Genomic DNA, 63,838 nt, shown 5'->3' on the forward strand with positions numbered 1-63,838 from the left:
CGCCGGAATTCAAATTGCAAACATCCAGCACAAAACCCTATTCAAATAAGGTAAATCATGCAATTCAAAATTTCAATCCAAATCATCCAAACTCTTCCTATCCAAATAGATCCAATCTATCTTTCCATTACATCAAGTTACGAAATTACCCACCTAACCCATAATGCACGATAATGTCCCCAGAAAGCCGGGAGTTCAATTCTTTTTACATATAGTTAGATCCAAAGATGCACAATAGTGTACCCTTTTAGTCTATGTTTTCAGACTCAGACCGGACCGGCCGGTCGAACCGGGAATCGGCCAGGCATCCGGTCCGAGTTAATTAAGAAACTCGGGTATTAAAAACTCGGTCAACCGGATAATTTGATCAACCCCGATTTTTTTTTTATACCTTTTTCAGCCTTATGTTTTCAGTCAAAAGTTTGACTGACCGACTAAAAAAATCAGACGAAATTAACAAAACTCTTGGGTCAGCTCCTCTGCTTCTCTTTCCGTCGTTTTCTTTCTTTCTTCTTCAGCTCCAATAACCCTAAATCTAAAAGCCTCCACCGTTGTCACTTGAGATTTACCATGTAATGGACATGTTTGTCTGTTAACTGGAAAGCGCCTATGAAGGACTTGAGTTTCGACGTAGATTCTTGAAGACCTGAAATTTATGTATTTTACTTCAGTCGCTACTCAGGGGCAGATTCCTGCGGAATGAAAGGCTTGTTAAGAAAGAGAGACCACCTTCAGTGGCAGCTAGTGAATTAGTTCAGTTGAGGCAAAGACACACAGTTTCTGGTTTGAGGTGGGTAGTCCTTGTTCATCGGCTGCACGACCCAGATTCCATTTTTTTTCTTTTTCACTTTTCATAAATCTATTTCCTTTTTTTTTGGTGTAAAACTTTGTTGTTAACCTTTTTATCCTCTGCATGTATTACTTCGTTACTTGATTGTGGTTATTTTGTGAAAATTGTTGAGCTTAATTTAAATATTTAATGCTTATTTGACAACTAAATTCAATGTTTGATTATTTACCCAGTATTCTAGCCATTCATGATATTTAGCTAAAACCTTTGTTTGAAGTAGCTTATTTGATTAGTATTGTTTTTTGGGTTATACTAGTGAATATAAATAATTATTTCTTTTTGATGTCTAGTGTATATGTGGTTACTCAGTCAATGGCTTTGTATTCCTATTAAATCAAAACTTTTCAGACACCTTAATAAACTTCTTGCTGCTATCAGGTATCGCTATTTATGGGGCCACTTACATGAATTTGTCTGAATTGCAGAACAATCATTTACATAGGACATTTTATGTTGTCCTGCTCGTTGCCATATTTCTCCTCCTCCCTCCCTCGCCGGGTCAATTTTTTTTGAAAACTTGATATTCCAATGTGTTTAAACTCTGTTGGGGAAGGTTTTATATAACTTATCATTTTAATTGGAAAATTGAATCGAAGTTGAATTGTGACAATGTTGAAGACCATGTACTGTATTATCTTTTGGAGCTGTAAAATTGTTATTCAGGCTTTTGAATCTGTTATTATAGGTGAATTTGGTGAATTGTTTGATAAATTGGATATAAATTTAGATGATTGGGTTGTTTGGTTATTTTTTATAAATTTGATTTGCAGGTATATATATATATGACGTATATATGACGTCATCCGGGTCGACCCCCTATCGATCCCGGTCGAACCCATTGACCCCTGACCCCTGACCTCGACCGAGTCGAGTCCCAGTCCGAGTCTGAAAACATAGCCTTTAGTCAATTGGGGTGCCTTCCATGGCCTAGAACTTTGAAATATCTTTCACATAACAAAAGCTATTCAATGCATACGACCTATAAATTTTCTTAGCAAAAATCAGAATATGTCACATTAAATACATGCTACATTAGGCAACAACTCACACAATAAAGGAAGAAAATATGAAAATCACAAAAAGCAAATCTTTATTTTATTTAAATTTGTAGTAATCTTTTAAGAAATATAGAAATTTCTCAAAGCACATCCTAATACATCATGATTTCATCATAGGTAAAAATGACATATAGTGTTTTCATTATCTCTAATTTTCCATGTTCAACAGTTCAAGTATAGGAAATGCCACCTTGATAAGCAATAGGAATTGAAGTTTTGAATGACTCCAAGGTCTCTCATGGACTTCTACATCAGCTACAAATATGAAATTAAATAGTTGTTAAATGATTTCGTCGCACATTAATTTGGACAAAAATTTCTCAAAATATGATTAGAAGAAAAACAATACTTAAACCTTATGTACTCATGTTTGAACTTCTCATACTTTACAACTATTAAGTCCCAAGTGTTTAAAAAGATCTGAGATGTTGTAGTAGACCCTCTAAACATTTAAAAATTGAGAAGTTGTTCCCGGATTATAAGTTTACAAATTAATTTCATTAGTTATTATTTATTAAAAGGTTAGGATTTGTTAGAAATGAGGCAATTGCATTGAAGCAGTTGCCCCACTAAGATTTTATCTAGTTGCTATTAGCTTTAAACCTAAAATAAATTATATGTATCATTATAGCCTGAACCCAAATGAAATCAAATGTTGTGATCTCAATTTGCTGCAAGACCCCAACAAGAAAGATACACTTTTGATTAATGAAATTTACATCTCGTGCAATTCTTACAAATTAAAATTCTTACAATTAAGAAAACAAAAACAAAAAAAAAGAAAAAATTATCATTGTAAAAAGAAAAAAAAATGTAAATATGCAATCATATGAAAAACAAATGGATAAAGGATGTGATAACTTACCAAACCACATGACTAACACCAATTTGTAGGTAGAAGGAAGAGTTAAGTTATGAGAAAAGCGATGCTGAAAGTTAGACAAATATTTAGTTTTCCCACTGCAATAACAATAAACTAATATCTTAAAAAAATGGAAACTCATTTAGATGATCCAACAAACAACAGATTAAAAACATACTATCAGAGTTTAGAAAAAAGACCTTATTTTTTTGTTTCTTATTGGTCAAGTGAGAGAACGCTGAATTCCAAATGATAAAATTTTTTCCCTTTGATGGGTACATTTTGAAGTCCAAGAACAGAGATTCATACATGAAAGAAAATGAGTGATTGATAAAGTTGTCTATTTGCTCAACGACTAATTACCTGAAAAGTTGTCTATTTGCTCAACGACGAATCACCTAAAAAAAAAAAAAGTCAAGCAGCAATCGTTCTTGGTGCATTAGTTATGAAAAAAGAAAAAAGAAAAAAGAGAATAAGTGAGGAAGGTGGTATTGGTGAGAGACGAAAGAGGCTTAGTGCCATTAGTTATGGAAAAAAAAAAGGAGAAAAAAAGATAAAAGAAAGCAAAACACTAGTGGCAAGAGGAAAGAGGAGATGAAATGGGGTTTGTGTGTTGTGTTGTGTTTGTGAGAAAAAAAAGATGTTTTAGCCTTTAGGCCAAAATGGCCAAACGAAGGAAGAAAAGGGAAGAAAAAATCATCCAAAATGAAGAAAAAGTGCCATGTGTTAAAAGAAGGGGAAGTCACGTGCCAACCATTGAAGCTGCTACAGTAACAATCACTCTCTTTTATTAAAGGGAAAATCATTCAAAACGTCCCTCATATTTTATAAAATTACTTTTTTCGTTTCTCACTTTTAAAAATGTAATTTTATATCCTTTAAAAATTCACATTGATCAAATTTGATCCCTACCTAAGTTTTTGACTGATTTTTGGCCGGAATTCATCACGTGTCTTGCATATGATCATTTTATATGGGCAAAATTGTCAAATCAAAATTTACATAATCTATCTATAGTCCCTTATAGTTTACAAAATGAATTGTTTCGTCAATCACATTTCACAAAATAAATTTTTTCATCTCTCACATTTCACAAAATGAATTTTTTCATCCCTCATTCATCATGTGTACAAATAATTTTTTTTTAAATCCATGTATATATCTATTTGATTTCACCTGAATAATATGAATAGCATGTAATATATTTCTATTTGATTTCATTTAAACAAACTAATTGTAGTTGTACATATGTTATTCAATAGATATATACATGGGTTTAAATCTAAAAATTTTGTTTTAAATAGATATATATATAGATATATATATCTATTTGATTTCACCATGAACATGAGTAAAAAACTAACAATTTTTTTTAAACCCTATATATATCTATTTTAATTTCACCTGAACAGTACGTTCAAACGAAATCAAATAGAGATATATTACATGCTATTCGTATTGTTCAGCTGAAATCAAATAGATATATACATGAGTTTAAAAAAAAAGTTATTCGTATACATGATAAATGATAGATAAAAAATTTATTTTGTAAAATATGAGAGATGAAAAAATTCAGTTTGTGAAATGTGAGGGACTATGGATAGGATTATGTAAATTTTGATTTGATAATTTTGCCCTTAAAAAATGATCATGTGCAAGACATGTGGTGGATTTAAACCAAAAATTAGTCGGAAACCTAGATAGGGATCAAATTTGACCAATGTGAATTTGTAAGAGATGTAAAAGTACATTTTTAGAAGTGAGGGACGAAAAAAGTCATTTTGCCAAAAAAGAATGGCATTTTGAACGATTTTCCCTTTATTATACTTGAGGGATTACTACTATGTTTGTTAAGTGTTGGCAGATTTCCTAAGAATTGTTTAGGGGGAAGATTGCTCATAAAAGCTGATGATCTGAATTGTTTTGAAGGTCTTAGAGTGAATGGAATGGAAAATTAACAAGGAGCCACAAGTAAGAGTCATTGAAAGATCGGATGTTGGAGAATCCCCGACTCCCAGGAAAACGCTTTAAGCTCTTTATTATATCCATATTAGAGAACAAGAGTAAGAATAGCAAAGGAAGTTGATCAATAATCAATAGTGTACCCCAAGCCATTTTTGCCTTAAATTTTTTTTGGTCATCTTTTATATTTTTCTATTTTATCATTGTAACAAAAGGTATATAAACCTTTCACACCAACAGGTTCACATAATGTCATATAACATGAAATCAAATTCAAAATTTAAATCATGTACATATGACATATATCTATAGTTGTTAGTGTAAAAAAATTACTACACTAACGATATATAAAAAGTTAATACTTTCTTAAAAGTATAATCACAAAAAAAAAAGAGGCAGTCACATTTACATGCCTAATCAAACCTTCAATATATATTTTCGGGATAATTTCAAACACCTGAAGGTTGCTAACTTTTTTACTAGTCTCCCTCTAGATTTCATAAATTTCACTAACCTCTCTTGAGGTTAATTATCTTATAACATGTCAACCCAACCAACAATCAAAAAAATCATATCAAGAGAGAGAAGATAATATAATTCCACACATATCCCTCATTTATTACATTAGCTAGTTAATCTAGTATGAAAAGTGAATAATTATTTTTTTAAACTAAAACTTGAAGAAGTATAAGTGCAATTCAATGAAATTGCAAGGCAGGAATCAAAAGTAAGCAACACTTTAAAGACTTTTACAACGCTCTTTGCAATAGTTATTTCCATGAGACTGCATATAACAGCAGGAACATAGAATTTTAAAGGGAATGTTATGGGTTAACATTTAACAATTGAGGTTTAGTGAATTAAGTAGTGCTAGAATTTGCAAGAATTAGTTCAAGATTTGGAAAGACAAACTATGGCCTCTTCAAGCTTTAGAGGTGAATCATGGAATTCACCAACTACTTTCAACATCAATAATAGATTTTGCAAATGTAAACGCAAGGAAACAATTAAAAAATCTGAGAGTGAAAAGAATCCACACAAGTTGCACTTTTATTGTTCAAAGTGCAGATTTTTTGAATGGTATGAAGATCCGACTGATGAAGAGATGAATAGCCAACAAAGAGAGGAAAAACTACATACTAGTTAGTGTGTTTGGATTGTTGAATTATTTCATATAATATTTCGTTTGCATCATAAATATATTTTCCAATTCGCTTTTTTATATTCCCAACTACTTTTTTATCTCACATACATCACATTACAAAAAGTGTTACAGTAATTATTCCAAATAATAGTTCAAATAATATTCTATCCAAACACACTCACTGTATTTAAAGGTAAGAATAAGTATAGTTGCTTAACTGAATAATTTATTGTTTCATAATTATGATTTTAATTATGCTCAATTGCAGAACAAGTACAATTGTCCAATTGAATAGCTTATGGTTAAATTCAGTTAATAACAGTTAAGAATGATTTAACTAATAAGCCCGCTTAATTGCATAATAGTATTTAAAAAGTTGTGAGGCTAGTAAAGTCATTTCATTGTGACTAATGCAAACATCGAACTCTAAAATTCTGATAGGTGAGGTCATTGAAATTTAGGAAACCTGAAAGGAGGTTTCTGAATTTATCCCTATACTTTTACCTCTCTTTTTTACGAGGGCAAAGCATACCGAGTTTGTAGTTTGGGTGGGGTTCAGACTCACTCAGAGCACTAGTGCGACTAGGGGTGACAATTTCTGACACGATCTGAAAATACTATACGAATTTAACACGAAATTAATGGATTTTGGTTGAGGTTTCGAGGGTTCGGGTCAGAATCGAGTCGAACCCGATGAACCCGAAAAGAAAACAGGGTCGAATCCGGGTCAATCCGTGGTGACTCGATATTATCCGATAACCCGTTTACGAATTAAAAATAATTTAATAAACATAAAAATAATTTTATCTATCTAAACTAAGTTATTCTTTTTTTCCAAAGGCATTAATCACTTAATCCTAAATGAATTTATTTAACTTGTGTGAAGTTGAAATTATTATATTTGGATAAATAATGTATTATATTATTTTTTATTTTTATACTGCTTTAATTTAATTTATATTTGGTTTGGGATAAAACATTTTTACGGTGTTTTAATTTATTTTAGATTTGGTTTGGAATTATTTATTTAAATTTTTATTACTTGATTATGTAATTAGTCTTGTGTAAAATTGATTTTATTACAAATTACAGTGGTAAATTAATAAATTAAAATTAAGTTTCAGATCATTCGGGTCGATCCGACAACTCGAAATTTTTGGGTTCAAGTCAGATATCCTGACCCCGTTTCGAATTGACGGGTCAAGTTCTAGTCAGCGGGTTTCTGTTATATCCTGATATATCTCAACCCGATTCACCAATTCGATTTGGACCGATTGCCGCCCCTGCGGCCCATATCCTAAATCTGCGGGCATAAATGCGTCATTTGTCGGCGATGACGTCAGAATAAGCCGGTGACTGAGGGGGATTATGTTAGCTTATGCTATGAGCAGTAGTACCAGGTTGGGACGTATATCAACAATCCTAAGGATGGAGACTACTGAGAAGAACCCGCGCAAAGACTATTTTCAGTATGCCCACAATGATTCCTGCAAATTCTCCCGATGGACTGCTAAGTAAGTCCCCCGAAGACCCTTTATTTTCCATTTGAAATTTTCACTTTGATTTTTTAGTAGTTAATGTGTTTGACAGCTTTAAACTGCCATTGGATTGATAATGGAGCTATATTAGTCCAGTTCAGTGGTTAAATTGAAGGGTCTTTTTGGTTTTTTATCATAAAACGAGGTCTTGTCCTGGTTTCTTCATTTGATTATAAGGGAGTTTTTCTTTTCTTTGGTTTTTCAGTTTTTTAGTCAAAGAATTGAATGAACTCATGTTTGCTTGTGTTAGGGAATGTTACCAGTATATGTCTGCTAGGCCGTGGCAAAAAGTGAATGATTTTTATGCAGAAATGGTGCAGGGACGCGTATCATTGTCAGATTTGTTCAGAAAAGAGGTGGGCTTTTTGCAACAATTTAGATTTATTTGGTAGCCTTCATGCAGAGGAGGATTATGTGTTTGTTTTGCAATTAATATTCTTTTGTTGGTTTTTTTTTTTTTATATTGTTTGGTTTGGACTGAAAATTATTCTTGTCATCTGTTTGAGTAAATCTACAAAACAAAATATTTGGCAAAAAAAATTTTGGTTAAACTGGATCTCGCATATGTACATTGAGTTCCAGTTATCGTTTCATATATAATGTAGTCTTTTTTCTTGCTACTTGTGCTAGAGTTATGGTAGATAACTTTGGTGACTCACCACATTGCAAGCATGGGAGTGCTATTTGTTTATGAATCTTAAGGGATGCCATGAAGCAGGAGTGGCAGGCTACTCCTGGTCCAGTCCTCTTGATCGTTTGGGCAGATTAGAATGGCTTTCATCAGGTTCATGGGGTTCTTCTTGTCTTGCAAGTAGGTTAAGCTAAAGATAAAAAGTATGGCTTGGGACTTGGCTTGCACTTTTGAGTTAGATTTATATTACAACTTATGTATTCAGCCTCCTTGGTGGACTCCACCAAAATTCCTCCAGAACATGTTGTATCAGAATTTGGGTTAATATTTTATATTTTTGAGCTACTTATTCATAATTTTTTTGGTGTTGGACCTTTGATCTGAGGTCTTTGTGTTAGTCGAGGAAGAGGTTAGCTTGCATTTATTGTCATATGTGGGGCATGAGGGGTACCATTGGTTCAGTATGCTGGTCTTTCATTGAATAGGGAGATGATGTAGTGTTTGTAAAAAACCCAGAGTTGTCCCAATTGGCTTGAAAGAGCAAAATGGGGTACTTGATATATAGGTGCGACCAGGGCCTATTGGCTTAAGCTTTTTTTTGGAGTTGGGTTTTAACTCAGATATGGGGACTCAGCATTGGATTTCTCTAGACTTTATCCTTCATAACATTGTTGGACGCCTTGTTAATGGTATACTATGAATGCTTGAGATTACACAAAAATGGATTGCTTCTGTTTCATTTTTATTGTTTTGATATCAACTTGGTTTAGGTTTCTTAGCAGTTTTTGCATCCCTCATAAAATCTTGTTAAAGTATTTTATGGCTGTTAAAACTTTTAGGCAACTTATGTTATTTAACCTTCTCTTGAGACCAATCATGTTCTTGGTGTTGCAGTTTTTGATTATTTTGGCACGTTTACTTTTTGCTAGTTATGTCATTAAAGTGAAAAAGTCATGGGCTTAGTCCTGATGCCTTGAAGTAATTGTCTCACTCAACTATATCACCTTATTATCCTGGAGGGTTAGAATGAAAAAAGAGGGAAGACTAAATGACTACTTCTCCTCTGAAACAAGGTGGATGTCAGGAGAGCCAACATTTCCCAAACTAGACACCCCTGTCCTTAACCTATGGGAAAGGGTTAAATAAATTACAGAACTTCTATTCTTAACAAGACACCAATCCCATTTACACACTTGCCCGTTGATAGCGGGCATAACAACTGCAGTCAGCTATCTGATTTCTATTTAAGAGGTTATCAGGTTTTTAAGTTTCTAGATGATTGATTTAATTTTCAGAACTACAAGGTTTTTGGTAGGCTTTAGATATTATGGTGCCTTAAATGTTTGTCTACTTTACCCCTTGTATTGCTCTGTTGTACTTATTAAAAAGAAATTCTTGTAGTTGCTGCAGACATGTGCTGTGCATGATGATACTGAAATCATAGAGGATATCCATGAAAATGACATTGATAGTGCTCCAGCAAAAGATAGGACTGGGAGGTGGGCAAGAGTAACTTTCAAGGTACTCCTTTCATACCATGGGGGTTCGTTTCAAGGCTGGCAGAAGCAACCTGGTTTGAATACTGTACAAGGGTATGTTTCTTGCAATGGCTTCTGATTTTTGTGTTACAATTCCACATTGCTGATTATACATCTGATACATGATTAGTGACTAGGTGGAAGTGCTCAATAGACATGGCAGATGTCCCTTCATTTGGCGACATTAAATTCTTAACTTTTGATAGTATTGCTCGCTTTATAATGTGTAAGAGCTAGTTTGTGGACTGTTATGCATTCCAATGCTACGGCCTTTCTTTTGATGGCTGATGACATGGCTACTGAGTTCTTGTCTGATACACCCCCTCAAAATGTGTCTAGCCAACATGGGTAGCTGATAAAACACAAGAAGAACACTGAAGGGAGTAGGAAATCTTCAAGCTCTGTCCAGCTAGGATAAGTAGAAACATAGACAAATAGTAACACACTTGTCTTGATCTACGTATCTGGTTGAAGACTTGAAGTTGCCAATGAATGTGGATGAACTAAATCCTTGTATTTGAGATCTCATAGTGGATAACCTCCCTCCCTCCCCCCCATCTCTCTCTCTCTCTCTCTCTCTCATACAGAGAGACACATATTTCTCGCCATCATCATCTTGTTTTACTGGTTACATACAAATGGTTTTTTTATTCAACATTTTATCTATTAATTATTCAGGGTGATATGTTGCTATTTTACATGTCTTGATCTTTGCTATTTTTATCTTTGTTGGTTTGGTAATTTCTGAGCTCTGCTATCTATAGTATAGTTGAAAGATCTCTTGGTAAGTTTGTCGACGAGAAGAAAACTCAGCTGCTAAATGAAAAGAACTTACCAATTGAAGGCTGTGTTGTAGTAGCTGGGCGCACTGACAAGGGAGTTACAGCATTTCAACAAGTTTGTTCTTTCTGTATGTCCTCTTTCAGAACACAATTCCCTCTGTCCATGTTGTGGTATAATTTTTTCTTTGCACTTCTGTCAAATCTCGCTTATTTTTTCCCTGATAAATTTACTTCTGTTGAAGAGGCTTACCTTTTGACTTCCCTGTGTTTTTGATCAATTTTGCATTTTAGAGGAGCGACCTTGTTGATGTTGGCTTATTGATTGTTGTTTGAATAATTAAATGCATCTAGCAGGTGAGCCATATCAGGCATATTTGTGTTTCTCTAAACTTTGAGAACAAAAATAGTTTTTTCTCATGGTATATGGAGTGAAAGAACAGTCTGACCTTATTCAATAGTTCCAGCTAATTAGTTATTCCCTTGTATTTTAGTTTTGTTATGTTGTTTGTTGAGTCTTATAAGAGATAAATAAGTATAATTCTATAAAGTGTATGGGAGCTAGATACCTGGATTTTGAATTCTCTACTTGTTGAGCTTGAGCCATTAGAGAGGTGAATCTTTTATTATTTAAACACTCTAACATAGCCCTTTAAATTTGGGATGGATTGTTTTGATTAGGTCCACGCGTGCATAGAATCTTTAGTATTGGTAGTGAGGATCAAAGCTTTTGGGACACTTCCTGCTCACATATGATGTTGAATTACTAAAATAAAAAGCTTTCCATGTGGAGAGAAAAAACATTTGGAATCCAAGAATAGTGATCATGTTTGTTACATTGTTTTTGGATGTTATACCTCATTATACCTCTGTCACTTGGAACTTAAAACATTTCTTGGTGGAAAATTTCTGCCTAAAAGTTTTACATGGCAAAAAAAAAAAAAGAGTAATTAACAATATAATAAGACTTCCCTCTTTCCCTACCACTCCCAGATTGAAAGAGATAGAGAAGAGAGTAAGAATACAGGATACCACCTCTTCTATTTGAAAAAGAGAAGGAAGTTTTGTCTGCTACCATTTTTTTTAATGGTTTTGACATTGAAGAAAGACAAAACTGCGAAGAAATCACACGCTTGCTTCTAAAAATATTCAAAGAAGTCGCAATTCGTTGTCAAAGTTGATCAGTGATGTTAGGTTTTGGCGTTTCTTGCAGTATCAGAAAGCAGAGATGAGAGTTTGTGTATATAAAATATAATTCTTGAGAATGGTAATTTTAAAAAAATCTAGGGATAGTTATTAACTCTCTTTTTCCTTCTGTTAATTGTGTTGCATGAAAATTTTAAATCAATCTCTTATAGAGGAAAAAAGTTTTTGATGAAGTTAGATGCGATGTAGTGAATTAATCCTATCTATATGTTTGTTTGATAAGCAATCAAGCTTCTGAATGGCCTCTCTGTATGTGTATTCTTGGCTTGATTATTTGTGTCCAAGAGTCTATTTGGATCATACAGTAAGCTGGGTTTTTGTTTTTTCTACATGATAAAATTTCTGAAAGTAGAAAGTTTGGGTTTGTTCATTTTGGTGGCTACAAGCTATATCCTTATGTTTCTCATTGTCTGCTTGTACATACACCCAAAGACGAACACAGACGTCTGCATTTATACTTATATGCAAAATAAATATTAATTGTATCTCCCTTTAATTATTTGCTTCTTACCTCAACGGTTAATGTATAGTAGAATATTAGGATCTCATTCTCTATGTTCTTCAATGTCCAGATACTTGGCGAAAGGATGTGAAACCTCAAGACATTAAAAGCACCATTAATGATGCAGCACCAGGGAAGATCAATGCTATTTCTGTTACTGAGGTAATGCCGTACTGGTCATTATATATCAGTGATGACTGGATTATCGGATAATTCAGAAAGTTAATTAACAGTGCTGAATCGTTAAAGATTTTTAACAATTAACAGTTCTGAATAGTTAAAGGGATATTTTTAACAACTACATTTTAAGTTGCGAGATTAATTTTTTCAAACAGCCAATGATTGGGAAAAATAAATAGAATTTTCTTCATCATATTGTAAGAAAAAAGAGATACTGATGAGGAGCTACTTGTCAAAGGTATCACGTGAATTTCATCCAAATTTCTCAGCCAAATGGAGGCGCTACTTGTATGTCTTTCCCTTCAATGATGGAAAAGAAGCTGAGCTCAGCAGTCAGGTTGAGAAGGATTTGAATGAACATGATTATACCTTTACATTAGATAATGGACTTCATGATGACAAGGATCAAATCGAAGCTGGAAATAAGCCTACAAGGTTTGAAGTCAGCAAGGTTAACCAACTCTTAAGTCAATTAGAAGGGAAGTTGCTGTCCTACAAGATGTTTGCACGAGACACTAAAGCCTCAAGGAACGTGTAAGTCAGAACTGTAGTCCTCTGTTGTTTGGTTCATGAATTTTTTGTTAATCATTGCTGTATGCCAATTGGACTTGGTATATCATCTATGCTGCAAAGTCAAAGCGTATTTGGCTGAATCAGATTGGCAGTTGTTGTGTAGATGTTGCCATCTGAACTGAAGTATTCTGAAATAGTTGAATTTTCGTTCTTAGCTTGGTGCTCACTGCCAACACAGAAGTCCTAAGTGGCAGTTAGTTAATAAGAGATGCTGAGATTGGCTGATCCTCTTGCAGAGCTATGTTGGTTATTGCTGGCTTCATTTTTGCAACTTTAACGATATTCACATACTCACATAGAAGATACTGGGTATCAGTATAACTTGATCAATTTTGGTTTTGGGCAAGCAGTGAGCTGTAATTCTGAATAGTCTTCCTGGGAGATGCATCTGTTGGTTCTTAAAAGGCCTATATTTTGGCTAGTTTAGGATGCAACATCATCTTACATCCTCATCCCCAACCCTCCCCCCCCCCCCCCCCACAACCCAAAAAAACAAACAAAACAAAGAACCCCCAAAGAAAAGGAAAATAAGTATATGCCGAAAGTTACAATTGATCATCTCTCTTGTGTCATTTTGTCCCCATCAACTCCTTATAGATCCAAAAATTTCCCATTGGTTTGGTGCAATTATTTGTTTTTTAGATAGACTGTTTGAATCCCTGTCCCTAATTTTCAATTGCTGACACATAATTCTTTTGAAAATTGTGTGTTCATAATCATATTCTTTTTACATTTGAAGAACTACATCTACAAATGTGTTTGTGGGTTCAAATTTTGATTTGCATGATTGTGAAAATAACATTTTCCATTTGACAGGCCTCATAAGGTTCATAGTTTCTGGATATGATGTGATTCAAATTAGAAGTTGCTACTACAGGGATATAGAATGTCATTTTTCACCCAACAAGTTGTATGCCATCTGCTTTTTCATTCTTCTATTCTTTTGTTGCTAGCTGTTATCTAGGCAATGTGAAGCCTGTAAACTTTGCTCTTTCTTTGTCAATTTTTTTGGGTAATTAGATGTTTTGGTGGCTGTAGTATAAGTGATTAAGACCTAAGATCTTTACTTGTACATTTTTTAGAACTAATAAATTCCAGCTGATGCTTGATTTAGGTTGCTTTCATTCTGAGCATTGTTAGATGGAAAATTTATCCCCCCCTGAAAGCATTTTATCATAGAGCTTTGGCTTGTGCTTATCTTTATGTATATACCCATTTATATCAAACAGTAATGTATCACCTGCATTCAAGTGGATTTTGATCTTTAGAGTAAGCAATAACAATTCAAATTTACTGTTACAGAGCTTCTCTCTACTAGGTTTTGAATCAAGATTCAAGGCAGTTATGAAGTTTGTCCTTACTTTATGTGGGGGAACTAGTTTTTATGCAATCTGACATATGGTGTAGCAGCTTCTTAATCTCCCTTTGCCTGTCTTCTATTGACATTGCAGTGGTCCCCCAACTGAGTGTTTTGTCTTCCATGCCCGAGCGACGGAAGCGATCTTACCATGTACACAGGTCAGCAAATTAACCTCTGTTCACTTGTTCTATCATCATTCTAAACTCTCCATCACAATTTTTATTCCATTTAAGGTAATGAAGTCCATTTTTGTAAACTTGGTTGCATGTTATGTTTTTTGAGAAACCAATGAACGTATGTATGTTCAGGATAATTGAACAATCTATCAATCGATAGGTAGATATGTAAAACTCGTGATGAACTTGAGCAAGATGAATATGGGAGGTTCACAGTTGGTACATACTTGAGGTTGCATTCAGTGGTTCATTATTATAACCATTTGAATAGTCCAACGAATACCAATAAAGTGGTATTTAGAGTGTGGCATAAGGTGTTTATTGACTTCTGGGACGTTTTTCAAAACATGAAATATGCTCAAGGATGAAGCCTAGTCAGCAGATGGAGAAGTTAAGACGGTAGGTCTTACAGTGCCTCATCTAAGTAAAACGTGAGGAAACTGACGGATTGACAATTATAAAACTGAGAACTAATTTACCCACCTTTTATACTTTACAAAATGATATTCATTTCAACAAACCCTAGGACACCCTAATACGGCAATTTAGAGTGCAATCCCCTATTGTAGGTTTGCTGTTGTGCATTTTATTTTAAGAACTCCAGCTTCTGATTGTTCTACATTCTTTACCCTGGTTAGGATGTATAGTTGTGTATTGCGTACCTTGTAGATGCTACCACATTTCTTTTCTACTACCCCTTTACACATGCCTATTCTATATATCTAGGTAAAGCTTTTTGGCAACATTCTAAACAACTGAGAGATAGTTCGAGCAACATGGAGACTAGTTAATTACAGTTGCTATTTTTCCTGATGGCTTATGATTGTGTGATTGAGCAATCTGAATCTATATGTTGCTGCTGAAGGATTTATGTACTGACTATGTAAAAGACACTGTGATGATTGGAATGTGAATCTTTATTAGTTATTCTTTTGGTCTTTACACCTACCATTGAGCATGCAATTGCGTGGCAAGTTGGCTTTATAACTATTGGGATTTTGAGATATTCCATAAATTTTACACTATTGATTTAGTTTGTTTTGCTGCTGCTGCTTCTTCTTCTTCTCCCTCTGTCTCTCCCCAAAACTCAAGGCTGGAAGTGAAACGAAGATCATGTGCATAGAGTTGGTTGCTAATCGCTTCTTGCGCAAGGTAGTTGCTTTTTTACTCGTATCTTTTCGAAATCTTGTCTGAGGAAGTACTCTCACTTGATACTGTTTTATGTATGTAATAAACTTTTGGTCTCCAAATGAGTTAAACTAATTTTGCTGTTTTAGAACCTTTTCTTGAAGATTTCACACTCCTTAATATCTAAGTAATTTCAAAATATTTGGATTACCTGCCTGCATGGTTTTTTGTAGGAAAAAAAAGCTATTAGTTGTGTATCCGAATATGGTTTTAGCTTTTCCTACAAGTGACAGTAAATTCTTCTTGATGGATATTATTGGTGATCGTATACTTTAGATATGAAGTTAAAGGATTTATATACACCATATCTTTTAGGAGAGAATTCACCAATCTTTAGTCCCATTGGCGCCAAGCTGCTTTGCGGTTTTCCATTCATGAGCTGATATATTCGTTGACAAGCAAAGCTAGTGTGAATCTTGGCCATCCTGGACACAAAGCTCTTATAGCTGGCCTATTTGAATTGTCTTTGGAGCTTTCAGTCTTTGTGAGATTCTTATAATTGATCAATGGTGGCCTTTGCATTGATTTGCAGATGGTGCGAGTTCTTGTTGCTACAGCAGTGAGAGAGGCTGCTGCTGGTGCTGAAGAGGATGCACTACTGAAACTGATGGATGCCACATGCAGGCGAGCAACTGCTCCACCATCACCTCCAGATGGCCTTTGCCTTGTTGATGTTGGGTATACAGATTTTGATAAAAAGATTTGTTTCATATCTTAAGGTCTTGTTGTGACCATTACTACAAAGACTCCATTCTTCATCTCTTCATTTGTAAATTTGGGAGAAGAGGATATTTGGAAGGCAAACTTGCTAGATCATAGGAGAGCTGTAAAAGCAAGGAAGAGAAAAAGAGTGGACTGTGGAAGGTATCCTCTTCCAGCTAATTGGCAAATCAAGATGGTCAATCTTATGGTCCTCATTTCAACTTCAGCCAAAACTTTTTGTTCTCACAAATGGAGCTATCAACAAAAAGAAGCAACTGTAACCCAAGTTAGCCAAAACTTGCCCTATATATGAAAATACATTGATTTGAGGTTTGCATGAGTACAAATATGTTGTAATGAATAATGATTGTAATTATTTGCCTCAATTTTAATTATTTGTTTTTCACTTCTTTAGTGCCACGTACTTTAATTGAAAGCCTCTGTTATTGTGTGCTTACTCTGTTGCAGAAATGTATTATAATATCAGGCAAAAGCAACAAAAATAGTAGAATGGAGAGAGATGAGCAAATGCAAACAGGTCATATGTAAATCTTAATATTATTTGTCTAGGCAGCAATTCAAAGTGTCTTTGCCAAGCCTGGCATCTCAAATAAGTAGGCCGAAGCCATCTTTCTTGTTCTTATATGGAAATATGAAGCATGCAATTCTTCATATGAAGCAATTTAGAAAGTACATTGAAGCAAACCATCAAGGAAAGAGACAAAAAGGTTCAATTTATGGCTGCTTCTTTCAAGTAACCCCTCTAATTTGGTGTTCTATAAGAGAAAAAAAGAAAATTCTGTTGCTCTCAATAAATTTTAAAAAAAAATTATGTATTTTTTTTTGTAATAAAAGGGACTATATATTGAAAAAACTTTAGTTATAGGTACAAAACGAGAGAAGCAAATTTCCAAACACTTTCATAGCATACAAAATTCGTATCTTACTGAGCACCTAGTTTCGCCAATCTATCAGCACACTGATTAGTTTCTCAGTAAGTATATCTAAGTGTGACTTTCGATAAAGCAAATATCAGGAACCTTGAAAAAAATTACGTGCTACCTCACTCCTAGCTAACTTTTTTATTCTTATAGCCCTCTACTCAAACTCTTAAACCATTTAAGACTTACTAATTACATGATATTTGTATTACTATATGCATCTGATTTTTTTTTTTTCTTTTTTAAGTTTTATGAGATAATTCAATTTGAAATAGTAGTTTGGTTGGAGAATAAAGGCATGTTAGTCTTTGAACTGCAGAAAATTATGTACAAATCTGTGAATCTGATCCCAACTAACATTGAAAAGGGGGAAGCCACGGGGAGAACAAAGTGAAGAATAAAATTTATTCATGAACAAAGCTCAAAGGCAAACCGCAAATTTCTCATGCAAAGCTCTCCCATGTCACCATGCATGCAAAGAGAGGACATAGTCAACATGAACAATAACAACAAACGCCCTCTTTCCATTTTTGTCCATTCATGCGTTTTCACGGCTCCTCACTGCCTTTCACTATTCTTGGCACCTATCTCTCCCTCCCCCTCCCTGCCTTCCGGTCCTATGCCCATACATTTTTGCATGTCAACCTTCATTCCATTCTCCAGCTCCTTCTGCACACAAAGAAGACAATCTTTTGCTCAGGAGCCCTCCCTAAGGGCGCGCACACCACAAGTGCGCGTCACGATACAATTTTGCTCGCGCCATGGCTAAGATTTGCAAGTCCTCATGGTGTCTTCTCATACTAGCCATTGTTCTACAGCTTGTTCATACGTGCATCTGTTTGTCAGAGCCTGATTTGCTTATACAGTTCAAGGATTCCCTGAAAAATACTGGTGCATTGTCCAATTGGGACGCGAAAGTACCCTCATGCAAGGGTGATCAGCCGAATTGGAGTGGTGTACTTTGCGATAAAGGGAATGTTTGGGGATTGAAGCTTGAAAATATGGGGTTGAAGGGTGATATCAATGAGGATGCCCTTAGCCAGCTGAAGAGTTTGAGGACTCTCAGCTTCATGAATAATGATTTCGAAGGACCTCTCCCGGACATGAAGAAACTTGGTGCCTTGAAATCGTTTTATTTGTCGAATAACAAATTTTCAGGGGAGATTCCAGCCGATGCTTTTGTAGGCATGCTGTCAATTAAGAAGATTCATTTGAGTAACAATCAGCTTTCAGGGCCAATACCATCCTCCTTGGGAACATTGCCAAAGCTTATAGAGTTGACGCTTGATGGCAATCAGTTTTCAGGTCAAATTCCCGATTTTACTCAAGAAAGAATGATTAATGTGAATTTCTCCCACAACCACCTAGGGGGTCAAATTCCTGCCAGCCTGAGCAACCTCAAAGCAGCTTCATTTTCTGGTGAGTCTCTTTCTCAAAAATTGTTTTATGTTTATTTAATAGCACAACTGTTTTTCAATGATTTCTTGTCTTTAATATGGTACCATGATGTTATAATATGATAGTCACGCCTCCTATTTCAGAAGGATGTTCAAAACTTGACGATGGTGGTAGACAATACCATAATAAAGTCCCAAAACAGGATACAAACATTGTCACAGCTACAATGAAGAATTTAATCCTTAAGGTTTATGGCATTACTACAATTCGACCAAGTGGTTAGCTTTGTCCCATGATGGAACTATATACGTATATTTAAATATCCAAGTGAAATAATACCAGCAGGGCAACTGATATTAAGCTTATAATTGGTTATTTATCTTGAAAATCTTTCCACACCATATAACTATGATGATCTATTTTTTTTCCTCTTGATTTCTAGGTCTTTTACTTTTTTCTTCTGTCTCACATTAAGAAAAAAAAGCCTCTACGGATTAGCGCGAGATACCTAAGATGAAATCTATACATCAGTAAGTGGTATTGTCAGATTAACTTACAAGAGATTAAATTCTACCGATGAACAGATAATTCAGACCTTTGTGGTGCACCATTGGAACCATGTCCTAGTCCCCCAGAGCGAAAGCTATCTGTTGTAACTATAGTACTTGTTGCAATAGCTGTTGTGGTAGCTTTGGGAGCAATTGTAGCAGTTATAATCATCCTCAGCCGGCGCAAGAAAGCACCTCAACTGGGAGATGCACCAGCAGCTGCAGCAGCTCCACAAGGTCACAACAAACCTCCCTCTGAAGATTTGGACAGATTGGAAAAAGGGATGTCACCAGATCGCGGTTCAGAAGGCAAGAAGAGTGATCAGAATATCAAGCTTTCATTCTTGAGGGATGATGTTGGAAAATTCGACATGTCTGATCTACTCAAAGCCTCTGCTGAGGTATTAGGGAGTGGAATGTTTGGATCTACCTATAAAGCTGCCCTTAATACAGGACCAGTGATGGTTGTGAAGAGGTATAGGCAAATGAACAATGTTGGCAAAGAAGAATTCCATGAGCACATGAGAAGGTTAGGCAGATTGAGTCATCCGAATGTGCTTCCACTTGTGGCCTTCTACTATAGGAAAGAGGAGAAACTTATAGTTTCTACCTATGTTGAAAATGTCAGCCTGGCTGTTCAACTTCATGGTAAGTATACATAATTCAAATTTACTATGCATGATGCAACTTTTATTAGTTCTGAGTATGAAGATTGCTTTTCTCTGCAGTTTTTAGCCATAGTTGATCACTTATTTCTCCCTATATTAGACTTCTTTGGTTGGATCTAAAATACTTTCCTGAGAAGTGGTTTTACCTTTTCTGTTCCATCAATGACCAAAAATATGCATAACAATTTTGCCTTCCTAACTTTGAATTCCTCAGTCGGCGAGGAGTAATAGATATTAATGTAAGTAATTTCTGAAGAACCAAAAATTAAAAAAAGGAAATCAAGCCACTCGTGTGCTGAGGTCTAAACAGCAGAAACTTGTATTTCCAGGTAACAAATCTCGTGGCCTGTCAAGCCCTGATTGGCCTACCAGATTGAAGATTGTCAAAGGTGTATCTAAAGGCCTTCTGTATCTCTACAATTCGCTCCCGAGCCTGATCGCACCCCACGGTCACCTCAAATCCTCCAATGTTATTCTTAACGAAAACAATGAGCCATTGCTCACCGACTACGGACTACTTCCAGTAGTCAACTTGGAACAAGCACGGGACCAAATGATAGCATACAAGTCACCTGAATTCAAGCAAAATGGCCGCATCACCAAGAAAACTGATGTCTGGAGCTTGGGTGTATTGATACTTGAACTTCTCACAGGAAAATTTCCATCAAACTTCTTGCAACAAGGTAAGGGAAGTGACACCGATTTGCCGACTTGGGTGCATTCTGTTGTCAAGGATGAGTGGACCGTTGAGGTTTTTGACAAAGATATGCAAGGAACTAAGCACTGTGAAGGTGAAATGATGAAGCTATTGAAGATAGCACTGATTCTTTGTGAGCCTGAAATTGACAACAGATGGGACATTAAGGAGGCAGTCGACAGGATTGAAGAGATAAAGGAAAGAGATGATGTTGATGATTTCCACTCTTCATATACCAGTGAAACAGACATGCGCTCATCAAGGGGGTTATCTGAGGACTTCATTAATGTTCCAATGAATGGTTAAGTGGGAAAGCTTTTTCTGTCATACAAAGGAAGTCTTGGACACAAATCGGATGATTTTTCGAGGTACAGTGGGAATGGAAGATTTGGCTTCACAAGGCAATGATGTTAACAAGAAGAATATACATTGAGGTGAAGTTCAATTGGAAGGCCTTTTTCAGAATGGAAAAATGGGCAGGAAAGTGCATTAGTTCTTGTCATGATGTATATAGTCTAGTACCGTTTTCAATATACTGTAAGCTTCTTGATAAAATGGGATTTATCTTAGAGCAATCGTTAACAGATTAATGCATGCCAATGAACAAGATTTTGAAGGTTTGTATATTCTAGAGTTGCTAGCATTTCCAATCTAGCTCCAGTTCGTTGATAATCATAGAGTAATTTGTTAACAAGAAGCTGACATTCTTTTTGTTGGGTACACTTGTTGTATCATGACAAGTTATGGTTATGCATATTTATCTTTCTAAAGTTTTGGCTTATTGCTGTATACAATTTTTGGCTCATTGAGCATGATTTTCTTGCATTGTCTTAATGTAGCCAATTTATTGCACGAAAAACCAAAAAAAAAAAAGATAAAGAAAGGAAAAGGTGCAGCATATGCATCAAATTTTCTGCTTTTCCCTTTTCAATAAGCTAAAGAAAAAAAAAAAGTCTAAATCTAATCACATTCCATTTTCTAAAATAAAATGAGATTATACATTTTTCTCTATGTTGATCAAAGGACTGCCTATGTTTAAGAAGGAACCACTTTCTTAATCTATATTTTTTTTTTAACCATGCCATAGTACTTAAAGTTTGCAGTAAGAAATTATCAAAAATGTGAAAATTGTAAAGGATGGGAATGACAGTTATATCAGATTTGTCTCATTGAACAAATCTATCTTGGCAACAAAGAAATGTTCTAGTACTTTTATCATTTGATATAATGCCAAAACGCAAATGAAAAGATCGAAGATGCATTAGTTCCTACAAACACCACAATAACACAAGCATATAATCAGAGGCAAACTATGAATATCCACTTATCAAGTAAATTACAAAGTAGTAGAGCTAACGTTTTGACAACGCTAAAAAGAATTTAAAAAAAAAAAGATCATGAAAAATTCTGACACATATGTATTTTCTAGTTTTGGCATTGATTAGTTTAGGTTTCCATACTCTTTTTTTTTTTTTGATGATGATGAGGTTTCCAAACTTGGATCATTTATTTTGATCCCTTGAAATAAATAAGTAGCTAATTGAGTTCATCCTCCTACCATGGTATTTTGCCTTTTCTGTGTGAAATGAACATCAAGCTTCCTTGAAGGGAAAGACAAAGCATGTTTGGACCTAGAGGGGGTCGTACAGCAAGAAAATTGGAGAAACAATTAGTTGTATTTCCTTTCTGAGATAAGTAAATTAGTTGGCTATTTTTTCTAGGACAAGGGTGAAACCTTTTTCCCTCTGAAAATAGGCAATTAGTTAGGCATCTTGCCTGTCTTGTGTCCTTCAGAAAATGTTGCAACCTTTGTCTGTCTTTTACAACGCTTGGCCTTGGACCAGGCAAAGAAAACTCTGCAGAACTGGTCTTTTCACTACTACTTGTCTTTCTTTTCTTTTCTTTTTTCTGAAATATGGGTTGGATCATCTACCATTCCCTGGTCAACCGCTTCAAGGGGGGATAGGAATGAGAAATCCCTGGAATGTAGGATGACTTTCAAATGTCTTTGCTGTCATCTCTCAAAAAGAAAAAAGAATACCAGAAGCAAAACTAAATACTTTGAATTATCTCTTTTCATCTAGGAGACTTTGGGAGTCAAAAAGGAGTCTAAGATTTCCAAATCACTTGGAGCCTCTCCAAGATATAAAAAGAGGTTTTTCAAATGGTTTAGCCTTCGGTAATGCAAGAAACAAGGAGAGGAAAGTCTAGAAACTCATTTGACAAAAGCATAAAAGCAAGAATTCTTATAAAACTCAAAGGGTTTGGGTGTGTTCGAATTGATCCTAGCTACAGAACCAAAATGCCAATTCCTAGAGGAAATGCTGAAATGGTATGCGTGGCCATAGATAAAGACAAAGGAAGCCAATATGCTTTGAAATGGGCTGTTGATAATCTTGTGGGAAAAGGCAAATATGTTACATTGATTCATGTCAAACAAAAACAACCTTCCTCTGCTTCATGTAATTCTCTCTTTTTATCTTCTACTCTTCATATTGTGTTCCATATTGGTGTTTGTAATTCAGCATTAATTAGATGCTTACAATCAAAGTCCTGATTTATGTGTCTAATAATTGTCAATGCATATTAGTCTTTCTATGATGAATGCCCTGATGCTGATTTTGTTTGCACAATAACATTTGAAACAATTATTCTGGTATCTGTATGTGCTTGAATTCTCAATGCATGGACTTATTCGAAATAGAATCTCTATACAAATACCTACCCATCAGTCCATCATTGTTTTGTTATGCCAGCTTTTCACGTCCATATTGTGAGAATGCATCATGTCGTAAGGCTGCAATCCTAACTGCATAAAAGTACAATACAGTATCAGTTTCAAACAAATTTGTGAAACTGCAGAGAAACAATGTAAGAATAAGGCAAATAGCTCGAGAAAGTTAAGCTTATGGTCTATACTCCAAAGAAAACAAGCAATTCTCAACATTTAATTCTGACTGATAATCATGCAGTCCAAACTATGCTGTTGGACACAATGCTTAAAACTCAAAGATACCTGCTCTGCATGTATTAATAATGTCTGCAGCATGGTAACAGTTTCTGCTCGGGGGTTTACAGATACTGGACGAATATGCAAGCATACGTTTCATGCTTGTATGTTGTAAGATTTTTCGATATTCATCTTGGAAAATCTCATTAGGAATTCCAAAATTTTTATCATTGTTGCAGTGGTGAGCCACATTGCTCTTGCTGATGCTAATGATAGCATTCAAAGATCATATAAAGATGCTGATGGCCAATCCAAGGAGTTGTTCCTTCCCTTCCGCTGCTTCTGCACTCGCAAGGATGTAAGATCTGCTATATATTTTGAAGTTCTGAATTATGTTGGTTACTTATTTCTTTTCTTGACTTGCTACAAGAAGTGAAAAGAAAGAAAAGAATAGGATTTCATCATGTACTGCAAAAAAAGAAGTAAATCATAGAATACCTACATAAGTTTAGAAAAGACCTAGTAATTGAACCCAAAAATTGTCCAAGAGAGAAAGTTAACCATTCATTCTCAAGAATCATCGATTAAAAAGATTATGAAAAACCCACATCTAAGTTCCCTGATTCAACATGTGATATCTTTCAGTCCGTTCTTTAAACCCAATACCCCTCTTGGATGCCTTTACCTGATCAACATGAATTTCCTTTTTATGTTTAGGTAGCAAGCTCTTAGAATTTGACTAGTTATCTTGCAACAGATACGAGTTAATGAAGTCATGATTGAGGATTTGGACATAGCAAAAGGCATATATGACTATGTCAGGGCAAACTTCGTTGAGAATTTGGTGCTTAGTGCTCCATCAAAGAGTGCATTTGTTCGGTAAATTACTTCTTTGCCCCATTTATCTATTTTCTTACTATCCAAATAATTAAATTCAGAGATACATACAGATGTGAACACCTGTTTCTGTTTAAGATCAGCTATGCTGGAAACTTTTAAGAGAAGTAACTTTCTGCAAGATACTTGATCCTTCTTCCTTTCTTTTATTAACAATCACTTCTATTTTGGTTAGAGAGCCTCAAAATGCAGGTCTATTCCTAGAATCAAACCTATATCAAGAACCATAGATGCCATGATGAGCTTTTTATAACCATAAACACTCACACAATGCACATGCATGCAGACACGCAAAGGCAATACTTTTCATTTGTCAGAAAAGCCAGTTGAAAGCATTAGAACCCATATAGTTCACTCTTACCTTGTATCTGGTGCCTACACCACACACTGCAGAAATGTTCAAAGAAGGTGACTTCAGGGTTGGTACCAAAAGAAATTAAAAAATTCCATTAATTCAATCTCACTCTACGTGTATGGTCTAACTGAATCAACCATTCTTCAAAACAATATGAAGATAGTAGAAATATTATCATCTAGCAACTACTCGACTAGCAGCATTAGTGTTGCTATTTCCCTTTTCCCCTGGTGAAAGCATAAGTGTGATGCTATTTTTGTACCTCGTTACTAACAAATCTTTGGACGCAGCAGATTCAAGACTACAGACGTCGCTTCCACTGTTTCCAAGGTGGCACCAGATTTTTGCAATGTTTATACCATCTCAAAAGGAAAACTCTCATCAGTAAGGGCTGCCTCCTGTCCAGTTCCAAATCCACCGCCTCGCCAAGGGCAAAATCAAGGCACGACAAATCCTGTCCTTTCTGATGCACGTCTGATGCATGGCAGTGGAGTAAGAGGTCTGGTTCTGCAATTTTGCCATGTCTAAATTATGGTTTTAGTACAGGTAGAGGAACTAAATGCATCACTCAACTTGAACAGGTTTTTCTCATGATAAATCACCGATTGTCCCACGAACTCTGGCTGAAGATATGGACTCAATCAAGTGAGTTGTGCATATATCAAGAAATGACTGCTTTTCACTTTCTACATAAGGAACAAACAGAATGACGGTATTAGGCATCTCACATTCAAAATCATTAAGATGTTTGGTCCTGCATTAGAATTCTTAAATCTGCATGGGTAAAAGTTGTGTGGAACCCACATTTCAACCAATACCTGCAAAAGAAATGCGATGAAAGTGAATAAACAAATCATTTGATTGATTTCCAGCAAATGAAGGCTAAGACATACAGTAACCGTACTTTACTACCCTTGCTCAGGTCACCATTTACTAGAGGCAAAACTCAGAATAGGTCATCTGGAGACTTCTCATTGCCAGATAGCGACATATCATTTATCAGTTCGGGCAGGTCCAGCATGGATCACTTGTTCCCTTTACCTGACATTCAGGACATGGCATTTCCCCCTCGTCTTTCAAATGGCTCTGAAACAGAGAATACATCGAATTTTGGTTCATCATTCTCAGGGCCAAGGACACCTGATACAAGCGGTTCTGGTACATTTCCATCCAGAACACACGAAAATGGCAGCATATCATGGTCGTCATCATCCAGCCAGAGTCAGGTATGCGCATTGATACCCAATACTGTTAATTCATCAACCGAAAATAAAGTAGTCTTGCGAAACCAAGTTAGTAGTGATTACTGTCTTATCAATCTCCAACAAAAAAATAAAATTCAAAGGACAAAAAGAAATTTATTTGTGTTACATGCATATTCTCCACCATACAGAAGTAGCATTAGTGACCCAATGAGATTTACAGATGAAGTTTCTGAGCCAATCTTACAAACAATGTAGTACAGGAGTAGAATTCAAGTTTGTGAAAGACTTGGCAGACAACAAAAACCACTTCAAGCTTTAAGCATGATTTAAACTTGAAATGCTTTACTAATGGACAATAACTACTTAATTCACACTTTGTGTAACAAGTTCAAGGTAATAGCATAAGACATAGAAATTACTCAGGTAATCATCATACTATAAAGGCCGATCAGTGTTATTGGTCATATGAAGATAGCAAGACACCAAGACCAAAGATTGTTAGTCAGGCCTTTTAGGAAAGAGATTTTGTGTAATTAACACAATGCCTAACTTCCAACACAAAATATTCCCAACTAATTTCTTATATGGTAGTCGATTACTGAACATTGATATAGTGTGATATTGTAAGCCATTGAACATTCACTCCACTACGAGATTTAAACCCTCCAGACAGGAATAAGAACTAAGGTTTCTTCTCTACGTTAATTCACATTTACATCAGGTAATGTTCCAAACATACATCTTTCACTTGCTTTTTTCCTTGCCTTCGTTCTTGTGGTTTCTGCTTTTTATTTTCAGTGGTTTGATATGACCAAGAGAAAATTTTTACTTCTTCAAAGAAGGTAAGAAATCTTATCTGGGGTAAGGGGTATAGATGAAGGTTTTCAGGACCTTCAAAGTTACTAGAAGATGCACCACTAACCACATAGGCCTTTCCAAAGCAACGATGATAAATAGAGCATTTATTAAACAATGACTTAAGCTTTGTATCTTACGCACAGGAGGATGTAGAAGCTGAGATGAGAAGGCTCAAGCAAGAGCTCAAGCAGACAATGGAGATGTATAGCACAGCATGCAAAGAAGCACTCTTAGCAAAACAGAAGGTGAGCACTTTTGCAATTCAAAATTTTCAAACTCCTTGTGCAATAAGATCTCCATTCGTTGCACGAAATACACAAGAAGTCAAAGATATAAGAATTTTATCAGCCAAATTGGAAATGGCCAAAGTAAATTTAAAATATTTGCTCTAGGCATTAGAGCTTCAACGTTGGAAAATGGAGGAACAGCAGAAGCTAGAAGAGGCACGATTAGCTGAGGAAGCAGCACTAGCAATTGCAGAAAAAGAAAAGGCCAAGTGTAAGGTAGCCATTGAGGCAGCTGAAGCAGCTCAGAGGATTGCTGAACTGGAAGCACAAAAAAGAAAGAATGCAGAAATGAAGGCACTCAGAGAAGAAGAGGAGAGAAAAAGAGTACTGCATACGCTAGCACATGGTGATGTTAGATACCGGAGATACACCATAGATGAAATTGAAACAGCAACGGATCACTTCTCAGAGTCTCGAAAAATTGGTGAAGGTGGATATGGACCAGTCTACAAATGTAACCTAGATCATACACCTGTTGCAATAAAGGTACTACGTCCTGACGCATCTCAAGGAAGGGCACAGTTTCAGCAAGAGGTATGGGAATTAAATATACTTAGGCATGTTTGACTACCCTTAGAACATCAGTCATCCAACTACAGCTATGTAACAAAAATTAAAAGGACGAAACATGCATATACTGGCCAATGAAATAATACGAACATGCTGAAAATATATAACAGATTCAAGCAAAATTTGATAAAGATGCACAACCTTCTGCAGCATCTGTACGTACATTTTAATGCATGAAATCGATAAATCTTCAGGCCCTAATGCCAGAATTAAGCACTAACATCCTCTGAAGGAATCAAATTACAACAAATAGTTTTACTGAAACACACTAGTGATGTCTTTCTCATATTCTTTTGTACTATGTTGATATAGGTTGAAGTTCTTAGTTGTATACGACATCCGAACATGGTTCTCCTACTAGGAGCATGCCCAGAGTATGGTTGCCTCGTGTATGAGTACATGCCAAATGGCAGCTTAGATGATCGTCTCTTCCGGCGAGGACAGACCCCAGTGCTTCCTTGGCAATTAAGGTTCCGAATAGCAGCAGAGATTGGCACTTGCCTCCTTTTCCTCCACCAGACAAAGCCAGAACCACTCGTTCACCGGGATCTAAAACCAGCCAACATTTTGCTTGATCGAAACTATGTAAGCAAGATCGGTGATGTTGGTTTAGCAAGGCTTGTCCCTCCTTCTGTAGCTGATACTGTAACACAATACCTTATGACATCCACAGCCGGAACATTCTGTTACATAGATCCCGAGTACCAGCAAACTGGTATGCTTGGAATAAAATCGGATATTTATTCATTAGGAGTCATGCTTCTTCAAATTATTACAGCAAAACCTCCCATGGGTTTGACTCACCATGTTCAGAGGGCCATTGAGAAGGGGAAATTCGCTGATATGCTTGACCCAGCTGTTCCAGACTGGCCAGTAGAGGAGGCCCTGAATTTTGCCAAGTTAGCTCTTAAATGCACAGAACTAAGGCGTAAAGATAGACCAGATCTTCGTACTGTGGTGTTACCTGAACTTGATAGGTTATGGACTCTAGCAGAAGAACGAATGTCAGGCATCATTCCTAGTCCAGCAACCCTAGTGAGAGAAACCCCAAAATGTGCCTCTCAGGTAATTTTCAAAGTCCACATCGGTAATGGGGGGGTTGGGGTTTAGGTTTATAAGTCCCTCACAGGACTCCCAAAGTTACCGGCTTTTGGAGTTACTGTGGGGAGTTAGGTTTATTTGCCAAAAATTCTTACTTTCGTGAGAAAATGTCAGAAAAAAAAAGGTAATTTTCAAAGTAAAAGGGCAAATAATTGCTGAATTCTAGATAAACCAAACAAAATGTCACTATTTCCAAAGAGTCCGGACAATATAACGTTGGAATTGTTTGAATATCTCTGCCTGTCTGGAAGGCAGACGAGATCCTCTGTCCATTATATCTGTCTATTTTTTCCGTGGCACACTCTGCATGGCTGGCTTATAATTTAACTATTTCTAAAGACTGATCTTTTTGGATAATCAATCATGTGGTTTAATACTTTGCTGAAATCCTGTTGCAGGTGAGTTATGATCAGCCGCAACAATCTGGACGTGAAAGTCTAACAAATGGGTCAAGCGCTCCAACCTTTTCAGATAGAGATCAATGAGTAAGTTGATGAGCAGTATGTTTGAAGAGATTCAGAAAAAAGATTGTGAGATCACCTTAATGCTGAAGGCTACCAGAAAACCAATGTTTGATTTTATTTAGACTGCAAGATGATTTTTTATAAGGTTGTCTAGTGTTTCAAGGTTGCCTAATCTGATTATCTTTTCCTAGAATATTGGATAAGTAGTCTGGCATTTTGCCCAGGTTTCCCTTACGTCTCTTTTGTCTGGTAAAACCAAGAGGCATGTAATAAGACTGCATTTTTAGTTATTTAAATTCCAAGTCACTCTTCTTCACAAGTTTGAATTTCAAGTTCCCGTCAACCTCTACATAGTATGCTCTAAAAGATTGAGAAGCAGCAACTTTTCTCACTTCCACTGTCTGTAAGTAATCTAGTCTTTCAATCCTCTGCATTTGAATGATTCCCAGTTTTTCACATTGCTGTGTGGCTAAATGTTCAATTAGTTAAACTAAATGACAAGTGAAAGACTAAAACGATGAGGAGAGAGAGAGAGAGTGTGTTGGCACAAAAAAAAAAAAAAAAACGCTCACGGCGGAAGCAATTTTAGCACATATAAAAATATATGGGAAGAGGAGGACAATTAACGCACAACAAAACTCAATAATTTATTAATCCAAAACTCAATAATAATAATATAAAGTCGTAGTCTTTCGCTCACGACAACTCACAAATCTTAACTATGAGATTTTCTCTCAAACGTACTCTTACAACTTAACTCAACTCTTCTAGTAATAACCTACTAGACTGGTAGTATTTATAAATTCCAAAATTTCCTAAAATAAATACAATTGTAAATTGAAACTTACTTGGAAACTGATTTTAGATTTCTTAATCCAATATGGAAACTAAACAAACAAGACGCCAAAAAGAATTAAGAAACCAAATGCAATTTGGTTTAATTTCCTTTATTGCCTCCCTTAAACCAAACTCTTGATATTGTCATCTCTAATGCCATCACGAGTTTGAATCTCCATGAAAAATTCAGTCGCAATATGAACAACATTCAACACCAACTTGCAATAGATTTTCAATTTCATCTTTACACGTGCTAGTGGACGAAACTTATACTTGTTGAACAATTTTTTTGTTTTGATCACTTCTATCAAAAAGTTCAAATATGTTCACCCATACTCCATCCAATGCTCCATAATTCAGTTCACTCATGTCACAAATAAAATCTTGTAAAACTAGAAAATCATAATTTTTACCTTTGAGGTTTTCAACATCACCATATTTTTTCCTGTAGTTTTTCAACACTAATAGCTGCACCAACTTTAGTAGTAGGACCACCTTCAATTAATTTATCCACCTCACAATTGATTTCAACCAAGTCCATCACTTTATTTGTCCACCTCACAATTAATTTGTCAATCAACATTTGGTATCAGAATTTTGGGTTCAAGAAATTGATCTTGGGGTGCCTATACACATTGACGAATTGACCCGATTACAAGGGTTAATTGTGGGTGTTTTTGGCTATCAAAATTAGAGTATAAAAATTGTTGTTGTTGGGTTTGGATTTTATCCCACCAACCGTTGGGTTCAAATCCAAGCCCAACAACTGCGAAGAAATTAGTTGATCCAGTTAGACCACAAGATTGGTAATGAAGTGTCTAGTTTGTGAGGATTGGACCATAAGATTGGTTCGAAAATTGTCAGATTGATTGCGGATGTTACGACAGAGATCGGAAAAAAATCTTATCAGTTGAATTGTAATTATGAAAAGGGATAATTGCAGAAACCTCCCCTGAGGTTTCTGACATTTGCACTGACCTCCTCTGTGGTTTGAAAAATTACACTGACCTCCCCTGAGGTTACTAATCCTTTGCAAATTTAGTCCAAATGATTAAAATATTATTTTAGGGAGTGAAATTAGAATTTTGTACCAGATTTGCCCTTTGTGCTACATATCCAATAACTGACAAAGTATTATAAATCAATTAACAATTAATAAACTTTAAGGAGTATAATTTATGGGCAAACACGCATTACTCATTTAAAGTACCGATTCTTTACGGGTATTTTACTTTCAAACATTTAATTTATGATAAATATATCAATATTTGTAAGTAAAATTCAAAAAGTGTTACAGTAATATTCTTGCAAAAAAGGAAATCTGTAAGTTATTTATTTAATATAAATTAAATATTTTTTTTAAAAAAAAAAGAAATGGCCCATAAAGTATTAATTTTTTATGGCTTTCATCCATTACATGAGTAAAGTATTCGCTCTTTATGTGCATTTTATTCTGAATCATTTAGTTTATGTTAAATACATAAATGTTTGTAACTAAAATTGAAAAGTGTTATATTAATATTTTTATGGAAGAGAGGTTGGTGGGTTTTGTATTTAACAAAAATTAAATATTTGAAAGTAAATGCAAATCTGTATTTGAGCGTAAATATTTGTATTAAATTAAATGTTTAAAAGTAAAATACCCGTAAAAAATCGTTACTTTAAATAGTTACCGGCTCTTTATGGGCAAACACGTATTACTCATTTAAAGTACCGACTTTTTACGGATATTTTACTTTCAAACATTTAATTTATGATAAATATATCAATGTTTGTAAATAAAATTCAAAAAGTGTTACAGTAATATTCGTGCAAAAATGAAATCGGTAGGTTATTTATTTAATATAAATTAAATATTTTTTAAAAAAAAGAAATGACCCATAAAGTATTAATTCTTTATGGCTTTCATCCATTAAATAAGTAAAGTATTGGCTCTTTATGGGCATTTTATTGTGAATCATATAATTTATGTTAAATACATAAATGTTTGTAACTAAAATTGAAAAAGTGTTATATTAATATTTTTACGGAAGAGAGATTGGTAGTTTTTATATTAACAAAAATTAAATATTTGAAAGTAAATACAAATATGTATTTGAGCATAAATATTTGTATTAAATTAAATGTTTAAAAGTAAAATACCCATAAAGAGCCGGTACTTTAAATAGGTAATGCATATTTGCCTATAAACTATACTCCTTAAAGTTTATTAATTGTTAATTGATTTGTAGTATTTTGTCATTCATTGGACATGTAGTACAAAGGACAAATTTGGTAAAAAACTCTAATTTCACTCCCTAAAACAATATTTTAATCGTTTGAACTGAATTTGCAAAGGATTAGTAACCTCAAGGGAGGTCAGTGTAATTTTTCAAACCACAGGGGAGGTCAGTGCAAATGTCAGAAACCTCATGGGAGGTTCTGCAATTATCCCTTATGAAAATCACAAAGTAAATTGTCAATAAATTGACATCAAATTGGGCGATGAAAACAATGTATCTAGAAGCGTGGATTATTTTTGCAAATGGAAAATAAGTTGAACAACGAGATAAATCTATCCAGGTACGTGGAATATTACAGCAGCAAAAAAAAAAATCAAGAGAGATTATTGATTGTGATGGCAGTGAATCTAATCTCTCTGTGATGGTGGTGAACCTGATCTAAGAGAGAGCTTGATTTAAGGGAGGCAATGTTAGCATATTAAACCAAGACTCAAAATTAAAAATTTTCTACATTGTTATTTAGTAGTGTTTTAGTCAAATTACGGTTTTAGTAATTCTATTGGAGTCAAATTATGTTAATTTTATTGTCTAGGAATTAGTATCTTATTAGAAAATTTCTTGTGGTGTAAGACTTATTTATCAAGTCATCTAGTCTATAAATAGGGAGTCATTTTATTGTATTTAATTGAGAAGAGTGAAATTTGAGAGATTTGTTTTTATGATGTGATTAATAAATTATTATTGGTATTATTCCTCTTCTCCCACACATATTCTTCTCCCCATATACATTAATTTTGTCAAATATATCTCCTATATATTTTCGGTGAATTTTTTGGTTCTAGAGAGAGAGAACAGATATTAATTGAGGAAGAGAGCATCCCAAACGGTATTCTCTCAGCAGCATTTTGAATAGCTCAGTATAAAGAAAAAAGTACAGTGATTTGATCATTAAGAACAATAACGAGATAGCTCAAAACAAACATCCTTGAGTTCAAGCTCAAACTCCACAAGAACATACTGCAAATGTCAAAGTGAACTGCATGGAGAAATATTAATGTCGCTCATCTACTTGATCATACTCGATAACCAAGCAATTAAAACCAAAGATTCAAATTACGAAGTTAACGCATACTATGTTATGCTTGTCATGCAACTACAACAAGAGACGTGAATTTTGCATTTAGTTTTCGCTAAGAAAGGCGTTCAAGGAAAAGGGAACCTGAAAACTGAAATCCAATGCTCGAATTTGGTCCTGTGATTAGAAAATCTAGACTCATGCAGGAAGCAGTAGATTGAGATTTTACATAGTATTTGGTTGTTATAGAGGGTCTGAGTCTCTGACATTATCGAGTGATGAAAATGGCTCTCTGCAACATCAACAGACCTCTTAGTTCCCCTCAAATCGATCGGAGTGCAGATGAGGAAAAATTCAATGTTCCCAAGATCTTACTCCTATCATCTCAACATCTGAAATATCTGTTAGGAAATTGGTTTAATTTCTTTTAGATAGGTTTCTTGTTTTGTGTGGAAGCAACTAGTTTCCTAATTGGTTTTAGTTACTTGAAGTAATAGTCAAGGCATATTCTATTTAGTTTAGAATTAGAAGTTATTTCCTATTCTGTACAAGTCTAGGAATTAGAATTGGTTTCCTATTATTATTTGAGTTTTAACCAAATAATGTTCCCTATAAATAGGTGAATTGGCATACTACACAAGAGACACACAAGGGGCACACAAGAGGCGACATGTAGCCTTATACATAGGGTGAGATAGGATTTTTGGGAGATGAGAGATGGTATACAAAGGTTGGATTTGGGTTCAAATTATATTTTTGTATAGGATTTTCCTCTCATAATAAAGAATGGGTTTTCTCTCCGTGGACGTAGACTCAATGGTGGAACCGAATCACGTTAAATATTGTGTGTCGTTTATCTTTCATACTTGTGGCTTGTTTCTCATTAAATTGTTGTGCACTTGATATCTCAATAGTTCTTTTTTCCGCGCTTGAATTCTAACAAGTGGTATCAGAATTTCAGATTGCGAGACTGGGCAATAGAGCAAAATTCGTGGTTGGATCTTAGTTAACTATTGAGATCAAGTAGATTGGTAGTTGTTACTAATTGAACAATTTAATAAGTGGTATTTTTGTTTCAATGGCTTGATAAAAAGTGTTAATGGTAAAGGATGGAAAGTCGAAAAACATGGAGATGCTTGACGGTGAATCTAGACAGGTGATTCAAGAGTCAAGGAAAAGATGGAGTCTAATATTGATTTTGAACATGAATCGTTCGAGACTTTCTCACACCTCCAACAGTTAATACTTTATCCTGATGGATTTTAGATTTTGGTTATGTTCTTTGAGTGGTGTGACACGTATCCTAAAGAAATAAAGAAATCTAATTTTCATGCGCCAAAAGACTCTGATAGTTGCGAGTTTTTCGTTTTAGGTGGAGTCTTGGAAACTATATGTGGCGAGACAATCCCGAGGATGGGAAGAAGTACGGTGATTTTACCACTTGGTTGCCTCAATAGTTTGGGTTAGAGCTCATAGAATGGGATCCCAGATTGCAAGTGGTGGTGAGCAGAAATCCTGCAAAAGGAGATGGTGAATTGAAGCACCTTCTCGCTAGTCAACTAGATGTTAGACTCCGAGTAACTACACATGTTCGTTTGCCGATTAAATCAATTTGGTGTCAGGACTGTATTAATTCTGGTGTGTAGTTCGGTACCATATTATTTGGTAGTTGAAAGCAAATAGTTGTTAAAAGAAATTTTCGCCAAGGTGGAGATTTGTTAGGAAATTAGCTTAATTTCTTTTAGATAGATTTCTTGTTTTGTGTGGAAGCAACTAGTTTCCTAATCGGTTTTAGTTATTTGAAGTAATAGTCAAAGAATATTCTATTTAGTTTAGAATTAGAAGTTATTTCCTATTCTGTACAAGTCTAGGAATTAAAATTGGTTTCCTATTGTTATTTGAGTTTTAATCAAATAATATTCCCTATAAATAAATAGGTCGGCACACTACACAAGAGACACATAAAGGGCACACGAAAGGCGACATGTAGCCTTATACATAGGATGAGAGAGAGATCTTGGAATATGAAAGATGGTATACAAATGTTGGATTTGAGTTCAAGTTGTATTCTTGTATAGGATTTTCCTCACATAATAAAGAACGGGTTTTCTCTCCGTGGACGTAGGCTCAATGGTAGAGTCAAACCACATTAAATATTGTGTGTCGTTTATCTTTCATGCTTGTGGCTTGTTTCTCATTAAATTGTTGTGCATTTGATGTCTTAATAGTTGTTTATTCCGCGTTTGGGTCCTAACAATATCTCCTAGTAATTTCTAAGGGTCACAGAGCCTATATATCTTGGTTTGTGCTCTTCCTTGCAAACAAGCTTGGCATAAATAACAACATTACCCAACTAAACTTCTAAGAGTTCCTAACATTCTCAACTGAACTTAAAGCCAAGTTGACATATAACTCGGGGAGACCAACCATGGCCCAGCCAACCAGAGCAAATTTTGCTGAACTATCCAATTATGCAAAGAAGCATACATGTACTTCCAGTTTCCCATTAAAAAAGAAAAAAAAGGGTCCAGTAATGTAAAGACAATCTTTCCTGGAGTCTACTGGTTTTCCATTAACTAAGCTCTTTCTGGAAGTTCCAACAGAAACTCAACAATGAGTTATAGCAGCACCTGGAAACCAGAGAAAGTGGATCTAGTACTCTCAAGATTCTATCCAGAATTTGAGGGGATTGTGGAAGGGCTGAGAAAGGAATGAGTGAAAAAGACTATTTGATGAAGGAACTGCCTGGGACGGTTGTCTGTGACAACCGTCCAGGCCCCTCGTCCCAAAGATCCCCTTGAGACTACAAGCATAGCCTACCACGCTATAACTGAAGTCATAAACTAAATTTATAGCAATTGTGCAGTAAGTTATTGGCATCTTAAGAAATTATCCAACAAACTCCAGCAACTCATTAAGGTTTTGTACTCTAACAATATTTGAAAAAAAAAAGGACACAAATTTACAAAGCCTAAGAATAGTCCAACAATGCTTAAGAAATTGGCCGTGCAATGTCAGATAAAGGAAGCTGAGGCAGCCATGTTGGTGATTTTAATCATTGGTTGGCTGGGATAGCTAAATTAAAAAGGTGATCTTAATGATTGGTTGCCTGATCTTCAGATTCTGCTTGGTGATTGGATGAGGTGATTACAGCTTTCGACAGTCATCTTCAGCCGCATTATCAGTATCTTTCTGTTCCTAAACCTGCAAATCCAAGTAGAAATGACACCGGGTGTAAGTGGCGATCCTAATGACGGATATCTTGAAGTTCATATATCATCAGACAATGGTTAATTACTTGTGCTTCATCCTCTTGATTCTTCATCTTTTTACATTCTTCATCAGTTTCAATTGAGAAACAAACTATTTACATCAAACAAAATGCAAGATGGCACTGAAATGATTGTGGCAAAACAAGAATGAAAAATATGGGTACTTATTCAATCCACTCTTTCGATTTGCTGTAAACCCATTTAGTTTATGTCTCGATCCAAAACATTTTTTAGTTTAAAAAAATAAAGAAATAAAAGGTTTCATATCTAAAACCGGAAGAAAAAAGCAGAGCCTACCAAATGACATGGCACCTACTACTTGTCTCCTTCATGCATTCAAACTTTGGTAAGTAGCTATGAACTAATGCTCACCAAACTTGTCCTTTTGCACATCCCAACTTCTGTGCTGACATCCTAAAGATGGAAAATACAAGCATATAAGGACTTTTTTCAGAAAAGATATATGAAAAAAAATACAGCCTTGGCATACCTATATACAACAACTCTTGGAGTAAACTGCATCTGCTCCCAATATTCTGTTCACCTGTAGCTGATGCTCTTTGTCCACCCAAAGAGTCCCACCAGGTTTTTTTGTCTCACTATTCAAGTGAGAGGCTGTCCTTTTGGCATAAGCTGCTTGTTGCATTGAAATCATATTCATCATAATGATTGAACATTTCATCAGTAGTTCCAAAACACTTGGTTACTCCGGAATTTTTTCTTTTGATATATTTTAATAAGTTGCTTATAGGTCCAATCCCTTTTATCTTTGAACTCCAAAAAGGCCTCCGCACTCAAGTGAAAATCCCCTTTTCCCATCGCATAAAAAACAATTCCATCTGTCAATATCGTAGCAGGAGTATCTGTGTCCAATCTGCTCAAAGCACATTCCAAATTCTTTCCCAGCCTTCTCTCCAAGTATGCATCAACTATACAACCATAAGTCACAAGATCGGGTACAACTCCTTCATGCTGCATATGTTCAATGCTCAGATGCAAGTCCCAAAACAATGACATCTTTGCAAAAGCCAGAGCTCGAATGTTAAAAGTAGTCAGATCAGGATGGAATCCACCTTCCACCATTCTCACAAAGGTCCTCTGCAAGCTTTTCATTTTGAAGTTGGCGGCAAAGGATAACAGGAGAAGGTTCCACAGAAGGTTTCCTACATTTCTCCTGCCAAGACCAACATCCTCTAGAAACTTCCCTAGACTATAGAATTTCCTTTCCCTGATATAAGCAGATGAAACTGCCCTGATTCCTTCTTCCTCTATGAGAATCCTTGAACTCTTAAGACGGGCATATGCAACTTCCATCTGAGCCACTGAACCAAAATTGCTGGAATAAATGACAAAAGCATTTTGTGTGACAGAATCTACCGAGAATCCCATAGCAATCATCTCTGTTAGCATAATTTCCATCAACTCAAGTTCTCCTTTCTTACCAAAACAAGAAATAGTCTGCGCATATATTGCAGGTAACATCATATGGTTTCTCAAGCGTACTTGATGCAGAATTCTGCTCACCAAATCAAAATGTCCACTGGTTGCATAGACATCAATTAGCTCTGAAATTATAGGAACACTGGGTAGAAAAGAACTGTTAAACATTTCATCCCAAATACACTGTGCTTGAGAGAACAAACCTTTGTTGGCATAGCACAGCATCAAAGTAGACAGAGTGGAGACATCAGGCAAAAAACCTTTGTATGGCATTTCAAGCAAAAGCTCCTCAGTAACATGAAGTAAACTTTTAGTGCATGTGTTTGAATTGAATGGACAATCCATGTAAGCATCATGACGATCAACATTGCCTTCTTGTTTCCCTTGCAAAAGTCTCTGTTATGAGCACAACCACAACACATAGTGAGGTTGTCATGCTAAAACTGCCACAATAATTTCTAATTGGACGACTTAAGCTTTTGCATTCCAGCCGAGCTGGGTATTTGTCAATTAAAAAGCTTTTGTCCAGTTTAGTATCTAATTGAGGATAGGAAGCTATACCACTCCAAGATACTCATATCTTAAGGTGTAGTAATAACCTACCAAAAACTGAACTTGGAAATGAAAGAAGGAAAGCTCTGTAAGAGAGTAATCTGATGCAACAACGATAGAAAAATCTGGATTTTACAATTTTTTCTTGTTTTCATGTAAAATGCTAATTTTTCCCATATACTGCTGCAGGCAACCAAATAGTTCCCCTTGCTTCAGCATTCAGCACAAACATTTATCTTAAAATCTTATATCACCCAAAATATCTCCACCCCTCCAACAATAGATTTCCTATCCACCCTACAGAATTTAATTCCCATACCAAATAAATCTCAAAACTTCTCTTTTTACTTTTTATTTTTAGCAGAAACTCAAACTTCCCTTTCAGTGCAACAAATTTGGAATCTTTGAAGATCAAATATTGCTATTGTTGAATCTACTTTAAGTAGTACGGGAAAACATACAATAACTAAAGGAATTCAAAACAGAAAACTGCTTTACATACAAAATTGCCTACTTAATTTTGATCCTAAACCCAAAAAAAAAAATCCCAATTCAAATATCCAGTTTCCAACAGATACAATAATATCAAGCAATTCCCATCAAAACCCAGAAAAAATAGCACTGAAAACAAATAAAAAGATTACAAAAAAAAAACCCAATAAAACTTGCAAAAGATGGAATATTTTAGCAGCAGTAAAAGTACGTAGTCATTACCTTTAGAGGCAAAAATTTATTTGCAGAGCCACTTCTCTGGAGAAATGAAGGAGAAACCATTGGATGGAGTGTGTTGATACGAAGAGTTGTGGAAAGAGGCAGCAGAGTTTCCATGGCTTCGCAGTTGAGCTTCAGAGAGGAAGATGGAAATATGGTAATGGTCTATTAGTAGTTAGGACTTTAGTTTCTGAGTGTACAATACATAGAGCTTAACGTACTAAATTTCAAGCTGTTTTTTTTTTCCTTTCTTTTCTTTAATTTCAAGCTGTTGGAGCATGAGAAAAATGGACTGTCAGAAATGGGTCACAAATCTCTGCATTTAATACTAGACAATCGAGAGATTGCTTTACCCCAAAAAAAAAATGTCACTTTCTTATCTTATCAAAGGACACCAAGTCGCGTGATTTTTGGACTGTTAACAGGGTCGAGTTAATCCGAACTTTAATTTATTGGCTAAAAAGAGTTAGAATCCGATCTTGTACATCATTAAATTAGGTTGAGTTTGGATCTTAAAATAAGACGTGATCAAATTTTGAGTCAAGTTTGGACTAAATTAAGCTCGGCTCAATTATAGTCCGACATGAATAATTAAGGATATAAGTATATATTTGTATTCATAATTATGTATATTAATAATTATATACATTATTATGTCCAACCTGAATAATTAAATTTTAAGCCCCACCCTGCTTCTCATATAAATAAAATTATGGATTAATTGTGACTTTGGGTTAATTCTGAATTATGCTTGAAACCCTAATATGTTTATGAGTAAAATACATATAGCTCAAAGTCTAAAAGCTCTTTTTATATTGTGAATAGAAATTGAACTTCTCAAAATCTAACTCATAAAGCTTAACTGACATCCTACATAGTAGTATTTTGCATAGTAAATTATTATTCTTAAAATTTAATAGAGCATACAAAACATATGCCATAAGTGTTTACGTGTGAGTTTAAATGCAAGTCACTTATAAGTTGATGCACATATTTGAAAGGAGCTTGGATAAGTAGAGCAAGTGAACTGGTGATGTTTTCTGCAATTTGGAGTGGTATCGAGAGTCCAGAAATGAATGTTTAGAATTGTAAAATTGGTCTTTGTAAAAAAAAAAAAAAAGAATCCTAAAATTGGTGATTAATTTTGAGCTGATTATAATAATAATAATGTACCTACAAGTGCTGATTAATTTTGATAATGTTGAATATAATATTATAATAAGACTGGCCAACTCATTTATGAAATAAGCTTATGAGTTTAATGCGTCATTGAGCATTGTAGTGGCTTATATGTGTACAAGATGAACCATTAAAATCAGCCCAGTAATCAGGAGAATCTGTCATGATCAAGATTCGAATCCTATATCTGACAGTTGGAGGTAGAAGGATATGGAGAGGAATGGAAGGGTTAAAATACATATATAAATATATGTTCAAGATGGAATTACGATGATGAGTTTATTTGAGATACCTGCAAGCTAGTTACATAGAGTGTATTTGGATATCTCAATACTCGAATTTTGACCCGTGCTATGCATGAGTTAACATTTGAAATCAAAATAGTAAAAGTATTTTTATTAAAAAAAAAAAAAGAGTCATTTGGAATGGAAAAGCTGAAAGTTCAAGATGGTGTCAATTTCTATCAAAATATATTATTTTGAATAAAAGCAAAGGAAAAAAATCCCCACTCATAAACTTGAAAAAGTTATGAATTTACCTAAAAATTGTGTTTCATTATCATATATTCTCATAATTACTTATAAAAATTTGTCCCATTTTAGAAAAATTCCTTTCTTTCAGTATATCGTACCTTGAGAATTTTAATGTAGTTTTTAAACTACGCATGATTCCATGAATAACAAATAATAAAAAATCTATTTCCAGTTGCATTAGTAGATAATATTTATTTTCAAATAATTACATCTTCAATAAAAAAAGATAAAAAAAATTACCAAAATTAAATAGAAAAACACTCAAATAAGGTACAAAAGACATACAAAACTCACATGTCACTATCATCCTCCTCATTCCCCTATTTGCCATCTCTTCTACCCTACAATCCAATACCCTTCCTGCTACTCTCCTCTTTCTTTATGCCACATTTGGCTAATCTTGCAGTCTCACCTCCTTTATGCCCTCTACCTGGTACTATCCCCATTTATTCAATGTTTTAAAAATCGGACCGTTAATTGAACCGGTGAAGTGAAAGGGTCGAGGTTCAACCGGTCGGACCGGTTCAACCTCGGTTCAATGAATTTTTTAAAAAATAATTTATATAAATATATATGTACAAAATAAGACATGTAATAGACTAATTTAATATTTTATATGATGAAAAGTTTACTATTTTTTAATAACTTGGATTTTTAAAAATAAATTTTTTAAATTATAAGTTAAAACAAATAAATTTCATCTCAATTTCAATTATATCTAAATCCAACCCCAAAATATCACAATATTTTGAAATTATACAAAATTCATGTCTCTGAGAATTTAGATATTATGAACTTAAATTTTAATTTACGTTTTGGGATTTAGATATTGCAATTTAAAAAAGAAAATTTGGAGTTCGAAGGAAGTCAAGAAAATCGAAAATAGAAATGTAAACTTGATAAGAAACAAAAAATAAGATAAAAGTGAGTGGTTGTGGCATTAAATAATTTGGGTTAAAAAAAATTCTTTTTTAACTTTTTTCAATTTAATGGACAAAAACAAAATTAAAAGATGGAAGAAAACATCAATAAATTAAAAATAAAGAGGTTTGATTAAAAAGGGAGTGACAAAAGAAAAGAGGATCGAGAGAGAGAGAGAGAGTTGAAAATTAAAAAGAAAGAGCCATGAGGGATGAGATTTTGTAAGAAAAATGGAAAAAAGAAATATGAGTGTTTGCTTTATATAAATAAGTTATCAAAAAAAACTAATAAGATGTGATGGTGCAACGGTTAATACATTGGTCTTTTATTACAAAGGTCTTGGGTTCGAATCTTGATAGCTGCATTTTGCAAAACTAAAAAAAAAAAAAAAGGAAAGCTAAAAACCGGAAAATCGCTGGTTCAATCCGGTTCGGCGGTTTTCACGGTTCAACCGGTCTTTGACCGGTTTTCTAGCAAAGTCAACAATGGCATTGAACCGGACCGGTGCCATGGCCGGTTCGCGGTTCAACCGGTCGAACCAGCCGGTCCGGTCCGGTTTTCAAAACATTGCCTTTATTTCCCTACCTCCGCAATCTTTTTCCTACCCTGCAAGGCATACATATCCTCCATCTCCTACCTATTCTTGTAATCTTATATATCACTTTGTCGACACTTTTCTTCCATTTTATAGATTCTCCTCCTCCTATCTCCCAAACCCACTTTTCCCCCTTCGCTACCCATTTAACATCTTTCAAATAGTTTTGGCCAAATTTAAGGTGCAATTTGAGATCTATTAGAAAAATCAAAATGTGGGTATAAATCCACAAAATTTTGCCATCTTTGAAGTTTGTTTATAAATAGCCATTCAAAATTTTTTTTTTTAAGATTTCCTGAACCACTTTCAAAGCTAACCATTCAAATACACCCTCGTTTATTTAAGATATATATATTTGTATCAATAAAATTTGTTCACCTTAAAATTTACACTCATTATAAGAGAATTATATTGGATATATTCTAAAAATGTTATTGTGAGCACCTAATATAATTATAATGATGTCAGACATAAAAGCGAAAGAAAAAGAAAAAAAACCAAAAAGATATACTTATGAAAAGAAGATGCTAAACAATCATGAGAATAATTAGGATTGTATGGTTGCTTTAGAACTTGAGAACATGGAGTTAGCTTCTTTATTCCAATTAAGGATAGTAGAGTAAAAAGAAAACTAATTGACAAAATGAATATTGAAAAATAAGTAAAGATTACCACGAGTAAAATCATGATAAAAAAAACTTGAGAATATATTTTTAGGCTATTGATAAATTGATTTTTTAAATAATAACATATTAGATCTAATTTTTGTGATTACCTTATGATTATTAGTACTTGATTTTGTAAAGCAAAATTATTTGACTTAAGAGTTTAACATAAAACATTTTCCTATATGCAATCTTAGAATTCAAAGAATAAAAGATTAAATCTTATAACAAAAGAAAAATAATAGCAAATGCATGGCCTATTATAGGATAAGAAACATATAAAATGCTTAATTTGATTATATAAATTAATAGATGTCAACATACACATAGTTGTTTGTGGTTCATTTTGAGAAATTATTAATAGATACCTTACATTACAATGAAGCCAATTTCTTAGTAAAATAATAGATTTTGATAGAAATAACAAAGAAATGAAAAAAATTTGGGTTTATCATGATTTTTTCCCCTTAAAATTTTTGTGGTGTTCATATCATGAGAGGTGGGGAAATTTCTCTAATTTTTTTTTCAAATCCGTAATTATTTATAGTTTCCTTAATTTGATGTTCAAAGCATTAGTATGCTTATAGTTATTTTCAGTACAATTAACTAATTACAAAGATGTTTCCTTAAATTCGTTTTATAGGTATTAAATGGCCAAACTTATTTTTGGTTAAGGTTAATAAAAGACTAAAGAAATTGGAGAAGATTTCCTTATTATTAGGTTCAAACTTTTAATGTTCATTCTAATTTTGGTACATTGGAATTAGATTGCAAGATCATAGGCATTCTTTCATATTTTTGGGTATACTATAGGTTTGAAAGAATCTAATTTTAGGGACTAAACTTAACTAATAATAGCATATTTTTGGACTCCATCCAAATACAAGGTACTAATGATATTTTAAACAATTAAATAAATAAAAAAATTAGAAAGAATGGAAATTTGGAAGCTCGATAGGTGGCTTTGGATGAAAAGTTATATATGTATATATATATATAGTCTTATACATACATATATATAGTCTTATATCATAAATACATTTTTTAATCCTTTCAATTAGATTTTAATCTCATGCAAATTATGTCACAAAAAATGCTACAGTAACATCTATATAAATTTTTTTCAAATAGTTAGATATCTATTGGCCCCCCGGGGCTAGAGCAGGTGGTTGTAGCCCAGTTGGGTGAGAGGCTTCGCACGCGTTCGAATCCCGGGTAAACATTGGTCGGATGATGCTGGGCAGCCTCTCTCTCGATCCGCAATGGAATTAGTTGGGGTCGTCAGGTATTACCAGTCCCAGGGCCCCAGATACCCACTGTGAAGACAAAAAAAAAAAAGAAAATAGTTAGGTATCTATTGGTTCTTATCTTTGGAATGGCTCGAAACGAGTCAGTCAATTGAACTGGTCCGACTGTGTCTTTGGAAATTGGTGTAAGATTCCATGAGCCAAGAACCTCAAACGAAAAAGATGAGGCAGATAATCTAACTATTACAATGTTGATGAAAATCATATTCATCATTACAAACTAACCTCTTATCACAAAATTCAAAACGCGAAAATTGGTAGTCCACATCAATTTAAGTTCTACTGATATAATTGGCAATTTAGTTGAGAAATAAGATTTATTTCCACATAAATTTACTTGCTTTGCACAAATAAGTGTTTTAAGAAACCAAATGAGAAAATCATAATTTGAAACTAATAAAGCAATTTAATTAGACAAGTTTTTTTCTTGTTATTTGCTTTAATTCAACTCATATCGTAGAATGAAATTACTTTAAAGCCCATTTGGCAGGTGCTTATGTTAAAAAGCACTTTTGAGCGATGCAAGTACTTTTGAGGTATTTGATAAACATTATCTCATAAATTTAGAAGTAGAGTTTTTGGAGTTAAATGCATTTTAGCAAAAAAATAAATAAATTTGGTACTTTTAAAATAACTTTTGGGGTTTGAAAAATAAAATATAACATATAATCATTTTATCCTATATTATGAGCTCAATAAATTTTAAAAATATAAAATTACATATTACCCAACAGAATAAACACTTATCAAAGTACGCATCTAAATTATATATTTAAACATTTAATAAGTGCTTTTATTAAAAGAATTAAATTTTTATGCACTATCAGTGTAGATGATTTTTTATACTTATAGGTGTATTTGTATGTCTTGTATGTAATTAAGTGGTATGCATCTATGCCCGCTCATATACACACTAAACACTGCATAAAAATTTTACCTTTATTAAAATCTCTATTAAAAAAAAGGCACTTAATATTAAGTGCCCAAAATTTGAACTCTACCTAGGGATTTTTTTTCAAAAGTGTAAATAGGAGGGTTCGAATTTAGAATCTCTCAATTACACTTCCTCTCAAATCACCCAACCAATCCCTTCCTCTTGAATTCCAATTCGGCTGAATATTCATTAATCTTTACTAACTTAATCACATCCGGGCCATATAAACCAGAACTCATTTTTAGGCCCAATTATCTGTTGCAATACGTTTGGAAAGTCTGGTGCCTAATCCAGCCCACTTTGCTGCCACAAGTTTTGCTTTTGCAATCCCTTTTGAAATGTCCAAGCCTGTGAGCATCAGAAATTCCCGGAGAAAGGAAAGGAAACAGTATGTACTTTTCAATGTTTAAATCCTTCATTACATAATAGCCAAGTTAATGGAGGGTTTTATTCCTCAGCATGAGTATTAAATTCTTAATGTTCCTCAAATTTTGACTAATACCAATTATTAGTTGGCAACCCTAGGTTAGTGTTTTCTATCGAATTCATTGAACCAAAAAAGAATAATCATAAAATAGCAAAATATACGTCTAATCCTGCAATAAAGACTAAATTTGATAAAGGAAGTGGTCCAACCCCACATGTACCTTCTTTTTTATCTTGCTTTAATTATTTTTTTTAACTTTTCAATGGGAAGAATACCATTATTTGAAAAAAAAAAGTTTACATCACGAAGACGTTTTTCAAATACCTTTTTTATATTTCCGTCCACCTTTTTATTTCGCGTACATCATATTATAAAAGTTGCTACAGTATTATTTCAAATAAATTTTCCAATTGATCTCCTATCCAAACACACTTACATACTTCAATTCGTGATACTTTTTTGTTTCTTTGACAAAGTGAATAATGTTGCTCTTTTCCTTTTCCCTAAATTGCCTCAAAGAGAAAAGTGAAGTGGAGAGTAACCTCACATGCTACGACATGATAAAGGGGCCCTAAAGTAGTGTTTGTTGGCCCTAAAGTAGTGATTGTTTCTTGCAATATTGACTTGTTCATTTGCCTAAAGACTATATAAAAGGTTAACAGGTATACAGATCAGACTACATTAAGGAGGTGCTCTGTCATCTCATTTAGATTTTTTTTTTTACTGTAAGTGGAATTCAAACCCTCGATCTACGGTTTAAAGAAGAATTTAATCCATTTTTGGTGACCAATGACCCAAAGCTCGGTGGTTGGCAGTCCAGTGTATAAAATTCAGTTCCTTTTTTCAATAATGGAGCAAGGCAACAGCGTCAAAAAGATTTGGGACTTTTTATTTCCACTCTAAATCATTTGGGAAAAGAATATGAAGAAAGCTAAGAGATATATGACAGGCATGGCTTGATTTATTTGTTTGTCATTTTCACCCCACTTGAATGGAATAAATGGGCCCTTCATGTTGTTCCAAAAATTGCAAACAAGTGTATAATTGGAGATATGAATTTTTTTTGGAGGTAACACATGTCTGCTTTTTTTTTTTCTTTTTTTTTTTGGAGGTAACACATGTCTCCTTTGTGAAAAGAGTATTAATGGCTACAATTTCATAATGATTTTGGACCACCTTACAAAGTGGCCATGCCCGCACTAGGGATACCAATGCTTATATCCTTGTCCTGTGCCCACTCACTCATTGTTTTCCTTACACTAAAGGTGTTATGGGCCCTCGAAAATTTCAGCTAATTAAAAGTGTTACATATCCATAAGAAAAAAAAATTCTTTTAATTCGCAATGGATCTTCTGTCTCACACCCTGTGCCACTCTCTGTTCCATTTTTTATTATATTGCTATTTCTTCTATATAAATATCATGTTTTAATTTTTTTTTTGTTTCTTTAAGATCTAATAACTATTAATTGAGTAAAAAATAAATACAACAGCTTCCAAAAAGCAATATATAATAGAAAATTAAAAAATACAGCAGAAAATTCATAAAAATCTCATTTTTTATGCATTTTGATTTTTTGAGTTTGTTAAATTTTGTGTATTACTCAATTAATAGTTATTGGATCTTAAGGAAACAAAAAAGAATTAAAACATGATGTTTATGAAGGAGAAATAGCAATATAATAAAAAGTGGGACAGAAAGTGACACAGGATGTGAGACAGAAGATCCGTTGCGCTTTTCATATGTCTGCATTAACCCCATTATGATACCTTTGTTTCCATATATATATAGATACACACACATTTACTTACCTCTCTCTTGCTAAAAAAAAATTAAATATATTTATTTATATGTGTGTGCATGCATGCGCGGCGCTCATCAAGGTGAACGATTAAAGTAGGAATTTCAAGAACAAAACTGAATTTGTATACGCAATCACAATATGCTCTTCTTTTACACACTTTTTTTTTGTTTTTGGTAAGGGCCAATTTTATGCCTTTAGTGAAATATAATCTAATCTCACAAAAATGGTTGATCATGTATCAAAGATTCTATGGTTGTGGGCCAAAAGAAGATTGAAACTCAAAGATCAAAGTACAACCAAGAAAGAACCATAATTAAAGGGGGAAAACAAAAGATTTGATGAGAACCCAAACAATGGAGTGGGCATTTGCATTTTATTGAGCAGCATCATTCTGTTCGTTTCATTGGGACACTTTAGTCAGACACTATTCCATTACTAAAAGTGTTTATCAGTAATGAGGGGAGCATTAGAGCCCATCCATGTTTGATTAACCAATGAGATTCAATCATTAACATGTACTTATTAGTTTAATAGAGATCTAATATAAACAGTGGGTGGACCAGCATGGTTATTATCCTTTGTTATTTTAGGGTTAAACAAATTCAAAAAACAAACCTTTTGGTAAAGTGGATGGGATTGATAGTTTGATTTGGGTTAAAAAAATTCACAAGAATCTTTTGTTTGGTAGTGCATTATGGAAGCAAAAAGAACCAATCGGATTCTTTGTTCCTTAATTACTTGGAATTCCACTAAATATTAGCTAGTCCACACCTGTTATTCTAGTTTTGATATGAAACGAACTTTCTAATTTTCTCAAGGGAATATATAGAGAACAACCCTTTAGTGTATTCATGTTTGAGATATTTTGAATACCAATATTGCCTTTGCAGCAAGGGATAAAAATGTAGAAATCTCTCGTACAGAAATGTTGTATTCCCTGTAAAGTGCTAACTCCCACAATGTTCAAGCTAGTTACATGACTTCTTTTATATAAATGACCTTTAATAAATTATTTCCTAAAATTATCTACTGCAAAAGTAATATATTTCTTTACATAGAATTGTTCTAAGTCAAGCACATATACTGCTCAAAATCACTAGTTTCCATTAAGCTAATCTACTCCCTAATCCCTATTGCATTCAAATGGCACAAGCCTATATGAGCTTCATTTCTAAATCAAATGAGTAGGGCTGCAAACGAATCGATTCGAATCGAGTCTTGATTTAATCGAGTTGAGTCTCGACTCAATTTTATCAATTTTGACGAGTTTTCAATATAAAATTTGAACTCAAGTTTGATCTCAATTCAAACCTAGTCGGACTCAAACTTGAATCTACTCGAACTTAAAAAATAAAAAATAATTATTTTTATTTTTAAATAATGAATAAAATATTCATTTTTCATTAATAAATAAACTTATATATATAAATATATTATAGAGTTGGCGTGAGAGTTAATAAGCTGAACTTCATAAACTTATATATATATATATATATATTATAGAGTTGGCGTGAGAGTTAATAAGCTGAACTTCTCCATGCTCGGATCGAGTTCAATATATCAACTTGGTCGACTTGAACTCGATGTTGACTAAGATCGAGTCGAATTTTGAACGAGTCAACTCGAAAGTGCTCGTAAGTGACTTGATTCGTTTGCAACCATACGTGAATGATATATTGATTGATTCAAAGATAAAACAAATTCTATTTAAGCCAAAATACTTGAAATTGAAATTTGAGCTCTTTAAACAAGAATACCGGTTTAACTTATCTTCTTAAAATAAAAATCCTCACTTCACAATTTTTTCAAAGAATATAACAAAATTTTTACTGTGGTGCAATGTAAAGCATTTTTCTTTTTCTTTTTTTTTTTAAGTAGAAGTGGGAGATTTTGAACTCAAAACTTCTCACTTATACTCCCTTCTCGTACCTGTCAAACCATCCCTTGCTTTTCTGTACCATTCAATCAATCCCTCCCCCAATGTAAAGCGGTTGAGTATAGCATTCTACAAATATCAGAACACATTGCTGCACATTCAACAATTTGTTGCACTGCCCATGATATTTGTACAAGACTAGAACGAAATAATGCATGAAAAGTTCTGAGTTTAAACATAAGTGGTCATGTATTCAGCATCATTATATACGTGTCTCCAAATATCATTATAACTGTCTCCAATTTTATTTACTGATTCTATCCATTTATTATACGAGTCTTGGAACTCAAAGTAATAAAATTATTGTGTTTTATATTCAAATAATCTCATTTATATATATATGTATATATATACATATATGTGTATATATATTTATACCATAAGTAGCTGGATGAAACTTCCTATTAAATGACAAGTAATAGACATAACAAAATAACAAGTAAGAATTACTTAATCACCAGAATTATATAAAGTTGATGGCTACAAACACAACCCCAATGCTTCAGGGAGTTTAATCAAGTTGTGAATTTTTCTACACACAAAAGCTTGTGCTCTCATGATTTATTGTGGTTTCTTGAAACTTATTTTGTGATACATTAAATACACATTTTGCTATTTACTTTGCTATGTAAATCTTGTATTGGGATCATTCTATTATAGAACTTTTTCTTTAAAAAGTTGATTCTATTTATAGAACTAAAACTACTTTCTCTTACATGTGCCTCGCTGAAAATTTTTCTAGATTCCTCACTATCTATAAAAGAATAAATAATAGTATGATTTTAAAGAATTTTAGGGTTTCAAGAACATCAAAAGACATATTTCTCCTTGGATTTCCTATCACTATAGTATACTCGATCAAGACTTCTTCTTTTTTTCCGAAAGGTGAGATTTTAGAAATAGAAAAGAAAGATAGGGATCTAAACCCAAAACCTTTAAATCCTAGATCTCAACCTTACTTTCCAAATTAAAATTGTCAAAATTAGTGATTTGAACAGGTTTGGGCAGGTCATAATTAGATAATAGGTATAATTGGATCAATCCATTTAAATTGGTATAAATGAGTATCCACTTATACCCATTCAATAAATACGTATGGATATACCTAATTATACATTTATGAGTCACTTAAAGTTTTACTTATTTTTAAAAAAAAATTTCGCATATTGTTTGACAAGAAATAATAGTTATTATTATTATTATTAGATTGGTAAAACAATTAAAATTTATTTGCTTAATACTCACTAAAAGTTGAGTTTAAATGCGAAATTATTTTTAAATGGATACAAATGGATGAATCGAGTTAGTTGACTACCCACCAATTAACTGAATTTAATTGGATATCTATTTAAATCCAATTAAAATTAATGGACAAGTTATTGGTGAGGTGACATAATTGGATTGCGATTGACATTTATACTCCAAGTCAATGCCTCCACAGCAATTTCATATGTATTTATTATTTACTAAGTAGTAGAATTTATATGCACAAGATGTAATAGTATTATACTATATTATTATAAAGATTAATCTTTCTTATATTGTTAATATATATATATACTTGCAAGACGATTTTAATTTGCATTTGAGGATCAAATATTACATGTACAATGTGTATGTAAACCCACTAGTATATACACTCACCGCGCACAGAATGGTCACTTACTTGGAAACTCCTAAGACTTGCGTGCTGGCCGGGGAATAAATCAACGACTTATTCTCGTTCTCAGTCATCAGAGTTACTATTACTGCCAGACCCGACCCGAGGCTGAGGTGAAAATTGCCACGTCGGCAGGCGCTTCGATACGGCACCGGCGAAATTCAAGGAACAAAGAGATGACGTCATAGGGGGCACGTGTAGAGATGATATCTCCTTAAAAGTCACGTCATGATTGTGCGGTAAAGGGCGTGGACAGCTTTATAAAGTCACGTCGTGTGTGGGGTCCGCTGTGGACAAGGGGGACTCTGCAACCGTCCCTGCCAATTTTAGCTCATTTCAACTGCGCGTAACATTGGTTCAACTGCGCGTAACTTTTTTTTCACAGGATGTATTTTCACAACAGATAGTGGTGGGCCCCACACTTGGCGCGGATTTCGAGTTACATGGTGTTATTTCAGCCGCACAAAATTTTGAGGGCCAATTTTCAGCCGCACAAATTTTTAACCGTGCAGGGACGGTCATACTGATGACCGTCCCTGCCCCAAATCCGGACAAGGGGCAAAGACGGTTGACGGTTTTGATCATTTTCAATCGCGCGTAACTTTGGTTACACAGGCGTAACTTTATTTACACAACGTGTAATTTTAGTACAAAATTTTACAGATCCCACACACAATGTGAAAATCGATGCACAACTTGTTATTTGGACAGCACAAATTTTTTTGGCCAAATCATGACCATCATTTGGTCCAGTGGTCATCGCTTTCTTTGGGATGCTGGAGGTCAGGGGTTCAACCCCTTCTTCCCACAACTTGCCACCTTACGTGGATGGTCTTTGCCCCCACGGGGTAGCTTGAACGGTCCGCTCCCCCTCCTTAGGGTATGGCGACCTTCCTGGCTTGTTCAGGGTTTGAGTCCCGCTGTTAACGTGTTCGGTGTGAAGTGAGGCCTCCTCTCCCGGACCGCAGGGGATTAGTCGGGCCCCGTAAGAATTGACCCGGACACCCTGTGTCGAAAAAAAAAAAAACTGCTCAGTGACAGTACGGTCCCTGCCCCATTTCCGCTTTATAAGAGTTGCCAATTAAATCATTGTTATTGTGGTGGCCCGCCCATTCATTTTCTGACGTGTGGGGTCTATGCCTTTTTTTTTTTTTTGGTTAATTCCTAATCTTGCTTCTTTTCTTTAATCTATGATTAAGAAGTACATGCAAAATTAGTCCACTTTAAGCTTACTTTTTTCTTTCACTACGTAAATCTTGGTCACTTTATTTTAATCAAATGTCATCTAAATGCTTGGTTATTTGGAAGATGAGAAATACACTCTTTGGGATAATTTTTTTTTTGAAAAAAATACTGTAACATTTTTTGGTGTAATATATGTGAGATAAAAAGATGATTAAAAATATATTTATAATGTAAGTAAATAAATTTGTATAAATAATTTACTATCCAAACACATTTACTATTCTTTTTCTTCTTTACTTACTTTTGATAGTTTATTTAGTTAGTCCTTTATTTTTTGACCTTCCAGTAAGGAATAAGGAAAAAGGAGCTGTTATCTATGTTAGATTAGGGATGGCAGCGGGTTGGTAATCTCAAAAATCTTTCTTACCAAATCCTAACTTGTATATCTCAATTTTTTACCAAACCTTGTCAGGTAAGTCTACAGGTTTTAAATTTCCATTATCAAACCTTCTCACTCTCGAGTTTGGATTATTTATTGAGTACCATCTGCTTAGTAATTTAAATAATTCAGAAAAAGGTAATTAACTATTCTCAAACTAAAATTAATACATAAATAATATTAAATCAACCCATTATGTTAAATTTTAAAGTTTGATAGAGTCATACAACCTATATGAGAGGAATTCAGCATTTCATGAAGGGTAAAATGTCTGTATTATGTACACACACATATGGTTCTTTTATCAAACCCTATCGGATTATCCGTTAGTTACCCCTAATCAATACCAAACCCTAACGGATTACGCCTCAGTCGTCTAATTGTATTAACCATCGGGTTGAATACGGATATCGGATTTTACCCTATCCATTTCCATTCCTATCTTGGATCAATTATTAATGTGATTTAGTCTTTAGTTAGTGAAAGGTATACATGTCATTTTAGAAAATTTCTTCTGACACTAATATTCCAGCTATAACAATACAAAAGGTTTAAATTTTTACAAAGTGTTACTTTATTGTTATCAAATTAAGCTTGTCCCTAAATATTTTGATCTTTTTCTGGGCTAACAAAACAACTTTTTCTCAATCTTTTGAGCTATTGTGATTTCTTGAATTTACTAAAATTTTCTAGTTGAAAAAGTCAAATAAATTTTCATTTAATGCTATGCCACCATCAAATCTTTGCTTGATAATATGCTTCTTATAGTTTCTTTAGTTATGATTCTTTCTATTTTGTATCCTAAACTCCAAGATAAACACACCAAAAAATGATGATGAAACCACTATAAATTTTGACATTCTTACTCAGGATTTGAGTTGCATTAACTTTAATGTGAAAATTTTAGATTTTTTTTTTGATAAAATGACATTCGAGCCACATTTTATTCTTCAATCTTAGTACACTTAATAAAAAAAAATCCTTTATTCATATTTCATCCTATTTTTGAAGGACTTGAAAAAGAATTGGACACATGTATAATTGATTCCAAATGCCAAAAAAGACATTTAATTTGGATTTGTATACATGTCTTTACATGTGCGTTTATTTGTTTTGAACGAAAATGAACAACATAAAAAGACAAATGTATGCGTATGAATAATTTTAACAGTGTATAATTTTGCAACAAAGCTGAAACTGTTTTCCTTGTTTCTTCTTTTAATTCCTTTTGAAAGTGCATGAATAACTTTTATAATAGAAAACAAAAAATTGGGTTGATGATGATTTCTACAAACTTTTAATAGTACCACAATTATTTTTTTTAATATATAAGTGGGATCTCTTACTTACAATTTCTTTCCCTCACCACACTTAGTTACTTGTTAAATCTTCAAATATTAATGCACTAAGGATTTCATCTAAATTTTAAAAACTTTTTAGTACAACATTCTAATAATATCGTCCCAATAATCTTGATAAGTCAACTTTCATACTTAAAAAAATCAACTTGTTTAAAATATTCACACAAAAAATCAACTTGGTATGGAGAAATATTTTACGGGACATAGAAACTAAAATGTTTTGTAATACCATGTACTAAACTTTTAAATTAGAAGGCAAAACCTTTTTTTTTTTTTTCAACTTTTTGCCTTTTTTTTTCAACTTTTCTTAAGGGAAAAACCGTGAGGTAGATGAAAAGCTCCACATATAATTAATTATCCATTACAGAAATGAGCTAATCAATGTGACAATGAAGTACATTTTTAAATGGTACAACTTTTTATTTGTAATCATAAGGTTTTATAATTACAGATTCGAGTCATCAAGAGATATAGATGAAAACCACCATTGATGGTTAATAAAGAAGAAAATTTGAACATAATAAAGCAGCGAGCTCAATCAAAAGTACTAGAAATGCATCTAGGATGTCACTTTATCTTGTTTTGATATTTCTTCGTTGCTGGTCTGTACCTTCCTTTTCAATTGTGAAAATTGGGGAAGATAATCATGATGTGTATTATGTCCATTTGGTAGATGTGCATCGGTGGCAAACTATCCTTTTCAATAGTTTATTTTTCTTTCGACAACATAAACTGATGAAATATTCTCTTTACCATAATTATGTATGCCACTTAAACATGGGGCCATTTTATTGTACGTTCTTCAATTGAACCTTTTTTTTTGCAATCTTTTTTTTTTGATAAAACATAAGTCAATATTATTAATAATATAGTTGGAAATCATCTAGCACGATTTGCTTGACAAAGTAATCTGCACTAATGGCAAAAAACGCATTGACCATGTCACAGATATATTTGATCTGAAAAATTATAAGATTTAATTGAGTTATAAAATATAAAATATTATACTATGAACCATAAATTATCAAATTTGACCAATTGAACGAACCACTCCATAGATATGTATGCATGTCTATTCCCTCAGATCTGCTATCCAACTGGTTCAAGTTCAAAACTGATGTTAAGATCTGACGAGAAAATCCAAAAAATTTTAGATCTAACATATAGATTTGAAGAAATTCTTAAATCTGAGAAAATAAATAAACAAAAAAAAAAAACTAAACAAAACCGTCACCATGATAATCTAGGAGAGAAAAAAGCTCTCACTAAGATACCCTAAGAGAAAGTTTATTAAATAAAAGTAAGAACAAAGAGGAAGGGAGAATAAAGGAAGAGGAAGGGAGACCTTGGCTTAAGACCAAGATCTCTCTCCTATGGAGAAAGAAGAGTAGAGAGAGGGGAGAGGTAGAAAAGTTTTAATCTTGTTATTGAAGTTTTTTTTTTTTTTTTGGCAATTGTTAACGCCTACCATACTTTTACTCCACTCCCATTCTAACCTATTTAAAGGAGGATCCAATTGGATCAAGAGGAATTAAAAGGATAATTAAAAGGATCCAATTGGTTGCCATCTCTAGACCAAATGAATACACTACTACGTATCCTTTTAACACTATTTCTTACTTGACTTTTATACATATTACTTTGAATATTTTAATTATTTGCCAAAACTATCTTAATCTCCCTTAACTAAGAGTGACAACTATTTTGTTTGTTTTCTCCAAATGTGCCTTTTACTTGTGGAAATTAATGTAACATTTCTTGGATAGGAACATTTACCAAATAATCATCAAGACTTTTTGGGACCATGCATTAAGTCAACATATAGTTTTATACACGTATATAGCTTCAATAAAGATGGATTTTAGTAAACATGTCAAAAGACCAGGGATATTGAATTTTAAAAAAGTTAATTTTATATACACCAACAGTGTATACACTATCACGTATGACACATATGCAAAATTTAAATTCAAATTATGTGTCATGTATTTAATGATGAAATTGTATACACTGTCAGTATATAGAAAATTAATCCATATTAAAATCCTAGCACATAGAAATAACAACTTGCCCATGTTTACAATTATAAATCAAAGATACACAACAACATATACAAAAGCACACACATACAGAAGAGTGTTTTAATCCATATAATTTGTTTCAGTATGATATGGAATCCAAATTTTTTATATCGTATGACCGCTTAATCGATGTATACCGATTTTTATTTTTCATTTTCACTTTATTATTTATCATTTTGTGCTTTACCATGCAATAATATCAACTGATTGGGGTCTTGTTGACACTTTTGACATTTGTAACTTTTCTAAGTTGCAATATAAAAAAGGCCATCTCCATTGATATCATATGACAAATGACCGAAAACCAAGACATAAAATTCTTGAAAGTAGAAAGTTTATGGCTAGTTTATAATTTATTTTACTTATATTTGTGCTATGAATTCCCCATGGAGATTTCCAGTGGAGCACAATAGTCATAGTAAGTAGTAAAATAATCCAACTTATAACTATTGCAATCATGATTTACCATTTTTGTTATGTAAATCTTATACAATTCGATTTGAATTAGTTTTGCATTCGGAAGTTTAATTTCTTATGAAGAAAGTACGATAAAACGTTAAAAAAATGATTTGATTGCTCCAATTCTGTGGTAAAGCCTAGAAAACTATACTTTGAATTACACATTAAACATTGTGTCAATTCAATATCTTTATCTTTGGGGAGCTTTCGTAGTTTGAAGATGTATCAATTGATTAATGCAGAATCCGTTTTAGTTGGTATGATAAACTATTTGATTGCAACACTTTAAAAAAAGAATTCACAAAGCTTTGAAGCATACTCTTCCACTAGCTAAGATGTTCTAAGGTATATTAGCCATTTCAATATCAATGTATGGGAGTGATGAAATAGATTTAGACATTTAGTTTCATAAATTGTTTGATGTGGATTCTTCATCTATTTTACAGATTAATCTCTTATCTATTGATAGGACACCCTTCTTTCCATGAACAAGCCTAGAAGCGTGGTAAATGCAAAAAAAAAAAAAAAATAAAGGGACTAATATTGTTACCAAAATTATATGGTAAGCATCTAAATTCATTTCTTTATACAAAAGAAATTAATATTATGTTGTAAATGTATAAAACATAATCTATATTTGGCTATAATATATATATTTATTAGATAAAAGTATTCCAGACAAGTGCACTATTGCACTCTCTTGATTTGTTAAAAACAAGAAACTTCTTGTGTAATGTATTAGGGTAGGAACCCCCGACCTAGTATATGAAAGAGTTTTAAAGGGTCTCTCCCTAGCCATCGGATCTTGATTTCACACATTCCTTATGCTTTACTTTTATGATGCGTATTTTGTTTCACTTGTATGTTACATATATGTTTTTTAAATATTTTTTTATTTCACATACATCACGTTACAAAAAGCGTTATAGTTTTATTTGAAACAACTTTTCTAAAAAATCTTATTTCCAAACACATTATTGGTTTAAAATTTTGTTACATTTGCTATGTAGGAGACATCAATGTGCAGTTGTTTTATATGTTTCCTATTATTGTTTTCAAGTTCTCTAGTTGATTTGACAACTCAAAATCTTTGTATCAATTATGCAGTTTCTTTTTATTTTTTTTTAGTATGAGAATGGTGGGATTTAAAAAGTATGTAACGTAAGGAGGGGTTTAAATTCAGAACCTCTAAATTGAGTTTCAACTTTAATCATTAAACCAATTCTCCTGAAAAAATCCTTAAATTCTGTCTAGAGTAACTAATTCAAAAGATGAAGGATTGAAGGCACTAAAATGCTTTCAATGTGCAATATAATAAGCAATTTGATCTTAGTAAAACATTTAAGTAAAATGTTCCAATCTTGAATATTACTGAGTTAAATCCATAAACTATTGCTTGTACTTCATTTTATTCCCTTTTTTTTTTTTTTTGAATGCTTATTGCTTGGTTTTTGGTGGGCTGTGGGTTGTGGGGACCTGAAAATCACAGGTTTTTACTTTTTAAAGAGACAGAGGAGGGAGTGAAGAAACCGGTGGTGGTCTTCTTCCATTAAAGCCCGTTGCCACTTTCTTCTCCTCCTCACTGCCCCTCCTCCCTTCCACTGCCACCACCCCTCCTCCATCCACCACCACCACCTCCCCTTCCTCCACCATCACCAGTACCATCATCTGTTCCTCAGCCCCTCACACTTTCCCACTTCCATTTGAACAAACAGCTTGGAAAATAAAAAATCCAATCGTGATTAGACCATTATCAGTCTCAGAAACAGATAAAAATTCTGGTTGTGTGACTCTGTGAGGGAGGGAGAAAGAGGGATTTATTCAACAAAACAGAAACACACAAAAAATCTCTCTCTCTCTCTCTCTGCTTGTGTGTGTGACCAAGAAAGTAGAGTGTACATAAATGGCTGACAACGTGAAGAATACCAAAACCAAGAAACTGTCCATCAATCTATCCCTTTTCACTTTTTCCAGTTCTGAAACCCCAACAACAAAATTACCAGTCAAATCTCCCAGGAACTTTGAAGAGCCAAACGGGGTTGTTGGCCTTGGTATTCTTGCAGCTTTGAAGGATGAGTATTGTTCTCAAGATCCCTTTTTTAAGAGGGCTGCAATTCTTGCAATCTCACCAAGATCGTTATCAAATCCAATCTCAATTCTCAGCAACAAAATGTTCACTTCTTTGTCATCAGCTAAAAGTAGTAGTGATAAAAGCACTACTATTAATACTGGCAGTGTTACTAAGAGGAGGCTAAGTATTGAAGAAATGGAGTTGTGTGAGGAGTATACTTGTGTGATATCTCATGTTGGGGATAATCAAATCAAGAAAAAAGAGTACTTTGATGATGGTGGTATCTTGGGTAATAGAAATAGTACTGATGCTGTCATTAGCAACGCTGAGAATATCAGTAATGCTAGTATCGGTCACTGGGTGAGTTCTGAGGTGGTTTCTGCTTCCTCTGCAGTTAGTCATGCTGGTGAAGTCCCAGTAGCAGCTTTTCCGTATGCTGAGTTTCTCAATTCTTGCTTTCTTTGCAAAAAACAGCTTCATGGGCTGGACATTTTCATGTACAGGTAGATACTGATCGGATTTTCTTGTTCTCTATCTTTATGTTTTATCTGCACGGTGGGATTGGTATATGCTATTTGTATGTTTTGCTTTTTCCTTCTGGTATGTGTTTGTTTTATGCGTGATTGATGATTTTGAATCTGGAAGCTTGTTTGAATATTAATGTTTTAGTCTGCTTTTGGATTCTTGATTGGTCTTTCATCCTACCTTTTTTTTTTTTTTTCGCTTGAAGTGCAAACTTGAATGTTTTTGTGCTTTTTATTGGTGATTTCTCTACATTTTTTGGAAGATCTTAAAAATAACCTAGTTTTTTAAGAAGATTTTCGAGTGTCTTTTATGTTTTTTTTTAATGTTTTTATCTACCATTACGAACTATACAATGGTAGATACGTCTTAATTATAAGCTTGAGGCACAATTTAGAAACAATCAACGGTAATGAATTTCCAATACGAAGTTCAGAGGTTTGCAGATAAAGATCTTGATCTGGATTTTTCAGTGTTAGTTTCAAATTTTAATTGTACTCAAGAACTTCATGAATAGAAGGTTTTGATGGTTTAATGGAAATGCTTTGTGTAAGGCCAGTACTCTGAGTTTATTGATTGGTATGTGGAGCCTTGAGAATTATTGAGTTGATTGACCAAGTGATTCATGGGCCAGCTTTGATTGACCAAGTGATATCTTGCTAATAATACATTCACTTCAGAATAACAGGTTGGTTTTTCTCAGCATAAGTTGTCTGCAGTCTGACCCACTTTTAATCTGACCTCTTAGTTACTGAAACTGTTGTTCTGTATAATACCTGCTGTCAGTTGCATCTCTTGATTCATGTTTGCTTCTAATCTGATCTTAAAGTTGTGGCTGCGTGTTGGCTCTGTTAGTTGGTGATATGCATTTATGGGATTGCTCTGCTCAACATATATGGTTATATATTAATTAGTTGGTTGAACAATGAATACTTTCCTTTGTTCTCAAAAGGGTAGCTAAGTCAAAGAAGTGTATGTAAATCTTAAATCCGACTGCTACCTTGAATTGAATGAGTTATTAATCCATAGGAAAAATGTCTAAAAATATACATTGCATTAATTGGAGATGAAAGTTGTTCAATTTAAATGTTATGTAGGATTCTTTTAGCAATCTGGCAGTTTACCTATATCTTCTTTTTATTTTTTTTCCCTTTGTTAATTGAAATTCTTCCATTGTTGTTTCCCAATTATAATTTTAACTTCCAGAGCACTTCTTGCATACTTGGTCAATGAGCTAGAAAAAAAGATTGGATTGTTTTTCTGATTTTTATAAGTTTTTTGACTTTTATATTTTTTTTGCCAAATTTCTTTCTCATTTCTAAAGGTAATTGATTCTGCCTTTGTGAAAATTGTTAAGATTTGAGTTGTTTTGCTGTCTACAAAGCACAGAATAAATTCTTCTAAATACTAGGAGCCTATGAAGTGCTTGGGTGCTTGTTCTGCCATCTCCTTTCTTATCTTCTGGTGTGGAACTTAGTTCAGAAGAGTCTCAACTGCTGGCATGTTTTGTCCATTAGAAACAAGCAATGATCTTTGTGTTTTTTCAAGAAATGGTTTTCATTGTGCCTTGCTGTTCTTTACATCATCCTAAATTCGCAAGTCAACGCTAGGGTTAAAAAATTTCTTAAGCAAGGCATCAATTGTCATGAATATTTTGTGCAGCAGCTCTCTTCATCTACACACCCAAGCTATGTTCCTCTAGCTGTCACTTGTTCAAAACTTACTCAAGTACATTGATGATGCCATTTCTTTTATCACTGCTAATCTTTTTAAGTCCTAAAGAAAGGTGAAGTAGTAGTTGGATTATCTCTGCTAAGAAGATTGGTGTTAAAGAGTGCCTGTTAATGAAAACTGTTGCAAGTAGGGTGAATGAAATATTCTGAAGTGTATCTTACTTCACTTTAACTTTCTGCAAGTGTAAACCATGTTCTGTTGCTGTCAATTGATGGATAGCAGCAAGCTGCAATTTGCCTTTGCTAGTTGTTAGGTGTTTTCATGTCATTTTCAGTGTTACTAATTTTCCCTTAGATTCTCACGTTAGATATTTCATAGGGCAATGGTTAAACATCTCCACGTTTTGGAAGCTGAGACTAAGTTGTCTTACACCCTCCTTCCACTTGTTCTTGGTGTGGCCTTTCCTGTTTTTGTCCTACTCAATTCTCCTTGTCAATTATATTGTCCTAACTCTTTTGTCTTTTCATATAATTCCATGACTTGTTGTCTGCATTCGAATCTAGCCCTGGTGGAAAGATCTCAGCTAGCTGATTCGAAGTATTTCGAGAATCATTAGCTGTTTTCTTCAAATATCAGCTTTTCAGTCAACTCTTGACAGGATTTTTATGGAGCACATTTCATGTTACATTTCTAAAGCAAAGCAAAAAAAAAAAAAAACACTTCTTTCTAGTGTCATATTTTGCATCTCGTTGCTGTGCAGAGGAGAGAAGGCATTTTGCAGCGCCGAGTGTCGATATCAGCAGATCTCCATCGACGAACACAAAGAAAAGTGTGTTTCTGGAACGGTGAAGCCCCTCGAGTACTCGGCCTCGCCATGCTCCGGTCCGATGCAGTTTTTTGCTGGTGTGGCTGCAGCTTAAGTAGTTCCATGGCACCTATACATATGATATAGATAAATGAACCTAATAGTGATGGTGCAGAAAACCAACTTGAAATAAACTTGTTTCTTTCTCATAAGAAGAAAAGAAACTCTCTGTTTTGGTGGGGATTAAAGAGGCATATGATATATATATATATATATATATATCTGCTTGTATGAACATAAAACCAATGAAGTATCTAAAAGTATAGATATTTTGTAAGGGAATATGTAAAGGGGGAGAGGATGTATAACCAACCTATAGGTGAAAGGACATTGGATATTTGAATCTTCTAAATATTATAGATGTGTTTAATGAGCAGTAGCAAATAGGAATGGATAGAATTATGATATGAATTGCAGTAATTTAGCTGGATCATTGCACTGAAATGTTGAGAATGGGCTCATATTGTCTAAAAGCAGGCCACCATATGATTCTATTACAACAACAATTTCTTGTATTCTTTTGGTGCAATAATTTAACTGCTGATGATAAAAATGAACATGGTTTTATCTGAAAATAGGATTTCATACCAAACTATAGATTCTGCCCATCACCACAAAGAAACAACACTTGGGTCGCATTTGGGAATGCGGTGCGTTTATAAAAGGAAAAAAAAAAAAAACGCTTTCAAGCACTCAACAAGAATGTTCGGTAATTAATTTTCATAATTTTAGTAACCCAACTTTTAGTGATTTAAAAGCATTTTTGTTTAAAATATTTGTATAAGACGGTCGGGCAGGACTTGTATGTTTTTTTTTTTTCGACACTCGGTATTTGTCTATTCTACATCTACTTTTACTCCTATTCTATCCTATTCTGGGGGGATCCAACTGAGTCTGTGGAGGGCCGACCGAAACTGAACCACCGTCGGATTAGACGGGTGTGTAGCATTACACGTCCGTCTGAATTTAGAGAGCTACATTTGTGACAATTAGTGGGAGACAAGATTTGGACCCTTCCCTCCTATGCCATCAAGCCAATTCCTCTATTGGGAGTTGGTTGGAAGGACTTGTATGTAGTAGGTATATTTTATTACCTTGATTTTTTATTATGACTAAAATGAGAAGTATAAAGACAGAAGAGTCTTTTCATTAACAAGACACCTACAAAATATGTCACTTTAGGACAACAGTGGACTAGAAAAGTAGGGAGAAAATCATGTGATATTTGTGAGAAGACACCAATAACTCTGTTGACTAAAAGTTATTCATTATCTTTTATCATGCTCCATGAAGTTTTGAAACCTTGCTATATCTTGCAAAGAAATTGCATCTTTTAAATGAGGGTTAATATCGCCTTCAGGAAAAGTCATCCAATATTGCTAAACCTCAAAATTCTTATCCTCTTGTTCTTAGTCCTCTGCTCCAAACAATTGTTTGGATAGAGTATTATTTTGAATAATTACTGTAGCACCTTTTGTGATGTGATGTATGTGAGATAAAAAGGTGATTAAGAATATAAAAAGGTGGATTGAGAAATGTGTTTATGATGCAAGCGAAATATTATTTGAAAAAATTTAATATCATCATTGTCTTTTTAATACGAACAAAAAAGAAATATAAAGCAGATCAAGAACAGAATTAAGTTTTAAAAATTTGGGAACAGAATATAAAAGAATAATACATTTCAAAACTCTTCCTTATTTCTGTTCAAAGATGTGAATTAGTCAAACCATAAATTCTTTGTTGTCATTGGCCTGCTATTGTATTGTAGCACATGAAAAATATGATAAAAAAGAAAAAGGGGTGCTGTGCACATTTTCCTTTTTACATTATCCACCATTTCACATTGGCTGGAAAGACAGAATCAATCTCAAAGAATAGGGCATGAAAAGTTTACAAAGCAAATTGCCATTTTGCAAAGTAG

General features: G+C 33.9%; 5 protein-coding genes across 10 annotated transcripts; 4 read left to right on the forward strand and 1 right to left on the reverse strand.

Annotated features, from left to right (window-relative positions):
* Positions 1–7,165: 7,165 nt before the first annotated feature.
* LOC113776456 (tRNA pseudouridine synthase A) lies at positions 7,166–16,655 on the forward strand. 3 transcript variants are annotated; one of them, XM_027321625.1, is made up of 9 exons: positions 7,166–7,390; positions 7,665–7,770; positions 9,447–9,637; positions 10,348–10,493; positions 12,141–12,232; positions 12,489–12,784; positions 14,275–14,341; positions 15,452–15,511; positions 16,080–16,655. In XM_027321625.1, exons 1-9 carry the CDS (start codon positions 7,245–7,247, stop codon positions 16,263–16,265), a joined length of 1,290 nt encoding a protein of 429 aa, XP_027177426.1. In that variant the 5' UTR covers positions 7,166–7,244; the 3' UTR covers positions 16,266–16,655. The 3 variants fall into 3 exon arrangements, with proteins under 3 accessions (XP_027177426.1, XP_027177427.1, XP_027177428.1); XM_027321626.1 differs by having other exon boundaries at positions 9,456–9,637; XM_027321627.1 differs by having other exon boundaries at positions 7,678–7,770.
* Positions 16,656–17,951: 1,296 nt separating this feature from the next.
* Positions 17,952–20,807, forward strand: LOC113774425 (pollen receptor-like kinase 4). Its single transcript, XM_027318963.1, has 3 exons — positions 17,952–18,609; positions 19,173–19,784; positions 20,134–20,807. Exons 1-3 carry the CDS (start codon positions 17,952–17,954, stop codon positions 20,805–20,807), a joined length of 1,944 nt encoding a protein of 647 aa, XP_027174764.1.
* Positions 20,808–22,830: 2,023 nt separating this feature from the next.
* On the forward strand, positions 22,831–29,209 carry LOC113774426 (U-box domain-containing protein 35-like). Its single transcript, XM_027318964.1, has 10 exons — positions 22,831–22,963; positions 23,691–23,809; positions 24,209–24,330; positions 24,997–25,202; positions 25,285–25,348; positions 25,626–25,929; positions 26,910–27,011; positions 27,159–27,587; positions 27,936–28,688; positions 29,123–29,209. Exons 1-10 carry the CDS (start codon positions 22,831–22,833, stop codon positions 29,207–29,209), a joined length of 2,319 nt encoding a protein of 772 aa, XP_027174765.1.
* A 6,967-nt stretch (positions 29,210–36,176) lies between these two features.
* Positions 36,177–39,536, reverse strand: LOC113773198 (pentatricopeptide repeat-containing protein At3g42630). 4 transcript variants are annotated; one of them, XM_027317780.1, is made up of 5 exons: positions 39,301–39,536; positions 38,238–38,430; positions 37,085–38,159; positions 36,892–37,008; positions 36,177–36,526 (listed from the first exon to the last, which is right to left on the reverse strand). In XM_027317780.1, exons 1-3 carry the CDS (start codon positions 39,412–39,414, stop codon positions 37,276–37,278), a joined length of 1,191 nt encoding a protein of 396 aa, XP_027173581.1. In that variant the 5' UTR covers positions 39,415–39,536; the 3' UTR covers positions 36,177–36,526; positions 36,892–37,008; positions 37,085–37,275. The 4 variants fall into 4 exon arrangements, with proteins under 4 accessions (XP_027173581.1, XP_027173579.1, XP_027173578.1 ...); XM_027317778.1 differs by having other exon boundaries at positions 36,967–37,008; positions 37,085–38,430; XM_027317777.1 differs by having other exon boundaries at positions 37,085–38,430.
* An 18,768-nt stretch (positions 39,537–58,304) lies between these two features.
* On the forward strand, positions 58,305–62,347 carry LOC113774708 (FCS-Like Zinc finger 10-like). Its single transcript, XM_027319309.1, has 2 exons — positions 58,305–59,356; positions 61,810–62,347. The coding sequence occupies exons 1-2, from the start codon at positions 58,686–58,688 to the stop codon at positions 61,967–61,969; spliced, it is 831 nt and encodes a 276-aa protein (XP_027175110.1). The 5' UTR covers positions 58,305–58,685; the 3' UTR covers positions 61,970–62,347.
* Positions 62,348–63,838: the final 1,491 nt, after the last annotated feature.

The sequence above is a fragment of the Coffea eugenioides genome, chromosome 6 (genome assembly GCF_003713205.1).
Source record: "Coffea eugenioides isolate CCC68of chromosome 6, Ceug_1.0, whole genome shotgun sequence".
Lineage (NCBI taxonomy): Eukaryota > Viridiplantae > Streptophyta > Magnoliopsida > Gentianales > Rubiaceae > Coffea > Coffea eugenioides.

Coding starts and splice junctions, on each gene's coding strand:
- LOC113774425 (XM_027318963.1), top strand. CDS start 17,952: ATGGCTAAGATTTGCAAGTCCTCATGGTGTCTTCTCATACTAGCCATT. Junction 18,610..19,172: donor CAAAGCAGCTTCATTTTCTG/GTGAGTCTCTTT, acceptor ACCGATGAACAG/ATAATTCAGACCTTTGTGGT. Junction 19,785..20,133: donor CCTGGCTGTTCAACTTCATG/GTAAGTATACAT, acceptor TTGTATTTCCAG/GTAACAAATCTCGTGGCCTG.
- LOC113773198 (XM_027317779.1), bottom strand. CDS start 39,414: ATGGAAACTCTGCTGCCTCTTTCCACAACTCTTCGTATCAACACACTC. Junction 38,431..39,300: donor ATAAATTTTTGCCTCTAAAG/GTAATGACTACG, acceptor TGCTCATAACAG/AGACTTTTGCAAGGGAAACA.
- LOC113776456 (XM_027321625.1), top strand. CDS start 7,245: ATGTTAGCTTATGCTATGAGCAGTAGTACCAGGTTGGGACGTATATCA. Junction 12,233..12,488: donor ATGCTATTTCTGTTACTGAG/GTAATGCCGTAC, acceptor TACTTGTCAAAG/GTATCACGTGAATTTCATCC. Junction 14,342..15,451: donor CGATCTTACCATGTACACAG/GTCAGCAAATTA, acceptor CCAAAACTCAAG/GCTGGAAGTGAAACGAAGAT.
- LOC113774426 (XM_027318964.1), top strand. CDS start 22,831: ATGGTATGCGTGGCCATAGATAAAGACAAAGGAAGCCAATATGCTTTG. Junction 25,203..25,284: donor GCATGGCAGTGGAGTAAGAG/GTCTGGTTCTGC, acceptor CAACTTGAACAG/GTTTTTCTCATGATAAATCA. Junction 27,012..27,158: donor CACTCTTAGCAAAACAGAAG/GTGAGCACTTTT, acceptor TATTTGCTCTAG/GCATTAGAGCTTCAACGTTG.
- LOC113774708 (XM_027319309.1), top strand. CDS start 58,686: ATGGCTGACAACGTGAAGAATACCAAAACCAAGAAACTGTCCATCAAT. Junction 59,357..61,809: donor CTGGACATTTTCATGTACAG/GTAGATACTGAT, acceptor GTTGCTGTGCAG/AGGAGAGAAGGCATTTTGCA.